Here is a 72,089-nt window from a genome sequence, read left to right on the forward strand (position 1 = left end):
ATTCAAGTTTGAGACTGGATATGGGTTGTGGAAGTAAAGTGGAAGGAAAGGATTGTGATGGATGGACCATTCACATGGATGTTTAAATAATACATGTTAATGGGAGTTTTAATACAGTAGAGGAATGTGATACAGGAGTTTAAGCTGTTAAGGGATGATAAGGGCTTAACAGAAGGTAAATTAATGGTCCTCATATGAAGGCCATGGGAATGCAATAGATACAACACAATACTTAGAGAAACCAGCATTTTTACCAAGTGATAGAAAAATAATATTTTGAAAATGGTGTTTGGAAGCAAGGGTGATACCAATGCCATCTCCATACCCTAAGTTATAGGTAGCATGAAAGAAAAATAATACAGTCAAGTGATAAGAAAAATAACAACCATAGGTGATAGTAGTCTGTTAATAAAAACAAAGATTAATATTCAGAGGAACATCTGTTGACCATAAATTGAAGTTTTAAAGTACATTCTAGAAAAGTTGGTCAGTTGAGTGAAAGGAAACTGTTAAGTACAGTTGCCCATGGATATCGGTTGGGGTATTGGTTCCCGAATACCCTGCTTATGCCAAAATCTGAGGATGCTCAAGTCACTTATATGAAATGGTGTAGTATGTGCATGTAACCTACACACATCCTCCTATATATTTTAAATCACCTCTAGATTACTTATACTAGCTAATACAATGTAAATGCTATGTAAATATTTGCCAGCATTTGGCAAATTCAAGTTTTCTTTTTTTGGAACTTTCTGGAATTTAAAAAAAAAATATATATATATATTTTTTTGGGCTTCCCTGGTGCACAGTGGTTGAAAGTCTGCCTGCCGATGCAGGGGACATGGGTTCATGCCCCGGTCTGGGAAGATCCCACATGCCGCGGAGTGGCTAGGCTCATGAGCCGTGGCCGCTGAGCCTGCGCGTCCGGAGCCTGTGCTTTGCAACGGGAGAGGCCACAACAGCGAGAGGCCCGCGTACCGCAAAAAAAAAAAATAAAATAAAGATAAAATAAAATAAAAAAATATATATTTTTGATCCAAGTTTGGTTAAATAGTCAGATACAGAACTTGCAAGTACATATACTGGTAATAGGGAATTTAAACTAAACACATACAGTACCAGTATGCTATAGGCACCAAACAATCAGAACAGACGCTGACTGGAAATAACCAGTAGAACCATACTCATTTTTAGCAGCTGAACATAGTGTTAGAGTTCTGTTCTGGATATGATAGATAGAAAACCTGTGTTAAAAGCAGTGTCATAAATAAAAAGGGTTGCCAGGCATGAACGTTGTGGTGGAGAAGGGAACACATAGGTTTCGGACTATGTAATTTGTATTAACTGTCATCGTATGGTGTTGATGGCTTCCATGATTGTTGCCATTTCTGTCAACAGTGTGCATATATTAGAGTCAGGTGGTTATTCGCTCTTGAGAAGCGTCTGCCAGTAATTCTAAATAAAACACTCATACAGCTTCTGGGAAAACTATTCCCATGGTCATAGAAAGGAAAATTTCAAAGGCTACTGATTGATGGAGAGGGATAGCTACTTCCCTGATCAAATAGGTGGAAGATGATCTCATATGAAAAATCGGGTATTCTCTCCAACTGCACCTCTTGTGTGTGTGTGTGTGTGTGTGTGTGTGTGTGTGTGTGTGAGAGAGAGAGAGAGAGAGAGAGAGAGAGGGAGGGAGAGAGAGAGAGGGAGGGAGAGAGAGGTTAGGGGCATGAGTTGGATGGTTCTGTCTTTAGCTTTTGTGTTTATCAACATTGATTCTGTAATCTCGTATCTTCCTTTTGCACTCCTGGAATCAACTATGAGGGCCTCCTGGTTATTTGCACTATTCTGTTCAGAAAATGATATTCACTGTAAAGGCCAAGTCCTCAGAAGACACTATTTTCAGAAAACTGCTTCTGGATTCTTCTGTGTTTCTATTCTGTTTCCTGAAAAAACAGCAGGAATTTTCACCCTCAGGATGGTTCCTGTACTCTATATAATTGTACTGTTTTTAGATAGCACATTTGAAGCATGCTTTCTGATAGAGAAGTACCCACTGAGAGCATAGCAACTGCATTTGACCTATTTTCTTGGATTTACTTCTGTTTCCTGGTCCTCACTGCTGGTGTCAGTACCCGCACTTGCTCTGAAGGCAAAGTGAGTCTAAGAAAAATGAAGCCAAGGATTGATTTACCACTCAGGGCAGTCCTTTACTGGATTCATTATTTGCAACTGGTATATGCCAAAATTAGGCATATATCATATGTTTGGTTAACAAAAAAGGGGAAAATATCCCTAAAAAATTTTAAAGTTTAGTCAATCTTACAGTCTGCTTTTTTCAGTTCTATGGCCAATAAGTTAATAAGTATTAGGGACTCCAGTACTGCTGGATGACTTCAGATAAATGGTTTCTTAACTGTGTAGGGCAATTGGCTCTAATCCTCAATCATTTTGCCCCTTCATGTATTTCAATGATGTTTTTACATCTCCATTCTCCTGCTGATATCAGCACTTCCCTGTGTAACCATCTCTTGCTTTCTTCAAGAAAACTAAAGTTATTGGGCAGGACCTGCAACAGTTTCAATATTTTTGCACTAAAAATAAATTCTATAAACACACACTCACAACCATACTTGCACCTGCATAGTTCTGAGAACTCTGTCTTCTTTCAGCTCCTCCACTGGTTTTCCTAGTACAATCCATATCTATTCCATTTAAGACCTTTTTCAATACATTCGATCTGTTGCTGTTTCACTGTTTAAGCCAATCTTGAAAGATGTTCAGGCCTTTTTGACAAGAAAAACAACAAACTGCCCCCTATCTCTGCACCCTGCTATAGCTTCCCATGAAATAGAAGGTGCCATTTTATTATCTACCCTCACCTCTTAACACACTTCATTCTGAGCTCTTCCGTCATCTTCACAATGAAGTTACAATTATTCTCATGATTTGTCATTCCATTAGATACCTTCTCAACTTTTTCTTACAGGAGAATCTAGAAAGTGTTTTATGTTGTTCATCACAGCTTTTTTTTATTGAATTCTTTACTCCTTTTGATTCTTTCCAAATATATCTTACTGGTCCTAGTCCTGCTTTTTACACCTTCCTTCTAGATCATTTACCAGAACCTTATTTAGCACCATTCTTTGGTTGTCATCCCTTTCATTTTTCTCTCTAAAATCCTACCATCTCTCTTTTCTGTACAATTTCCCTAAGAAATGTATTTTCATTGCTTCATCTGATACTTGCATTTAAGTATTAACCAATCCCTATATCCAGCTTAGATTGACATACTTTGCAGGGAACATTTTTGGGTCATCACCATCTTTTCAGTTCTCCATCTGAAATTTCTATATAAAATCTAATTATCTTTCTCTAAAGTTTTATTTTTTATTTTTATTTTATTTTTTTGTTGCATGAAGGGGAACCCCTTCCAGAGCCTGAGAGTGGGCTCTTGTCTAACACTTGGAATTGTCTGAGGAGACACACAAGCTGACAAAGCAAGACACTTTATTGGGAAGGGGTGCCTGGGTGGAAAGCAGTAGGCTAAGGGAACCCAGGAGAACTACTCTGCCAGATGGCTCACTGTCTCAGGTTTCATGGTAATGGGGTTAGTTTCCCGGTTGTATCTGGCCAGTCATCTCGCTTGGCCTATTGTATGACTCAGGGTCCTTCCTGGTGGCCTGCGTGTCTCTCAGCCAAGATGGATTCCAGAGAGAAAGACTCTGGGAGGTTGGTCATCTCCTCTCTCTTTTGGCCCCTCCCGAATTCTTCCAGTTAGTTTTTGGAGGCAACACCATGTTCCTTATCACACCTCCTGTTGTGAGACAACTCAAGCAAGTGGACCTGGCCAAGCTGGATGGTTTCAGTCAACAGTTCCCTAACAATTTTATTATTTACTTTTTATTGTTTTATACATAAATCCACTTTAACCCACTTTTAAAAATCACATTTAGTATTGCTCTCCTTCATTTCATTTCCAATAATACCTGTCAGACAAAGACCAGCAAACACACAAATCCCCAGGACAGTTTTCACAAATGTGCTTCAGACTCATGGCCCATTTTCCTGAAGTATAGCCTCATCTGTATTTGGCAAAGGCATTTTAGATTCTACATATGCCTGTACAAGATCTGTTCCTTCAATTCCAGTATTTATTTTTCACCCTCTGTCTTCGTGATCTTTTAATATCCCAAGTCAGAAATTTATTATTTGCCTTTTTTAAAACCTTGGACATATAGTCAATTGTTTTGCTTATTTTGCCTCTTTGTTGCATAATACATTAATCTTTTTGTCTTTGTCCTGACCGCTTTTGATGGATAATTTTATGTGTCATGGAATGCCAACGAACAAAACACCCCTCCTTAATGATTGCTTAACTTCCTAGCTTGTCTCTTTTCCTCCAGTTCATCTTGTTGCTGGTAAAGTCTCTAACTTAAACACAACCTGACCAATACATTCCCAAGTGGGATCTTTCCAGTAGTTTTTCAACCCCTTTGTGATAAAATACATTCTTTTTAGTATTTTAGACTTGCCTCTAGTACATACCTAGTACCTTGCACATTCGTCTCTGCTACTACATACATAACCATTATGTAACATCATTTACATAATTTGCTTTACAAACACGTTACACTGTGTGTGCCTTTTCTTATTTTGCCACATCTGTCTTGAATGTCCTGTCCTGCTCTTGCCTCACTCTACTACTTTCTTATTCTCTCTAGCTATAGGCATCCTAATTATACAAGCATTCCTTACTTGAGTTCTTACTGTGTATAGAAGCAAAATGAATCATGACAAGCAAGTATCATTAAATGAAAACTTATTAAATTAGTCCACTCTAAGAAGTCTTTTTTTCAAGTCTGGTTTCTGTTCTTTACTTTTAACATCAATCTGTTTGTGAATCGGTTTCTTGATGATTGTGGAATTTGCAATAAGTATACAGCGTATATCAATTGCAAAGTAAAATTGCAAATAAAACCAAAAAGTAGAATTTCAATAAGTATATGATAATGATCCTGGAGAAATGTTAAAAATCACAGTAAAAGAAAGAAAAAAAAAGTTGGAGAAAATGACAGGTAGATGCAAGAAAGGAAAGGATAAAAATGATTCTTTAGACAATTGAGGTATCTCTTGATTACTTATGGAAACAATACTTCCCTTTATGATTCTGATGAAAAAGTCAAACATTAAATGCAAGACTTGATAACATGGTTTTACACTGTAATGTTAAGAAAATGCAAACAGATAATAACCACTTGATTCAGACTCTGATGCAAGAATCAACACATATACAAATATAACATATTTTGTTAAACGCAGGATGAATTCAATTGTTTTTTGCAATAATTTTTAATTTTGCTGTTCACAATAAATGTTATACATTTTTTTCACTATTTGCAATGAACTTTTGTTCCTCATTTTCATTAGGTTAGTTTAGTCTTTTTCCTTAGGTATCAGTGAGGTTTGAAATATCCTTATGTTGGATTTCATGTATGTTCCTCAGTAAAAGTTTTTTTGTTTTTTTTTTGCGGTACTTGGGCCTCTCACTGATGCGGCCTCTTCCGTTGCAGCGCACAGGCTCCGGACGCGCAGGCCCAGCGGCCATGGCTTTCGGGCTCAGCCGCTCCGCGGCATGTGGGATATTCCCGGACCGGGGCACGAACCCGTGCCCCCTGCATCGGCAGGCAGACTCTTAACCACTGCGCCACCAGGGAAGCCCAGTAAAAGGATTTTTTAGATGAAGTAATATTTCTGTGTCTATGTGTTTGCTTTCCCCCCAAACACATACCCCATATGTGCAAGCTTTTGGAGGATAATTTAGTATTATACATGATATCACTTATATGTGGGCTCTAAAAAAAATGGCACAAATGAACTTATTTATAAAACAGAAATAGAGTCATAGATATAGAAAACAAACTTATGGTTACCAAAGGGGAAAGCGGCGGGGAGGGAGGGATAAACTAGGAGATTGGGATTGACATGTACACACTACTATATATAAAATAGATAACTAATAAGAAACTATTGCATAGCACAGGGAACTCTACTCAATACTCTGTAATGACCTATATGGGAAAAGAATCTAAAAAAGAGTGGAGATATATATATATATATATATATATATATATATATATATATATATATATATATAACTGATTCACTTTGCTGTACAGCAGAAACCAATACAACATTTTAAAACAACTATAGTTCAATAAAATTAATTTAAAAAGTAAAAAATAAAAATAACAAAAAAAAGTTTTTAAAAAAACACACGTGTCAAATACAGAACCAGGGACCTAATAGGTATCCACATAATATCCATTGAGCGGAATTCAAGAAAGTCTATTCACAGAATAATCAAGTTCAATATTTGAAATTATTTTTTGGTAGAGAAGGAAGAGTCACAAAGAAAGCATTTTGCTCACTCATCAGTCAGGGCAAATAACTACATCAGAAAGAGAAACATAGTAAATGGTAAATACCAGGGAGAGAGAAGGAAGGAATGGAAACAATGTTTTCAGCAAGAGAAAAAGACATACAAGAAGAGTCTTCAGCTGTTGGTGAGCATCATGTTTTGATAATGGAGGGATGTAATGGATGCTACTTATAGAAATCACATGCGTTGCTGATTAAGACTAAGAATGCACGTTCATAGAAATGTGTATGATTTCAGACTTAATATATTCACAAAATAGCTGTACTTTTGGAAGAAAGTCCCTATGAAATAAAATGACTGTATTAAATATTTTGATTAAAAGGGCTGAAATTATTTCCCAAATGATGCTGTGGGAAATCAGGCAGAAATCAAATACTTTTTATTAACACGTGGAAAAATATGTGGACATGTTTCAAACTTCATAATAAGAAAGGAGAAAAATTCACAAAATTTTAATAAAAATTTAATAAAAATTCAAAATATCAACATAATAGTGAAAAGTTCTTTATATATTAAAGCCTATATTTAAAAATTAGGGAGCTGGAGATTTTTTTTTTAAGGAGGACCATGAATGTCATAAATACCTCAATCATTTTATGGTAACATTTCTGTTATAGTTATTGTATTTTTTATTATAAGCATGGAAATGCCTTGCTGACATATGATTTAAGAATTTAACAGTGGCAGATCAATGAACCATATGTACAATAAAAATAATTATGCCGGTCATGCTTAAAATTTCAGATAGTTACCTTGAGAGATAAGTGTGGTTTCTGCCATATTTCCTTCAAATGTATATAATTAGAACAAAAACCTTAGATTTTACTGTGAGCCCCATACTCATAAAATGGGTAAAGAATCTATATAAACAATTGAAGCCTTTATATGTGAATGCATTAGTAGTATGCATATAACATATTTGTTCTAGAGATGGTTTTCAAGAAAAATACTTCACATTTGGAGGCCCTGCTTTCAATATCCACATCTATTTATGACTCTTTTCAGATAAAAAGATATTCTTGAGAAAACCATAAGATTTATGAAGTATGATGTTTTAAAGATATTAACTTTTAGGGCTTCCCTGGTGGCGCAGTGGTTGAGAGTCCGCCTGCCGATGCAGGGGACACGGGTTCGTGCCCCGGTCTGGGACGATCCCACATGCCGCGGAGCGGCTGGGCCCGTGAGCCATGGCCACTGAGCCTGCGCATCCAGAGCCTGTGCTCCGCAACGGGAGAGGCCACAGCAGTGAGAGGCCCGCGAACCGAAAAAAAAAAAAAAAAAATTAACTTTTAAAAATGTTTTTCCGGATAAGTAAGTTATCTCAGATTATGTTGAGAATAAATTGGCTATAATACACGGGACAAAAAGGAAAGAAGGAAGGAAGGGGACTAGGACGGGACCAGGGATAGATGAATGGAGGGATGGAGGGAGGAAGGGAGGTAAGAAGGGAGAGGGAGAAAGAGAGAGAGAGGAAGCACATGAAAGCAGTGTAAATAAGAGGAAGAGGAGGTGGGAGAGAAAACCTAGGGTGGGAGGGAAGAAGAGAGAAGAAAGAGAAAAGAACAAATCAAAACAATTCTCAGGGCAGAGCCTCCAGTGCGGAGAGTGGATGAATATACTATCCATAAATACTGATGACTAGATTAGGATTCCCTCCTTGGGCACAGAATTTGAGAGCTGAAATAAATATTTCAGATTTCCAGTTACCACTTCCTATGTCAGAAACACACTCAATGTAGAAATGTCATGTGGTGCAGCTCCATGGAAGGCTTTCATGTGAAGTTCAGAAATGAGAAATTTTCCTATTATCTGTTTACAGGTGCAGAAAGTTCAGAGCTGTTCTATTATTCATGGATATTTTTTTCCTGCCAGTACTAAGTAAGGTAAGGGAAAGTAAGACCATAAGAATAAATAGTTCCATTTTCCATACTGTTGCCACTGCCCTTCCCCTCTCCTCTCCCACTCCTGAGCTTCCTCCCTCGTCCCATCCTTCCCCTTTCCCCCTTTCCCCGTCCTCTCTCCTCTCCCCTATCTCACGCCTAACTAGAGTTTTAACCTTTTTCGTGTGTGTTGCAAGCTTACGGATTTCTTTTCAGAATAATGTTTTCTTTATAACCCCTAGATGGGGTTATAAAGGGAACCAATTCTGTTAACATGTGTTATTAAAATTTTCTTATATGGAAATTCATGTGCTTCTGTATTAACCATTTAATAACTTGATATAATATCATGTTAATAAAATGCCATAATTTCAAATAAGTGATGAGCATAAATAATCGTTAGGGAAATATGCAAGTGAATGTGATACGTAAATATTTGTGACATCTGTTTCTAAAAACGTCATAGTTACTCTTATAATGTGGTTCACAATCAAGATTCATAATTGAAAGAAGTGTTAAATTTCAGTGAAAGGGTGATAAAAATAAAGATGCAATTTTTTCCTATTCAAATTCATGAAATCTCCACATTCTATCCAAGAACCCCTTGGATGTGGTTGGACCATGCTGGTAGCCAAAAGAGAAATAAATCTTTTCTCTGTTCTCTCTTTGGTTTTGAAATAGCCTTTGTGTAAAACTTACTGGTCTTGAGTAAAGTTATGTAACTTGGGAATTCAAAATTTAATTACCTTATAGATATTTAAGCATTTTATTTTGTTTTTATTGCTTAATATTTGGCTTTTATAGTCCAGATCTCTTCTCAAACTACAGATAACTAAAACTACCTCATGACACTGTAAGTCTTTTTTCTTCATGCTTTAATAAACACACAGTCTAAATAAAACATTAATGTTCATATAGTCAAGCCAGAAAAAATATGAGATCTTAATGCTCATTCCTCCTTAAATTTGTAGTGAATGAAAGAAGTGATTCTCAATTACATAGAAAAACATCATGAGAAGCTAGATCTACCATGCTTTTTAAATTGCCTTAGTCATTGTTCATAAATCAGAATACAGATATACATTCCAGACATCTGGTAACCTTTCCTTAATGCAATATTTCAGTTTCTATACTTAAAATAGAAGTAAGCAATTCATTTCCATTGTATACTACATAGCTAACAGTTCATAGTTTCTGACAACTTCAGAAGAATGGGAAAGAATAAAAATTACTAGATATATGTCACTGCCAGCATAAACAAATTCAATTAAACCCAGGCATTGAGCCTTCCTTGAGCAGTTGAAATCTCGAAATCTTAGAGAGAGAATTTCTCTCCATGTTGTACTTGATCATTCTTGGTCATTGTTTATCTCCATCACTGAGGGAATTTATTGCAGTACTGAACCTTGCCCTAGATTTATGGTTAAAAGAAGTTTAAAAATCACATTTGTTAATGTCTAGGGTTGTTAGTATTTCAAGTCACTTAACCTCTCTATTCTTCAGTTAAATACTTACTTAATGTAACTCAGAGGATCATATTCTCTTGATAACTAATTCCGATTAGTGGGGTGGCTGGGGAGAGATAATTTTAATCACATACTATACTTCTATCTGGTTTGTTATAGAATAAAATGAAACTTACACAGTTCAGCATAGAGTCATATATTCAAGGTTTTCTTCATTGTTTTTTTTTGTGTGTGTGTGTGTATGTTTCCGTCCCTTAACTTTATTCTAGAGGGTGCACCTACATGATTGTTGTTGAAATGCCACAGCAAAGTGAGGGGAAAATGTCATCTGGTCTCTTGTTTTTGGTTGTTGTCCATCCAAGTTAATATCCACTGAGTTGCCCTTCTTCCTCCTTGGTCCTTCATGCAGTCATCAGCTCAGATGTTTGCATTCCTACGTTGTCTGCTCATTTCTTTTATTCCAGCATGCACTGACACATTCTGCTTGTTCTAAGTCCTCTCCTTCCTGGCTCTCAGTGCCATAATATCTTAGCCTAAGGGAAAGATTATTTTGCTCCTTTTTCCTTGCACAACTGTATGTGTCTGCCTTCATTCCATCTGCTTATACATTATACATAACCACTGCATGCAACTCATACTGTTTGTACACTAGCCTGGACACTGTTTCTTCTCTGTGACGTTTATTCTTTGTGAGGTTTTCTCATATCTTACTTGGAAAATGAGGCCGTCATAACCTCGTTAAGCAGATTTCCTAAACAGCTAGACTTTTATTTGTCCTGCCTCCAGCCTGTCCTTCAGGAGCTCAGTTTGAAGGTAGAGAAACAGCAGACCTCCTTTTGAGGCCTATTCCAGCATCTGTTCTGATAGCCTATCTGACATCTTCGTCTCATTAAGATATTTTTTTTATTTAAAATCTCTTAGTAAGAAGAAGGGGTAAGAACTGTCTCAGTGTGTGTGTGTGTGTGTGTGTGTGTGTGTGTGTGTATTACATTCAATGCAATCTCATCTATCTCTATCTTTATCTCCATCTCTATATCCTCCTCCAGATTCTTAATTTTCCTAATTATTAAGTGTGGAATACTAAAGGTCAAGAACTCACTTCTTTTATTCTCAAGTTACTTTGCTAAACCATGAAAAACAGAGTCTAGAAAGTCTAGTGGTTGGGGGTGGGAGTGGCATTGAGTGAAAAGAATTAATGAGAATGAAAAGCTTAATAATAGAACTAAAGTTAATAGATCAAAATCTTACTCCATCAGTAGGTAAGAGTGATCTGTAAACCCTAAAACTATGGACACACATAAAAAAACACAGGTGTACCACACACATAGTTACACTATTAATGGAACTCTATACTATTTTTTAACCATAAAAATGTCTAATCATTAACACTACATTGGAAATGCTTCTCAGTCTTACAGTTTAAACCAAGTTTGTTAAATTCTAGTTCTTTATTCAGATGAAAACTGATTTATTTAATACTATGACATGAAATTTATCTATTTTATCTCCATAATTAAGTTATATTTTAAACACATATACAAAATTAGATCAATCCAATGACATTAAAAAGCTATTTCAAAGAACAAAGATGAGGTTTCCAAATCATTACTTTCAAATTATTGCTAGAAATATTTGGTAACAGTGTCATTTTATTCAAATGTATGAGCAGTTAAATAAACGATGAAAACTTGATCGATTGGAAAAATGTAAAACTAAACAAAATATGTAAACATATTAAGTCAATAATAATATTATACTCATGTGAAGTAGTAAAAGCAAAAAGAAAAGCAGAGTAATTATATTCAGTGCAATCCCATCTTAATTGCAACCCAAAATTGTCTCCTTTATGACACTGTAACCTCATATCCTTAAATGGGGAGTGTCCCATAGTTAGCATTTTATTACACTTTGGATGCATGTCAAGCAAATTTTCACATTATTGCTGACCACTTAAAAACCTCTATATAAAGTTTTCGTAAAACACCTCATTATTTTAATGGAAATTGGAAAATGTCCTAGACTAGACATCTGCTCTTAACTTGCATTCTGGCAAGCTGATTCATTTCTAAGGGAAAAAAATCAAAATATTTGAATTGTGATTCTACCTTTCTTTGCTATAAAATGGAATGTAATAGATAGTGTACTTCCTGCAAAGATTGTGCTCCACCCTTATTACAATATCCATGATTGTCTTGGCACCAAACCCCTTTCTCCATGGCTAGTTTACAATTATGGTCACATCTCTTTGTCAGAGTAATCACACTGGAACATTTTTATGGAAGAGTACCCTCATGTCCTTGGGAGAATAAGCTTGGAGAGACAAGGAAAATTCATATACAGTAATTTAGATTCCAAAAACTATATATGATCCTGACATCACATTTTATGGGGAAAACATGTCATGGAGAATTACTTAAACTTCTTTTAACAATAACATATCATTATCCCTCATCATTAGCTACACTCCAGAATTGTTTTAAAAATTTAACAGTATATTTATAAAATGTCTAACACAGTACTATTATTTCCCTGATGAGTAGTATATATAACTTTCTTTCTTATCTATTGTCTTCTGTTGATTTAAATAACAAGTTGTCTCCTAGATAAGTTAAAGTGGTTTGGAATGAGGAAGTTTTATTTTTAAAGGTCCAAAGGCAGACAAGAGAAACTAATATTTATGAGCAGTTTCTCTGCCTTTGGCATTATTCCTCATATCAAAGTGATCCAAAAAAATTGTTTTGATTTCCCTCTTGGCCCATCACCAATTCTGAACCTCCTCCAGTCTTTGGAAAGTAGGGGCCACATCTGCCTCGTTGCTCAATTTAGAACTTCAGAGTTGTCTCTGATGCTTCTTTCCTTCTTCAGATGTTTCCCCTACCAACTAATTTATCAACAATAACTCACGAACCAATTCAGTTTATCCTCATCTCCACTGTAACAATGCAAAACAAATCATGAACATCTTTCACCTGGACATATCACATCATATAACTACAGCTTTTTTAAAATTAATTTTAATTTTTATATGTCAATTATACTTCAGTAAAGTGGTTTAAAAATCTTTCAACATCTCTCATTGAAATTCAAACTCAATTGTCATAAATAGCGAGACATACAAGATCTGGGTCCTGTATTCTTTTATGATTTTATTTCCTATCACTCTCCCCATTGTGATTAGGTGTGCGCTCTGTTTTATGATTATGTCCAACTATCCTTATATTCAGACCTTCTTGATTTTATGGTTTCCAGCCAGGGATACCTTCTCCTGAATCTTTTAATGTCTGGTCATTCAGATATTTGTATCTTAGTTTAAATGTATACATACACTTTCATAATGTACACAAATATTAATAGCAGCATTATTTGCAGTTGTACAAATTTAAGTAGAATGTGTATAATCATAAGATGAAAAAACTGTAGAGCAATAAAAATAAGTGAAAACACTGCTAATTGCCATGACACAGATGAAACTCACCAACTTAATGGTTGAAGGAAGGTAGATACAAAATATTACATATTCTATTATTCCATTTATATAAAGCTCAAAACTTGTAAACATGCATTAGAATTTAATACTGGGTCTGTCAGAGAAGAGGCAGGACATAGTGATGGGAAAGGGGCATAAAGAGGCTTTTGTGTTATGCAGGTGATATTCCATTTGTTGATCCTGTGTGTTGTTTACAATGATAGGTTCACTTTGAGATAATTCACTGAGCTCATTTATCATTAGTGTGATTTTTTCTGCATGAAGGTTACACTGCAACTTAAAAGGTTTATTAAAATGACTAGTGTTCAGGTAGTTAGCAAAGAAAATGAGGATGTCAAGCTTGATTAAGAATACACATGATTTTGTAATTAGTTGATAGCTACAAAATCCATGTAAAGGATAATAGGAGAATACGTTTTCAGTGAAAGCCAGGATGGAATTGTGAATACTGAATTTTTAAATAGGGATATAATTTAAGCCTATATTTAGTGAAGAACTATTGAAATTTTTCTAGGTTAAGAATATTATCTTAAGCCATAAATTATTCCCTCCTAGAGAAAATTGTTATGGAATTCAGAAATGAGACTGATAAATTAATGATTATTTAAAAAGTCACTCATCAGTCCTGGTTTCCATTTGCACAGGTGTCTCTGCTTCCTCTCTTCAGGCCAGGCAATCGCCTAATTGCTGTCTGCACTGGAAGCCAGTCTCAAAAGAGCTTTCACCTACTGCTCTAAACTGGGGAAGCCCAGGCCCTGCATTCAATCAACAATCTGGCTTTTCCTATTGTCACTTATGGGAAGTTCCTCAGTCTTTGCATCATAGGGAATGAAATCTGGGATTTATGTTTTGATATAGATTTCTGTCCTCATCATACTCAACCTGTTATCTGAGACAGATAATGACTCTCATGATCATATCTTAGATGAAATACCCCTAGATTCTTGGGGTTTTCCTCCCACCTAGTATCTACTTTACCTAGTATCTTAACATGAAGCTCCATAGGATCCATTCCTGAGTTTTCCTTTCTTTTCTCTTTACACTTTGTGAGTCATCTCATCTATTCTTGTGGTTTTACATACAAATCTACACTGATCATGTCCCTGGCTTCTGGTCGGTATTTCCACACATATAATTATCATCATAAGCCGTAAATATCTTTCATTTAGCCTTGATGAAATTTGATTAACACATATGCCACATGTCAATAGCAGAAAACTTGACAGGACACAAATGCTTTTGAGATTTCAAAGCACTTAACAATTAGTGTTTTTTTGGATTGAAAAGGAAGCATATTAATGAATATTTACATACCAGTTACCATATAATTTAATTTAAATTCAATTTTTTGTCTGTCTTAACATCTAATTATATATATATATATATATTTATAATCTCTTTAAGAAACAGCAAGAAAAACTTTCCTGTGATATCAAAAATGTTGTTTGGTTTTTGTTTTGTGTTTGGTTCTAAGAACTGTTGTTTTATATTCCTGTAACAATAAATGTTAACTTAGACTTCACTTAGAGTTGTATCTATTTTCCCCATAGATGATCCATTGTATTCACCAACATCATGACAATAGCTCATTAACTATAACCTTAAGAATCCATTATTAATATACTCAACAAATTATATTAATAATTAATATCAGTAACATTGCTAAAGTATTTTACATTTTAAAAATCCCAAATAAAAGGCAGTGGACTAACTCATTAAATTTTATACAAAAGATCAAGCATATATGTATGCATGTTTCATGTATGTGTGTATGTCTGTATATATATATTGATACATATACCTATAGATGTGTGTGTGTATATCCATGCTTTGAATAATTTACTTAATATTTTTATCTAGATTTATCTTAGTCCTCTTAAACTTAATTTATTAAAATGGAACTTCATACTTTTTTCCCAAAAGTGTTTCTTAGCAAATCTCTCTCATCGTAGTAAATTGCATTGGCATTTATCCAATTAAATTAGAAACCTAATAGTCACTCATAATTTTTCCATTTTTCACCTCCCCATTTATTCCATTAGTACTATTAGCAGTTCTTCTTGCCCTATCTCATTTTTATTTAATCCTCTCTATATTGCTACAATTAAACTAATCAAAACACCATACTCCTCCAACACTGCTTTTATTCATGTTCCATCCAGCATTACCCATTAGCAGGAAATCATCTTAAAAATGTTTATATTTGATAATGTCACTACCTCTTTTAAGTTGGATGATAGTTTTTACTGTGCTTTTTATAAATTCTAAACTACCTACGGTGGCCTACAAGTTTCTGTGTAATCTGCATTCAACTGCTTTTCCAAAATCAACATTTACACCCTTCCAGTTGGTAAGCTCTTTCTTGTCAAAATGCTATAATTCTATACTCTGAGAACTTTTGAAAATGCTCTTCACAATTTGTGAACTTACTGTTCTATCTTGGAAATGTTCTTTTACAATGTTCTGAGTGTATCTAACTCCTAATTTTTATAGTTACCAGTGCCTGTGTTGTTTTCTGACAGATTCTAGCCCTTTGAAAACTGCAGACCTATTTGATTAGGTCTTTCTTTTCTTTTTCTCCCAACGTCGTGCTTTTCCCTTCATAGATATTATCAACTTAATTTTGTTTTTGTTTTGTTTTCTTTGCTTGTTTCTTTAGTTTTCTTTTAATAACTTCTAAAATTTCAACTCTTACAGGGCAAGTAGCCTCTTCTGTTTTAATAGTCTATTACTAACACCTAGAGAAGATACCAGGATATACTAGTGAAGTCAGCTAGAATATGTTACCCTAAAATATGCCTCTTTGACATTAAAAAATACTTTGAGCTGAATGCAATTAAGAAGCAGCAAATGCAAGAAAAACTCTTTCTACCCTCCCCTTTTTTGCCTAAGGCAGGGTATAAATTTACCTTCTACTGGAGACAGACTCCGATTAGCCCCAGAGATGGCGCCAAGGAATCTGCAAACAAGCCTTATCCATTAGTTTCCTCCCATATTTGTACCTTCTCAGAGATAGCCACCCTTGGAAGCCTGCTTTCCCTTGTCCTGTTGTTTCTCTACAAATTTATTGTTCTTTGTTGAAGATGCTATATAAAACGGACTTATGAGTCCACTTTTCATTTACCTTTTTGTCTATGTTTCTTCTGCATGATGTGTACTGCACATGTTAATAAACTGTTTTTCTCTTGTTAATCTTTTTGCTAGAGTACCAGTTGAAAACCTAAGATGGGTAGAGGTAAAGTTTGCCTCCTTTGCAGTAGTTAGAATCATTTTCTATATCTGCTGTAAAAACAAAACAAAATAAAACAAAAAAACTGTGACAAAGTTAGTGGCTTAAAATAACACAAATGTATTACCTTATAGTTCTGGAGGTCAAAAGTGGGTCTAAAAAGGTAAAACCAAGGTGTCCACAGACAGAGCTGCATTTTCTCTAGAGGCTCTGGGGAGAATCCACCTCTTAGACTTTTCCAGCTTTGAGAGGCTGCCCACATTGCTTGGTTCACGGCCCCATTCCTGCATCTACAAAGCCAGCAACATTGAATGTTCATCACAATACTGTCTCTGTGGTTCTTTCTCTTTTGCCTCCCTCTTCCTCTTATAAGGACCCTTGTTATCATATTAGGCTCAGCTGGATAATCCAGGATCATCTCCCCATTTCAGGGTCAGCTAATTAGCAACCTTAATTCATCTGCAACCTTAACTCTCCATTGTCATGTAACTTTACAAATTCATATGTATTGAGAAGTACGACATGAATATATTGGGGAGCCCATTATTTTGCCTTCCACAGTAGATACTCACAAATTTGTTGTTTTGTTTTGTTTTCAATGGGTAGGTGAGTTAGGTGGCATTGCATTACTCCCAAACATGTATTCATAATTAATAAAATTTGATTTTTACTTACACATTTTTATTGACAATATTCTGCCTCAAAATAAACAAACAAAAAACAAAACCAGAACTATCCTAACTATATAAAGCATCATAGTGCTGTGGAAAGCTTGGATCTTGGGAAAAAAGAGAACTGAAATTTCTGTCTCCAGAGATTATTCAAGTGATTTGTAAAATCATGGACGACTCATATAATATCTCTAATTCTATTTCTTAATATACAAAATTAGGGATATCGTTTTTTAATATTTCAATCTTGTTTATGAGAAGTAGTTCTGGGTGTAGGTGTCAATAAATAGTACTAGTAGTTGTTGATGATAATTTTGTGGTTATTATCATTACAGAATACCTGCCTGCAGAAATATTTTCAGTCATTAGAATTAACAGTAGTTAGGATTGTTAAAATGTGTCCACTCAAAGCAACTGTTTTCAGTCAGTGATTCGGCAAGTTGTGTCTGTGAAAAGTAGACTACAAGAAAGGTCATTGAAACAACTATTCCAGTTCTCTAATACCCATTCTTTCCTCTCAAATGTTGGTTTCTTTTCCTTTAAACATCTGCTCTGGAATAATTTACTATCTCAGTTCTGTTTGACTTCCAGCATTTGTGACTCATTCTGCTTTTCTTAATCACTTCCAAAAGAGTAGTCATAATCTGCCTCAATTGCTTGAGGGAGAGGAAGTGCAACACATTCTATTCCCTTTCATCACAATTTAAAACTGAATGCTATATTATTCCGAAAGTGTATGAAATCATGTTTATAAGAATGATTTTCAAAGGACAAATTAAAAAGTTTATTTTTATATCTTCTCTGATAAGTATGTGTTATATCTATAAGTTTGTAAAGACTTCAGGGAGACGAATATTCGGATAGTTTCTGTTATCGAATCCATTATTCTTTATTAGCCTTTTCATGTGGACTGCGAACCATCAGACGTGCCATCAAAATTGATTTCCTGTATAGGCACAGGTATTTTCACTGTAAATGAACATATACATAGGTTTGTGTTTTCACTACTTTTATATGTGAAGTTCCTTTCACTTTATCTGTTCAACTTATTTGATATTTTGAAGGATTTTTTTCTCAGTTATATTTTTAAAGTTTTTTTATATCTGAGTAATAAATGCATGCAGTTTTTTTCTCTTATTTAAGTATAATTGACTTACAATATTATATTAGTTTCAGGTGTACAACATAGTGATTCAGTATTTTTAGAGATTATATTCCATACAAAGTTATTATAAAATATTTGCTATAATCCCTGTGCTGTACATTACATCCTTGTAACTTATTTATTTTATACCTAGTAGTTTGTACCCTGCACCTATTTTACCCATCCCCCCACCCCTATTCCCACTGGTAACCACTAATTTGTTCTCTGTATCTGTGAGTCTGTTTCTGTTTTGTTATATTCATTCTTTTGTTTTATTTTTTATATTCCACATATAACTGAAAAAATACAGTATATGTTTTTCTCTGTCTGACTTATTTACTGGCACAAAAACAGACACGTAGATCAATGGATTGAAATAGAGAGCCCAGGAGTAAGCCCATGCACACATGGTCAATTAATCTACAACAAAGGAGGCAAGAATATACAATAAGAAAAAGATAGTCTCTTCAATAAGTGGTGTTGGGAAAATTTGACAGCTACAAGTAAAAGAATGGAATTAGATCATTTTCTCACACCATATACAAAAATAAACTCAAAGTGAATTAAAGTCCTAAATGTAAGACCTGAAACCATAGAACTCCTAATAGAAAATAGGCAGTACACTCTTTGGCATAGGTCTTAGCAATATACTTTTAGACAAGGCAAGGACAACAAAAGCAAAAATAAACAAACGGGACCTAATCAAGCTTAAAAGCTTTTGCACAGTGAAGGAAACCATCGACAAAACAGGAAGGCAACTTACTGAATGGGAGAAGATATTTCCAAATGATATGTCTAAGGGGTTAATATCCAAAATATATGAAGAACCCATGCAAATCAATATCAAAAAAAAACCCAATTAAAAAATGGGCAGAGGACCTGAATAGGCATTTTTCTAAAGAAGTTATACAGATGGCCAACAGGCACAAGAAAAGATGCTCAATATCACTAATCATCAGGAAAATGGAAATCAAATGCACAAAGTTTTAAAGTCACATAGTGCTATGAGCTTATAAAAAAATCAATAACAGAATTTCCTTGGCCTCTTTTTCTCTAAACACCATCTCACTTTTCCAGGGGCAGTACTTTTCATTGTTTCAACTGTTCTCATTCACTGTTGTATCTTCACTTACCATGTTATACATTGTCATTTGACTTCCTGTTATAGAAGATGGGGATTATAGCTTTCTTATATTTTTAGCCCTTCCCCTGCCTATAGTTATGTCAACATTTTTGTTTGAAAAGAAAATTATTTCTTTTAATATTATCACTCAGTAAGTAGTACTTTATATTTTCCTTATTGTACTATATAGGCTGTTTAAAATTGCCTAAATTTCTTTCATTGTTTTATATTTTATGATAACATTGCTCAATTATGAACAATTGTTCAAAAAGTGCTCAGTATAATTTTATATATAGTCAATCCTGTCAAGTAATATAGTAAGTTTTATTTTTGTGTTCTTTTGTGGGGAGGGTTGTATTTGCTTTTCTTCTGTTTTATTATGTGTTTTCAAACATTGGAATATTACTCAGCCATAAAAAGTAACAAAATTCTGCCATTTGCAGAGATGTGGATGGACCTAGAGACTGTCATATAGAGTGAAGTAAGTCAGAAAGAGAAAAACAAATATTGTATATTAATGTATATATGTGGAATCTAGAAATGGTACAGATGAACCTATCAGCAAAGCAGAAATAGAGACACAGACATAGAGAACAAATGTGTGGACACCCGGGGGGAAAAGGGGGTGGGATGAATTGGGAGATTGGGATTGACATATACACTACTATGTATAAAGTAGATAACTAACGAGAACCTGCTGTGTAGCACAGGGAACTCTACTCAATCCTCTGTGGTGACCTAAATGGGAAGGAAATCCAAAAAGGAGGGGATATATGTATACATATAGCTGATTCACTTTGCTATACAACAGAAACTAACACAACATTGTAAAGCAACTATACTCCAATAAAAAGTAAATTAGGGCTTCCCTGGTGGTGCAGTGGTTGAGATTCCGCCTGCCGATGCAGGGGACATTGGTTCGTGCCCCGGTCCGGGAAGATCCCACATGCCCGGGAGCGGCTGGGCCTGTGAGCCATGGCTGCTGAGCCTGTGCGTCCAGAGCCTGTGCTCCGCAACGGGAAAGGCCACAACAGTGAGAGGCCCACATACCGCAAAATAATAATAATAATAATTAATTAATTAAAAAATAAAACAAATTCTTCCAAGTCTTTCAGATTTCTCTCTTCAATCAACTTGAGTTTCTATTAGGATTCCTATACAACCCTTTGTCTCAACATTTCCCACTGCTGACTGTTGAAATTTTCCTCATCCTTATAATTATATAGAATCCACAGCAAAGTATATAATAGCTGAAATGAAGAATTAAGTCTATGATTTCTTAGTTTTTTCTTACAAATAACCATATACAGTGTTTACAAATTTATTTAAGGAATTTTATATTTTGTAGTTTTTATTTGAAGTTGATATTATTAACCGTTATAAGTAAACCTAATTAGTAATACTAGTATCTTAATTTTACATCATGATAGATATTTTACAAACAACTTCCATAAGAATGATTTAATCTAGTCACTTTTTAACATCATTATATTTAGAATCATCATGTGACATTTGTTTTCAACTTACATATTGCTATTACTATTCACTTCAATAGTAAAACCCCAAATCTGTATAAAGCCAGTTCTCTATTTATTGATTTCCTGAACCAACCTCAGGTAGACACTTAGGACCAGCAGAGATGCCAGTCTTTATCTCCTAAATTTTTTCACATTCCCTTTTTATGCAACTACAGTTTCACTTCTCTTTTCAAACCTTCAAAATTTCCTATCACCTCCTTGCTCCACAACCACTTTGTTTCCTACTTCACTGAAGTAGGATAATCGAAGCTATAGAAGTGGTATTCCAATATTTTCCTCACCTGTCCCTGGAACATTTTGAAAAACTAAGGTACCTGAAATTTTGTAATATGAATGGTTACATGAATGTAACTGTTGACATATTTAAAATATTAATATAATATATTTTAATGCTAGAAATTTAAAAACTATTTTAATTCTGTTTATTCATGGGGAAATGCAACAGGGTAAGATTGGGGTGGGTAAAAGATATCCTCTTTTATTATAAACTAATAGAGGGTGATTGTAAAAGAGGAATTGGAACAACAGATCCAGCATGATGCCTCCATCATAAGTGCATTTTAGGTACTTCAGTTTTAAGAAAATTAGGAGATTCTGAAAATATATCCCATCATATTATCCCTACTGCACACACCTGTTAAAGTCTTGATGTACTTTTAGAGATATCTATGTCCCAGAATATGAAGAATTCCTAGAGTTTCATGAATGAGTAGTTTCTTGACTCAACCTGTTCGGGAGGAGGCAATACAAAGGGCAGAATGCAAATAAAAGATGCTTTGATTGTTCGTCTTTGGGAACGTTTACCTGAAGTTGATGTAACTCATCTTTGGAGAAATGTCTATTCAGATTCTTTGCCCATTTTTAAACTGAGTTGTTTTTTGCTGTTGAGTTGTAGGAGTTCCTTATATAGTTTGGATTAATCCTTTATTGCACTGAGATATCTTCATAAAATGTCAAAGCACCTTTCTAATAAAAAGTATCCAAGGGGAAGTACAGGTACCATAAAATGAATAGGAATACAATAGCATTGAGATGCTCAATAGCTAATAAAAGGTAGAAAACAGTAATGATGCATCAAAATCCAGACAGAATTCAATGATGATCTTTTTAAAAAAATACCCATCTATCATAATAAAAAGTTAATTGGTAATTTCTAAAATTGATGAATCAAAAGAAAGCAGATTACACATAGTGTTTGAAAGTGTGTGCTGACATCCAGGGAATTTTTTCCTTTTATATTCTATACTGTATCCACTGATCCATAGATCCTAGGTCTGTTTGTTTTCTGGGTTTTACCTTTGTTTCATCCTCAGATTTCTTCCAGAGATAAGGTGCATCAGAAATCTTTCGTTTTTTGTGGCTTTACATGTTTAAATATTTTTCCCTACACCATTTGAAAATTGTGATCATAAGGCAAGTGACTTCTTTTTTTTTAATATTATTTTTAGCTCTATTTGACTAAACTCTGGTTATATAACAGTTTAATAAAATGATTACTATATATGCAATTAAAAATAATTTTAAATGTTTTCCAGTACTGAAAAGTAGATATACTAAGAGAAATATTTGGGGGTTTTGACTGATATTAAGCTGTGAGTCAACATAATTAGCTATCAAAAATTGATATAAGATACACTGTTTTAAATATAATTGCATAACAAAAAATTTCCTCTTATGCTTATTCAAGGAAGACTTAGCAGTCACTAAGGTTCACAACACTGAACTTGTTTAAGGACAGAACAAATAATTACTTTGAAGGAATGTTATAAAGGGGAATTGACCATAATAGTGCAGGTTTTTATTGCAAAAATATCACAAGTAAGATACAATCGTAAGGCTAAAACTTGAAATCAGGACTACTGGCTTTAGTTTTTTTAGTAAATTCTTTGTAACTATCTAACATATAGTTCACATCACACAATATCACAAATCATATGAATCAGTATACTGTTATAAGTATTCTCCATCATAGACAAATTAATTCTAGTTAAATAATATTCCGAACACATCTGAAAATTTTTATGGTAGCATGGTTACCAAGTCTGTGTGTGTGTGTGTGTGTGTGTGTGTGTGTGTGTGTGTGTGTGTGTGTGTTAGCGATTTCACTGTTTAAAATGGTCCTCAATGGTAGTGCTGAAGTACCTAGTGTTCCTAAGTATAAGAAGACTATAATGTACCTTATAGAGAAAATAAATCTGGTTAGTTCTGGTTATACAAGTTTCATTCACGCATAAGTTATAGTGGTATTAAATGTGAGTTTCATGTTAATCAACAGTGTATAGTGAATAAATTGCCTTTTAACAGAAACACATACAAAGCAAGGTTGTATATTGATTGTTTCATGAAAATATTTTGACCAGAGGATCCTAGGAACCTAACCCTGTATTTATCATAAAGCAATGTTTCAGTATTCACTAATTCAGTGTTACAACAACTTTATGGAAAATAACTGCCAAGAATAATGAAAATTGTGTGTGTATATACATGTAATATATCCATATAAACATACCTATGGGTATATATACATACATACATATATATGTACTGTGTGCATGTGTGAATTTTTTAAGTCAGAGAAGCATGATAATATATGTAAATTTTAAAGCAGTGTTCAAAGTTTGTTTCCAAAGATGACTGCAAGAATCTGTCATATTTTGCAAACTGCTTTGCAATATGACTTTGTCACTTCTTCCATCAACAAATGAAGTCTACTCCTCTTCATCTTGAATATGACTTTAGGACGTGTTTTTACCAAAAGAATGTACCAGAAATAGCCTTGACCACTTGGAAGGCAACAATTTAAGAGACCTTATGACTTCCATTTTTGCCCTCTTAAAATCCTAGCCACTATATAAATGTTTAGAAATACTGCTGATGAGACTCTGGAGTTTGAAATATCGTGAAGGAAAAAGAACCCTGTAGGATAAAAAAACATAAAAGAGAGCTCAGAATTTCACCCATGCCTACTGTAGGGACAGCTATGTCACTAAGGCCATATTAGATCTCACAATCCCAGCTGAGCTGCCCAAGGCAATTCTATATAGAGCACAGAAAAGTTTTCTCTGCTGAGCCCTGCCCCAATTCTTTACCCAAGGAATAAGGATCATTAAAAAAAAAAAAAAGTGTTTTTAAGGCATTTCATTTTAGGATGGTTTGTTATGTATAATGGGTAACTGATACAGGAAGAGATTGTCTGCTAAAATAGAATTCTTCAAAATGAATATATTCTTACCTAATGATCTATTACTTTTAGAGAAAACAAAATATACATGTGTATTCCAAAACATAATACTAAAATACCATTCAAAAAAATAATTTAATTGCTTATTTACTATTTTATGTTAAAAAAATCTTTCTTTGGTTCAATTTTGTACATAACATTAATGGAAAAACACAATGAAGCCACTTCAATATGAACATGGTGCTAACAGAAAAGTTTTATTAGTTATTCATTCTTTTAGAAAATTTGTCTCAAGCATTAATGCAAACCAGTAACTGCACTATGTGGAGACTGTACAATGTTAAACAAATCTTTCATCCTCCTTGAGTTTCTGGAGTTACAGAAAACATCCACTGCTAGGCTTTATCATATTGCATACTGGCATAAGGAAAAACTACATAATGTTTCCTAATGAATGCAGTGAACAAACTGGTCAGTCAAAATCAGACATTACAAATAATTGTAAAACCACACGTATTTACTATAGATAATAATTAAATAGCATGGAATCCCAACCCCACCCTTTTTTTAATAAAGAGAGAAAAAATATGGAAAATCCAAAAAAACATAAAGTCATATATGCATGTATATATGAGATGTATAATTTGAGTTACAGAAAAAGCTAGCACAGACACAATAGTTAAAGAAATAGTTGCTAATAATTTCCCAAAACAGAAAACATCACACCTCAGATTCAAGAGGCACTATAAACCTAGGAAAAGTAAATAAAAAGATGAACATACCAAGACACATCAGGGTAAAACTGTCAAAAGCCAAAAAACAAAGTAAACAGAGAAAAAGAGTTTCTTCAAATGAATAAAACTAAGGTTGTTGCTTAATTTTCAAGAAAAATAATGGAAGCCAGAAGACAATGAAATTATATTATTAAAGAGCTGAAAGAAAATGAGCCCCAAGATAAAACTGTATATTCCTTTATACATCTTTCAAAGAAGTGAAGTAAGTCAGACATAGAAAGACAAATATCATATGATGTCACTCATATGTGGAATCTAATTAAAAATGATATAAATGAACTTACTTACAAAACAGAAGCAGACTCACAGATTTAGAAAACAAATTTATGGTTACCAAAGGGGAAACTTGGAAGGGGAAGGATAAATTAGGAGTTTGGGATTAACATACACACTATTGTAATGGAGCAGGACCCCATGGGGCATTGGAGGGGAGGCCTTCCCCATATCCTCTGCTTTAGCTCCTCTCTGAAGTATCTAGATAATAGTATTTGATGCAAACTTCCTAAATTGTTTTGCAGATGTAAAAAACCTCCCCCTCTCCAACAAATGGGAGATGTTAACTACCTGATGACCATGAACACATAGCCCCAGGCCTCCTGGAGCCTAAGGACTGATAATGTTAACCCTGTGACACCACCCTGCTACCTCACCATCAACCAATCAGAGAATTGGGCACAAGCTGTTCCCAGACCCTGTGACCCCCCTCCCTCATCTGGCTTTTAAAAGTGCTTTGCCAAAACCCTTTGGGGAGCTCAAGGCTTTATGGGGCATGAGCTACCTTGTCTCTTTGCACGGTCTTGCAATAAACCTTTCTCTGCTCCAAACGCCAACGTTTCAGTTTATTTGACCTCACTGTGCGTTGGGCACACAAACTTGCCTTAACACCACTACATATAAATTAGATAACCAACAAGACCTACTTATAGCACAGGGAACTCTGCTCAATATTTTGTAATAACCTACAGGGGAAAAGAATCTGAAAAAGAATGAATATATATATATATATATATATATATGTATAACTGAATCACTTTGCTGTACACCTAAAACTAACACAACATTGTAAATCAACTATACTCCAATAAAATAAAATAAAATAAAACACAGGCATTTCCAGGTAAACATCACAAATATATTGTTGGAACACATAGATTAAAAGTAATATTAGAAAGAGTTCTTCAGATAGAATAACTGTGCCAGATGAAAACACAGAAACATAAGGTGAAGGTAATATTACAGGAGAAAGTACATATTCAAGTACCTTTAAAAGAATATTTACTGTAATATTCTGGGGTTTTAAATACATGAGAAAATAACACAAAAACCATGAAAGGAGAATGGAAGTTAATTTGAATATTCCTGTGTTTTCCTGAAAAGCATAAATGTGTTACTTTTAATAAGACTTTAATAAGTCTAGGATACATTTTTTAAAAATTTTTATTGGTGTATAGTTGCTTTACAGTGTTGTATTAGTTTCTGCTGTACAGCAAAGTGAATCAGCTATACATATACATATATCATCTCTTTTTTGGATTTCCTACCCATTTGGGTCACCATATAGCACAGGGAACTCTGCTCAGTGCTCTGTGGTGACCCAAATGGGAAGGAAATCCAAAAAAGAGATGATATATGTATATGTATAGCTGATCATCCATTTTATATACAGTATCAATAGTGTATATATTTCAATCGCAATCTCCCAATTCATCCCATCCCCCCTTTCCCCGTTGGTATCCATACGTTTGTTCTCTACGTCTGTGGCTCTATTTCTGCTTTGCAAATTAGATCATCTATACCATTTTTCTAGATTCCACATATATGCATTAATATATGATATTTGTTTTTCTCTTTCTTACTTACTTCACGCTGTATAACAGTGTCTAGGTCCATCCATGTCTCTACAAATGACCCAATTTCATTCCTTTTTATGGCTGAGTAATATTCCATTATATATATGTATCACATCATCTTTATCCATTCCTCTGTTGATGGACATTTAGGTTGCTTCCATGTCTTGGCTATTGTAAATAATACTGCAATGAACATTGGGGTGAACTTTATAATCCCTAGCATTTTTACTTAATGAATTGTAAAAAGAATGTATAATTAACCAAAAAGGGAAATGGAGTAATAAAAATACTTTATTAATTTAAACAAAAGTCTTAATTGAGAGAACAAAAAATAAAATACAGAGAAAAAGATCAAAACAAATAAAAAGGAAAAAAAAAAAAGAACCCTAGAAAGTAAATGGTAGATATGAAGCTCAAACATTTTTAATCACACTTGAAAAAGAATGGATCATATACTGTAATTTAAAAAATACTGTCAGATTAGATGAAAACAAAATCCAACTGTATGCTACATGAAATAGATACTTTCAATACTGAAATAAGAAAAAAAGGAAAAATTTATGTCACAGAAACACGGAGCCAAAGAGGGATACTTCAAAATGATAAAATGGTCATTCAATGAAAATATATAACAATTTTAGAATTATATGAACCTGATAATATGATATCAACATATATGAAACAAAAACTGAGAGAAATACAGGTTTTCCCCAATATCCAAAAGTAGAGCAGTCCTCTAAAAACTTTCATAAGCCAAAATGGTGTAAAGCAAAGAAGCAATTACCTTTTTTTCATAAAAGCAAAAAATCCCCTTCAGATTTCTTTTGGTTAATGAAAACAGGTACTAATGAAGGTCTTTTGTAAAAGCAAAGAAATGTAAACTGAACTTTTTAAATGAAGGGGATACCTGTAAAACGAGAACTAGACAAATCCACATTCAGATAGGGAGCTTTTATCAGTACATCTCTCAATAAATCCAGTAACAATTTGGCAAAGAAATTAGACAGTAAAAAACATCAATAATCCAATTGGTAAAATTTTGAAAGCCTAAAACAAAAACCTGATCAACCCCTTACAAATTTGAAAAAAAAAGAAAAATGTGAAGTGAGTGCAGATTACCAATATCAAGATAGCAAAGGGAACATCATTGTAAATACGTCACTAAAAGTTAAAAAGAAAATTGAGGGCTTCCCTGGTGGCACAGTGGTTAAGAATCCGCCTGCCAATACAGGGGACACGGGTTCGATCTCTGATCTGGGAAGATCCCACATGCCACAGAGCAGCTAAGCCCGTGCGCCACACATACTGAGCCTGCGCTCCAGAGTTCGCAAACGACAACTACTGAGCCCACGTGCTGCAACTACTGAAGCCCGTGCTCCTAGAGCCCGTGCTCTGCAACAAGAGAAGCCACCACAATGAGAAGCATGCGCACCACGACGAAGAGTAGCCCCCACTCGCCGCAACTAGAGAAAAGCCTGTGCACAGCAACAAAGACCCAACACAGCCAAAAATAAAAATAAATAGGGTAAAGTTTTTTTAAAAAGAAAGAAAATTGACTGTAGTCCTACTTAAAAAAGGAAACAACACAAAGACAAGTCTTTACTTTTGAATGAATACAAAAATTTAAAACATATAAGTTATTCCATGGAGTATATAAAATAAATAAAAATTACCACTGTGTTTTAAGAGGCCATCATTTGCTTTCTGCCAAAACCTTTTAAGAACACAGATGAATATCACTGGCTAATATTTTGTGAGCATCGGTGCAGCAGTACTAAACAAATATTAATATTTTGAATCTAGGCAATGTATTAAAATGATAATGCATTGTGCTCAATATATGGTTGATTTTAGGAATGCAAGTTGGTTTAGCATCCAGAAATTAAAAACATTATTTTAATTCTCTGTATGAACAGGGTGGAAGATAGATAAATGGTGTTTGATGCTGAAAGCATTTGATAAAACACACTATTATTTCACATTAAACTTCCCCCACCCCCCAAAAAAAGGAATACAAAAACCCACCTTTAATTTGGTAAAATATGTCTACAAAAAATTACAACAAATACCATACTTTTCAGTGAAATAAAAAGAACTTCCCTTTTAGTTCGGAAACTGGGTGTAATGCTCACTTCTGCCTAACACTTTATTACAGATCCAAGGCAGTGTGAGAAAATGAGCAAAAGTAATGAAATACATAAAAATTGGAATGGAGATAATAAAGCTATAAGTCTTTATACATCTTGATTTTATATACAGACTATCTGAAAAGATTACAGATAAACTATAGGACCAATATATCAATTTAGCACATTGGTTAGATTATAGATCAATATACAAACACAAGTTTTATTTTTATGTAATGATCATGATGACAGCATTAAAAACTATATCAAAAGTATCAAATACTCATAAATAAAGCTAATAACATGTCATATTCATATTACTTCAAGTCAGTTCTCCCTGAAGCAATATATAGGTTCCATCTTTTCTTAATAAAAATCCCAAAATTTTTTGTGAAAATGAAAGGCTGATTTTAACGTATGTACAGAAATGCAAGGAACCAGTAATAGCCAAGCAAATTTGAAAAAGAAGAATTAAGTTGAAATATTTGTACTCCTATATGTCATGCTATATATCAAAAGAAACAAGAGGGTGGTATAAACAGGCAAACAGGTAAATCACCATTGGAACAAAATAACCTCATTCATGTGGAATATTTATTACATGTGTGATAATGAAGTGCATAGGGAAGAGTATGATAGTTTCAGTAAATGATGAAGAGGCAATAAAATAAACTTATGGGAAGAATTTTTATTCCTTAGCTCATACTATACTCAGAAATAAATCCGAGGTGGGAAATATAACTAAATTCAAATGCTAAACCAGTAAAGGTTTTAGAAGAAAACATAATTAAAAAACTTCATGACCTTGATATAGGCAAATATTTCTTTAAAAAGATACAAAAAGTGATCAACATGAAGAAAAAAGGATAAACTATATTATATTAAAATTAAGATTTTTGTTTATCAAGGCATATTATTAAGTGAATGGAAACATAAGCAAATGAGTAGGAGAAGACGCTAGTTATATTTATTAACCAACAAAATATTGTATCAATGATACATGCATGCATATATGTATATACACATATACAAACATACATGTGTGTATATACAAGCACACATATAATCTAGAAGTGTAATTTAAAATAAGATGAATAAATTATTAAAATAGGCACAAGTCACTTCACAAAATTACATATCCAAGTGACCAATTAATTCTTGGGAAAAGTTCATCAACTTAATTAATGATCAGAAAAACACTAAAAATTAAAAATTATAATGATATATCACTGCATATCCACCAGAATAGGTAAGAGATATAAACACACACAATATCAAGTGTTGGCAAAGATATAAATGAACTAGAACACTCATATATTGTTGATTGGAATCTAAGTTGCTGCAAATGTTTTGAACTAATGCTGACAGTTTTTACTAAAGTTTTACATATGCATACCCTATCCCACTCTTAAGTATTCCACTTGAAGGTGCATATTCAAAAGAAATTGGTACATAGGCAGACATATCTCTGCAGCCATGCAAAGAAGATTTATTGCAGGATAAATTAATCATCAAGAAGTGAAAACAATCTACATATGCATCAAATTAAAAATAATAAATGCTCATATAATTATATAGTAGAATATTATTCATCACGAAATCCATATAGTGGTTATCTCTGGGGAGAAGAAAAGTAAGTGCAAAGAATTAGAAGGTAGATTTCTGGTTATTGTTTCCCTTTTATTCCTTTATTTAGCCAGTGTTTACACAAATGCATTTTATTTGCAAAAATTCTACAAATGATGCTATGTACTTTTAATATGCATGTTACATGTATGGAAGTATTTACTTAAAATTAATTTACTTGTAAAAATGTTTTCTGTGATGCAGACATTCAAAACAATAAAATTTAATTGCAAATTTTGTTTCATAACTATGTATCCTTTTTTCATAACAATATTTATGTAATTCTCCTATATTGCCCACATTCTACGTGCCTCTCTTACAAACACATTTTATTATAGTCATTAATGATAATTTATGGCATGACTTATACAATTCTAAAAACTCTTTACAAAGGTGGTTTACACTGTACAGAAATGGCTCCTCAACAATGCATTACTAATAAATTAATAAATGTCATTTAGATGTCTTTATTTGGAAAAGTAATTAACCAAGAATCAGAATAACTATCTCACTATCCCAGATGAGGCAGGAAATATATACTTTTAATTTTTCCTGTGCCTTCACGTGTATGATCTTGAATTTGGTGAAGCTGAAGCAGAGAAAATTAATGTCCCCACTATTTATAACAAAATGACATTCATTTTACTATTGCTATGGTAATTATTTCAAAGTTTAAGCATTACTTTATTTCAGGAATCCTTAAATATACCTCAGAAATAAATCTTATTTAATAAAATACTAATTGATAATTATAACAAGTATTTAAAGTGCAAGTATAGATATAAGACTTTTAAGAAAATGATGACATGATGGCAATTTTATACTATAAACCTTAGAGCAAATAAATATCCAAATATTCAGGAAGAGAACATGATATAAATCAAAAGCAGGTAATACATTTTAATAGAAAAGTAAACATCAAGTCTCATTCAGATTTATTTTGTGGTATTTTACAAGGCAAGTGGATTCTTAAATTTTTAAACATGAAAAACTGTTGCTTTTAAATTTTGCATATTAAATACTCTACATAAATTAAAGCTGGCATAATTAAAGATATATTCTCTGATTTTTTTATGTCTCTAGAAATCACTTTTAGAAAAATTGTAAGCCAAAATATATTCTTATTTCATGTTACAGAATCATCAGTTGCATAGTTTAGAAGGGAAAATTTTATATCAAAAAAATATGAACTCCCAATAATAATAGAGAACAAAAAATATCTTGTTTTGCACCTGGCCGTTTAACAAAAAATTCCAATTATGGTGAGATCATATTCAAAGTCTGAAAATACCTATACTATGACATTTTTAATATGATCCTGATTGGAATATAAATATATATCAATTAAAGAGCCAAGAAAGATGTTATTGATTTATAAATCAGTATGCTCCTAAGTGATCGATCTCTATCAATTAACATCACTTCATTTTCCAAAATACCACATCTCTGGGAAGTATTAAAATTGAGAGATTATTATTTATCTCTGAATATGTGTTTCTCTGTGTATATAATTTTATGCATATGAGTTTCAAATAAATTAGCATAAAAGAAATATAAAAATCACTACCTCTTGATTAGAGACGTGGTTTCCAAACTTTTTGACTATATATATATATACATATATATAGTCATATATATATGTGTATATATATACACTTTTATATATATACACACACATATATACCCACATATATTTGTATACATTTCTGTGTATATATATATATATATATATATATATATATATACACACATGATAAAACACATGTAAAACATGCATAAACAGAAATGCACACACATACGTATTTTTTTCATTGACATTTAAACAGAAAAAGATTATTTTATAAGGTGTTTCCCTTAATGAGAAAAACTAAACCATTAATATCTATTTCAGTTAAAAAACCAGTTCAGAAGGAGTGGCTGCTGATTATGGATGCATTAGGGAGAGGATAAAAGCAATAGCACGAACGGAAGTATTAACCTTGAATCGGAGAAGCAGATATTTGCTATTGTACCTGAAGAGAAATGATAAAGGTAGATTTAGTTATCGATAAAGGACAGGAATTTAAAATATTGAAATAACTAATAATAGCAGTTATCTGCTATCGGTGCATCAGTTGGAGTGAGGTTAGTGATGTGAGTACAGAAGTGAAATTTTGGGACTGTGAGGTAACAATTGATATAAATTTCTACACTTGGTTTCTAATTGACTCTTCCCTTAAGTTTTTTTTTTGCTTATGATAGCCAAAAATGACATTATTATATTGTTAACCACACATTAAAACACATCTTCAACTACCTCTTCTTATTTTATTGCATGAAATATTTTGCAATAAAAACTAAAAATATTCTCATGTGTATTTTGTGCAGTTGTAATTTAAAGATTAGAACTGCATACTCATAACTGTATAACTCATAATTATAGTCAGTGTTACAAGGTAAAAATAAATTGTGAAAGCTCTTTTTAGAGTATTCAAATTGAATTATCTTACACTAGTAACAAGTAAAAGAACTTCAAAAAAGCCTGGCTAAGGATAAAAAGTTATAGCATTTCACGAATGAAATATCTCCATTATTTTACAGTTTTCCTGAATGACAACTGAACTTTGTGATCATTAAATAAAAATGATCCATATTAGATCATTCATGTAGTATCTGCGTAGATGGTGACCCACATTTATATAAATTTATAAATCAAATACAAATGCTTCCTATATCTTTCAATGAAAAAAAGCTGTACTAATAACTCTCAAACTAAGCAATGTAAAGAATAAAATATCTCAAATCCATGGAGTATTATTATCAAAAAATCTTTTAGTAAAAGAAATCAAAAACAGAACTAAAAACTAGTGGGTGTATTTCTATAAAGAAACATTTTCCTTATATCTTTACCTTTCCATAAAGCTTTGATCACTTATTTTGGGTTCATAATTCTAATCAAATCAGATAGGTAGATAGATGGTAGGTAGATAGATAGATAGAAAGAAAGAGAGAAAGAAAGAATAACCAACTGGCTCATGAGCTAAACCATGTTTGCTGCTGCTTTTTTTAAACAGTTTTATTGAGGCATAATTGATATTTTTAAAATTACACATATTTTATGTATGCAGTTTGACGAGTTTGGATATATGCATATACCTGTGAAACCATCACTACAATCAAGGTTATACACATATCCATCACCTCTACAAGTTTCCTGTGCCTTTCGGGTGTTTTGGTTTTTGTTTTGCTGTTTTGTAAGAACACATCAAATGTGATCTAGCCTTCTAACAAAATTTTAGGTACACAATACAGTATTGTTAACATAGAACTATGTTGTACAACAGATTTCTAGAACTTAATTCACCTTGCATAACTAAAATTTTATACCCTTTGAACAACTCACCATTTTCACCTACCCCCCAGCCCCTGGCAATCACCATTCTCTGCCTTTATGATTTGGATGAATTTGACTATTTGTTCTTCTTGTGACTGGCATATTTCACTTAGCATGTCTTCAGGGTTCATCATGTTGTCATAAATGTCAAGATTTCCTTCTTTGTTAAGGTTTAATAATAGTCCATTGTATAAATATACCACATTTTCTTTATTCATTCATCTCTTGATGGACATTTGAGTTGTTTCTATATCTTGGCTATTTGTGAATAATGCTGCAATGAACATGTAAGTGCAGATATTTCTTCAAGATACCAATTTCAGTTCCTTTGAATATATGCCGAGTAGTGAGATTGCTGGGTTATATGGTAGTTCAATCTTTTTATTTTGGGGGGGGATTTCCATAACAGTTGTACCACTTCACATTCCCATCAACAGTGTACAAGGGTTCCAACTCCTTTATATCTTCACCAATACTTAGTGTCTTTATGTGAGGTGATATCTCAATGTGATTTTGACTTGCATTTCTGTGATAATTAATGATGTTGAGCATCTTTTCATATACTTGTTGGCCATTTATATGTCTTCTTTGGAGAAATATGTGTTCATGTCCTTTGTGCATTATATAATCATAGTTTTGGGGTTTTGTGTTGTTGTTGAGCTGTAGGAGGTTTTTATATGTTTTGGGTATTAGCTCCTTATCAGATATATGTTCTGCAAATATTTCCTCTTATTCCTTGGATTGCCTTTTCACTTTTAAGATGTGGTAGAAATTAAACATCTTTAAGATGTAACAATTAGATGTAGTTAGCTATATTACACAAAAGGCCTCTATCAAAATAAAATTTGCATGAAGGACTAATAACTTGTTATTGGTTTAAATACGTAAGACCCAATTATTTCCAGGTCCAAAGCACATCCCTTCCTTAGGTAAAGTTGAAAAGACACAGATTGAGAGGGTTTGGATAACCTCCAACTGTTGTTCAAATAAGCAACAGAAATAAGGATTGAACAATAAATCATATATCTCCCTGACTCTTGTGAAATTTTCTCAACACGTTAACTAATATAATGAATAATTTTGAATTATGGCTTAAGGTCTGTGACAATATGGCCTCAAGTTGAATAGTATTTCTGCTTCAAGAACATTCATGATAATGAAAAAGTCATAGAAAATATCTGTGCTTAGGGTATGGGGACTTTAGGAATCCAAATCACAATCGCAGAAACAAGTTTTTAAAAATGAATTTCTTTAAGTCGATCCAACAAGGAGAGGTGTAACTTCAAGCCTCATGTCATAGGCTCATTTTATATGGGCAAATTCTGAATTGTTTAAGATAAATAGTAATTAACAGATAAGGGATTTTTAGCAGAAATCACATTTGTAAGGTAAAATGATTCATAAAACAAACTGATATATACTGGCTTGCTTAGATTTCAAATTCCTTTTGAATGTTCTAAACAACTACAGAGGACTGAACGTTCTTATTCAATCCTGTTTGGGGCATAAATCTTTCATTTCATTATATACAAAATCTGTGAGATGACCCTTCATATGGATATTAATTCTCACTTTGTCTTCATTTCTATTCCCCCAAAGAATTCCAGGCATTGAGTTAAGGAGAAATTCTAATATTAATAAACTAGATAAGAATTAAAGAATTATACTCCATTTTAGTGGATAAAGATTAAAAAACTATGTTTTGAAATATATGTGGCTTAAATTAAGATTAAATAAAAAATATTAAATTTTATTTTATTTTTTTGCGGTATGCGGGCCTCTCACTGCTGTGGCCTCTCCCGCTCCGGACACACAGGCTCAGTGGCCATGGCTCACGGGCCCAGCCTCTCCGTGGCATGTGGGATCTTCCCGGACCGGGGCACGAACCCATGTCCCCTGCATCGGCAGGTGGACTCTCAACCACTGCGCCACCAGGGAAGCCCTCTAAATTTTATTTTTCAAGAAGAACAAGTGAAAGGAAGAAATAAAAACCTTAGAAGGGTGCCTAATTACAAGAATTTTCATGTTTTCACTTAAAGACAAGAACAGATCAGAGTTAATGACCCCAAACCAAGATCAAACAACTCTGGGATAAGACTGAACCTGATTATAAAATGAATTGTTGAAAGAAGGTAATTAAGTAAGCAGAGAAAATTCTCAGACTTAGTCTGGAATAAATTGAGCTTAAAATTTATTTTTTTGAGCTAATTACTTTCAAATGATTCGCTCAGCTAAAGCAGAGCACTTTTGTATGAATATAAACTGATCATTCTGAAAGGATGATAGTAAGGATATTCTTTGTTATGTGTGTATTGGTATAGTTAGTATATAAATATTTATTAAATTAAATTTATAATTAACCATAACTTAACTATTTCCTAAAATTGGTTATTAATTAAAGAATTTAATAAAACATTGTAGCATGGTAAATTGCAAAGAATAAAATTGAGAAATAACACTATACTTTTTAAATAAATAACTTTTGAATCATATTTCATTTTCTGACTGCAGAGCAGAAAGATACTTTTCTTTATTTCTTTTTGATTTATTTAATTTTTGTTTTGTTTTTGGTGACTAGATAGGGTTTCTAATGTCCTAGGGAAAATAAGAAGAATTAGTCATTTAAGACAATAAAAATAGCATGGCTTCTACTCAGAGAGGGTCCCCAAGTAATCATTCCTGCACAATACCATTTCTTCAAGGTAGCAAGAGTACTGTAATTGACAATTTGGGTATGGAATTATTATGTACTTGTAACAGTGCATGGCCTATTATCATGTGATATCTCCTGCTGCTTTGTAATTAGTCCTGTGCGTTGTTTGGACAAGTGGCTGTGTACTTCATGGACTGTTCACCAGGTAGAACATAACGGCTCCTTGGGAGCCAATTAGCTGGGCCTGTCAAGGCCAATTTCAGCAATTTTAGTTTGTGGATTATAAGCCAAAAAGCCGTAATTGTGACAAACATATAGAGTAGTTTATGTTCTAGTAAGTAATATCCACTTTGACAATACAAATTCTTCCCTATTTATGTTTATTTCTTATTATAACAAAGAATCATTGCTTAGAATTGTCTATGATTCTTAAATTGCTGGAGTGTTCAGCCAACAATGAGTAATAACTAACAATTCTTATTTTCAGGATAGATTCTTAATTTTTAATGAAAATAAAAGAGCAAAAGGAAGTGAGGCCTGTAGGTCCTTTCACAAAGGTAATAATAATACTTGGTAGGATATATTAAAAGAGTTTCTATAAGGATTAAATTGATCATAAAGCAACAGACACAAAAATGTCATGTTTCATAATGTATTTTTGCTGTTTTGCTGTTTTTATTTCAGAACTAACATTTTGCACAAGTTCAGGGACTTTCTATGTGAATGGCAAGCCTACATTTTGCACAAGGTTTCATTAGTTGATTCTACTGCAATTTTATATATAAAACAAGTATTTTTATCAACCCCTTTCTTTAACAGTAAGGAACTGATCTATGAATGTTCCCTGTCTCCTTATATTGCAAATGGAGAGAGGATATGGACTCCACTCTATTCTTAATAGAGAATATTCTTAATCAGAATATTTTAATGTGGATTAAGAGATGCTATAGGGGGGTAGGCAGCACCAAAAACTCCTTTAACAAAAAAATCACTGCATTTAAAATTTCCAGTATTAGAACATTTTATGTAATAAAGCATTGTCTTATAATGTTGCTGATGAAGGCAAATATGCCAGGAAATTTGCAAATATTTGCAAATATGCAAAGGAAATTTCTTAAAGATATTTGTTACATATTTTAAAAGAAAATGGGTTAGTCTAAACTGTTGACTAATTAATATGTGAAGTCCAGCTTTATCACTGAAGTTAGAAATGAGAACTCTCTTTCCTTGTCAAAAATAAACCAGGCACTGACGTGCCCTGATGTTATACACATTTACACATAGAATAGTAAAAATGTAGGTTTTGTTACATCACCCATTTGGTAAATTACTGAAAAAATTGTGCAAATTACTATACTCTAATATTTATCATCTTATCTAGCTAAGAAGATTCTTGGAATAATTTGCTTACTGTAAATTTCTGCATATAAGACATTGTATTTGTTCAACCATCTATATACTACATAGCCAGACAGAATGGATGATTTTGACAAAGTCATATATTTTTCCATTTTTCTTTAAAATAAATATGTAAATAGTACCATGAATTTCATAAAATTCATTAGTGACCGCCTAACATTCTTTTGGATGGGAATGAAGGAAAAATTCCAAAAATTTTTCTCAATTACTTCACTCTTGCATTTCCTAAATAATAAATTTTTTAAAAAGTTAGAATGTAGTAGTATTATATCTAGAATACAGTTTTTAATCTACTAAGGTTACTATAAACAAAATAGAGAGAACAGTACAAGTATGGGTCAGTCCTGTAAATTTTATTATGTTTGTAAAATTCTGTTTGGAATTAGATGAATACAAGTTATGAAAGCTTGCTCATTACTCTTTAAACAAGGTACATACACACACACACACACACACACACACACACACACACACCCATACACACGCACAGATGGGAAATTTAAATAGCTCTTCGTTAAAGATAACAGATTTGCTATTAATGACTATAGGTAACATCTGTCAAACATTGGAGAAGGAGAAAACATTCTCACACAAACATTCATACATACCTTTGACGCAGCCATCAAAACCCAGAGTTCACAATGTCATCACTGGAAAAGAAAATGACATCCCAATATTTCTCATGAACAGACATGCAAAAATTATTAACAAAACCTTATCAAATTTAAATTTTTAAAAATCCAGACACTGCAAAATTTCCTTTGTGCCTCCCTGCTTCACATCAATCTTCATACTAGATAAGAGTCACGTTCTAATTTCTAGCACTACCAATTAGTTTTGACTATTCTTGAAATTCATATTAATAGAATTGTACAATAGGTACTATTTTGCATCCTTTACTCAGCACTGCTTTCTTTGTAAGGTCATCTGTGTTGTTGAATGTACCTGGATTTGTGAGCCCTCTAAAGCAGAGAACTCATTTAAGCTGTGCCCAGAATTCCGACCTTTAGAACTGTGAGATAATAAATTGAGGCTATTTAAACTTCTGTTTGTGATAATTTGTTATGCAGCATAGAATACTAATATAATAGTAACCTTCAATTACTAATTTAAAATATATTTAAAAGATGATTGACGCTATAAAAATGATCATTTATTGTTTTTTTTTTCCTTTCTAAAACATTTATTAGGTAGGGTGTTTTGAGCTCCAAGAAATAGAAATGTGATTCATATTAGATCAGGCAATAAGGAATCCCACTGGCTCACAGCACTGAAAGTACAGTGGTAGTTTGAAATTCATGCACAACTTCATCACGGTAGCTCTCTTGGCTCTATTTTCTTAGTCTGGATTCTTCCCCTTGTGGTTTTAGATGGCTGCGGTACCAGCCAGGGTTCCAAGATTCCTGATTCATCTAAAGTGTTCTATCTTAATAGTAAGTATGCTTTCCATCCTGAAGCCACTGATAAACCTCTTCTTCCGTTCACAGAATCAAATTTGCTTGGGCTTTTCCATCTATGTATCAAAAGACTAAAAGACATGGGATGACCATGATTGCTGAAGGCTGATTGGTACCCACTTCTGGAGCTGGTGGTTTTTTTTCCCCAGACATATTTATTGCTACACAGTGGGGGAGGGTGAAATGAATTTGGGAGATTATATACAATGTCTCCTGCAAATATTCCCTAACAGTGCCCCATATACTACAAAATAAAGTCCAAACACTTAGCATGCCATTCTTAACCATTCACAATATGACCCCTACTTGGTCCTTTAACTTCATCTTCCTCATCTCAACTCCTTTCTCTTATTTCTTCCACACAGTTCTTTTCCATTGCTATCCTACTAATTTACTATGCAGAGCACCTGTGTTGTCCTATGTTGAACAATACAGGTCCCCTCTGCCTTCTCTAGACACCATTTCCATGTCTGCTACCAAATTAACTCTTAAAAAAAATATGAATGGTTTTATTGAAATGCTTATAGAGAATGATTAGATAATCATTTACAAGAAGTCATTTTAAAAATGCTTTTCCACGTTTGTTAAAAAAAAAGTTGTCTGTATTTTCTTTTGCACTTACCTTCAAATCTAGATTTTAATTTTTATTTTTTAACTTAAATATTTATTTTAGAGTATATTTAGACTCAGAAATTTTGAGAAGATAGTACAAAGAGATTCTATATATTCTGGGTTTCTGCTATTATTATTTTTTATTGTGGTAAAAAATATAAAATGTACCATCTTAATAATTTTAAAGTATACAGTTTAGTAGTGTTAACAATATTCACATTGTTGTACAGCAGATCTCTAGAACCTTTTCATCTTGCAAAATTGAAATTCCATAATCATTGAACAACTTTCCACTCCCTCTTTCACCAGGCCCTGGCAACCATCCTACTTTCTGTGTCTGTGAGTTTGAGAACTTTAGATAGTATAAGTGGAAAAATACAGTATTCATCTTTCAGGAACTGGCTCCTTTGACTTAGCCTAATACTCTCAAGGTTCATCCACACTGTTGCATAGGGCAGGATTTCCTTTTTTTAAAGGCTCAATAATATTCCATTGTATGCATACGCCACATTTTCGTTATCCATTTATATGTGGATGGATGTTAAGTTGTTTTCATATCTTGGCTTTTGTGAATGATGCTGCAATGAGCATGGGAGTGCAAATATATCTCTGAGATCCTAATTTCAATTCTTTTGGATATATATGCAGAAGTGGGATTGCTGGATCATATGATAGTTCTATTTTTAATTTTTTGAGGAACCTCCATACTCTTTTCCATTGCAGATCCACCATTCCACATTCCTACCAGCAAAGTACTTAGATTCCAATTTCTCCACATCCTTACAAATACTTGCTATCCTTTTTGTTTTCTAAATAATCATTATCATAACAGAGATGAGATGATATCTCATTGTGCTTTGGACTTGTATTTCACTGATTGTTAGTGATGCTGAACATCTTTTTACATACCTATTTTCCATTTGTTTGGCATGGAGACATGCCAAAGTCCTTTGCCCATTTTAAATTGGATTGTTATTACTATTACGCTTATTATCATTGTTGAGTTGTAGGAGTTTTTTCTCTATTTTGAATAAAAGCCCCTTATCAGATATATAATTTGAAAATATTTTCTTCCATTTCATAGGTTACTTTTTCAATCTGTTGATTGTTTCTTTGATGCTTAGAGTTTAAAGTTTGTAGTTCATTTGTCTATTTTTGCTTTTGTTGCCTGTGATTTTGGTGAATTTATGGGAGAAAAAAAAGCATTCACATATTTTTCCAATTTATGCAAATGGTATAATGTTACTTGAAGGTATTTTATAATAAATTAAAGACACATGTTGTAAAGTCTAGCATCACCACAGGAAAAATAAGATCAAACAATGAAGAACAGCTACGAAGTCAATTATGTACATATAGTGGAATACCAAATTATTTTTTAAAAAGTTAATCCAAAAGGAGGCAGGAAAAGAGGAAAATATTTTAAAGAGAACATACTAAGATGATGAGTCTGAACTTAAATGCACCAAAAATTGAAGTTAATATAAATGATACAAATAACCCAAGTAAAAAACAGACTGTCAGACTGGATTGAAAAGGAAACCTAAGCTACTATATGGTGTCTACAGAAACAAAATTTAAATATACAGATTCAGATAGGTTAAAATAGGAGAAAATATATCCTATGCAACATTAATACAAAGAAAGCCTTAATAATTATGTTAATATCAAAGTAGAACTCAAAGAATAATAGCAGGTATAAAGAGGGACATTGCACTGTAATAAAAGATCAATTTATCAAGAAGACACTACAGTCCTAAATGTATATGCATCCAATTGCAATCTCAAAATACACAAAACAAAATCTGGTATAACTGAAAAAAAGCAATAGATAAATGCTCAATTATAGTTGAAGATCTCTCCATTCTTCTCTCAGCTTTTATTAAAACAATTAGACAAGAAAATCAGTAAGCATATAGAATACTAGCACAAATTATCAATCAACTTAACCTAATTGACATTTTTAGAACATTCTGTTCAACAGCAAGAGAATACACAGCCCATTCAAATGCACATAAGACACAACAAGATAAAACATATTCTAACCAATGAAACAAGTTTCCATGAATTTAAAATAATTTAGAACATAGAGTATATCTCTTCTGACCACAGTAAAATTAGAGACTAGATAAAAGCAAGATACCTGGAAAATTTCCAAGTGTGTGGAAATTTATAACACAGTTTGTATATAACAACACATAGATCAAAAGAAAAATGACAGTTGGCAGATGGAATAATCATTATTCAGGACCTGTGGTAGTATTTCAACAGTTTTAATGTAGAGTAAATTTAAGTTCTAATATCATCTTTGATAACAAAATTCTGAAAGAAGAAGTTAGGGATAATTTTTTAAATTATATGCAATGATAGAATAAGGAATGCTAGAATAAAGAGTCATGAAAGTTTGAGACAGGAACAGTTAACTCTTGGCTTAGAAATTCTAAGTCACACAGTATTTTCTAAGTCTTTGAGGTATAGTGCATTTGATTTTGAGTGACAGCTAAAGTGTTTTAATATTGTAACTTTGTCTTTTTAATATTGTAACTCTGTCTTTAATATTGTAACTCTTCTTTATTTGAGGTTAGGTTTTTATTTGTACTTTTATAAGTTGAAGTAGCTCTATATTTTAATTTTTTGTTAGGAAATTTGTGTAAAACTAAATTTATGACATTTAACATACAATGTCATGGAAAATATGTTTTGTATTTTTTAATTTCAGAAAATAAGTGAACATTCTTGTATTTTTTTATTCTGTGAAGTTATATGATGTTAGTTATCACAAATTTAAAGTAATACAATTTTTATTTTGTGGACCTTTACTTCTCTTATGACTAAGCAGATAGTTTTTAGGGAAAATATATATCTATTGTAAAAATATTTTTTTAAAGGTATGTTCCATATTAGTTGATGACAGGAAGAATGTAATTTTTGTAAGTCATTAAAAAAAATACACACAACTGGTACTCAAGTATACTGACAACAATTGAACAATCACCTGGCATGTGCACCTTGACCCAGGTCATTTCTAACACCCTATCATCTGGCCCTTAAGATTTCTAGGTATCACTTCTGATGTTGAAATTTGGTAGTTTTTAATATTTTAAAACATATTGGTAACAGATGATACTATTCTAAATATGCATATGTGAATTAGAATTAATTCTAAAAGCTGATACAAAGTACCATTAAGTGGTATATGTTTATTACTTATGATCTTTAAAGCTTGGATCATATTGAGCTGTTGTTATACAGCCATACAATTTGCTAGTTATCTATTTAGAAGAATCACAACGTATCGATTGAACTCTATATGAGTAAATAAATTAGATCTTGAATTCGTGATATACTCATTAGTCTTTGATATCTTTTTGGTTTTATTAAACATACCCTACTCATTTTACTGACCAGGTTTCATTAATTTCACTAACTTTTTCCTTTTTGTTTTTGAATGCTTATGAACAAATTTGGTGTTACAGTCTGTTAATTAACCAGAAAAACATATCAGGAACACCACTGGTAGATTTATGTCAGTGGTACTTGGTCTTTTCTATTGATTTAGGTTTACTTTTTTTTTTTTTTTTTTTTTTTTTTTTTGCGGTACGCGGGCTTCTCACTGTTGTGGCCTCTCCCTTTGCGGAGCACAGGCTCTGGACGCGCAGTCTCAGCGGCCATGGCTCGCAGGCCCAGCTGCACCACGGCATGTGGTATCCTCCCGGACTGGGGCACGAACCCATGTCCCCTGCATCGGCAGGAGGACTCTCAACCACTGCGCCACCAGGGAAGCCCTAGGTTTACTTATTAAGAGCTATATTCCATTAGAGGGTGTAGTCACTAAGAACAGTGACAAAGAAAAAAAGTAATTAAAATAATAAGAAATGAGATAATTAAACATTATTTGATATACAGCTCATTGTGAAAAAGTTTAGACTTTGGGATTCTTCTAAGTTTCCTTTAACACTTTTATAATATCACTTTAAAAATATCAGCCACTTGGTTGTCAGATATGTTAGCTCTGTGACTAATGAAAAATCTCAGAATATTGGGAAAGAGTGTGCAAATAAAATGTTCCATCCAGTGGAAACAGAAGTTCTTGATTATTCTCAATGCAGAGATTTAATTAACTTTAAATTTGAAATAATTCTTATTTGAGTTTTTTTATACCCTCCTCCAGTTTGGTTCACACACACTCAAACCCCTTAGAGATGTTACCTGTAAAGAGGATGAGCTGAGACTATTCAAAGATATAGACATATTAATTCAAAAGAAAAATGATAAAATAAAAATTATTTCCTCCAGAGTTTTGAAGTGTATCCTAGGGATATCAGAGAAGAGATGCTCAGCTCCTTTGTAGGCTGCAGTGGATTATCATGACAGAACGGAGGCAATATTAATTACCCTGGAAGAGGAAATAACCAGCCTGAGCTAGTAATTAGTTTGTTGGGGAAAGTCTTGTCCTTGGCAAAGATGAAGCAGACTCACACTGTTTTGTCATACATTATACAATTTTCTTCAATTTTATAAACATCTGTAACTTATAATTCTGTCTCCAACTTGAAAAAAAAAAATTAAAGATTCTCTAACCCTAAATTCTTGTCCTGAAGCAACTTCCCCAAATTTAATTTATTTCCAAGTAATGTTATAAATAAATCATGAGAAACAATATACACACACACACATATATTTTAATCAATTCATAAAATGTCCAGTATACTGAACTCCTTTTGCAAAAAAAAATTCTTTTCTGCCTTTTTACAAAAGCAGACCTTAATGAGTACCATAATTTCAAAGTTTTAAAAATAATCTTCAAATATTTATTTTAAAATTGCAACATATTTTCTCCTTAGTAAGGGTGTCTGTGTGTATCTACTTATGTATGATATGCTCTTCCGAAGATATGAGGTAAGTGAAAGTAAGACTGGTCAAGACTATATAAGATGAATTTTCTAAAGGTAAATTTTAAAATGACTTCTTCATTAAATGTCATAAAATGAGTCTCACTAAATGTGCTTAAGTTTACAAAGTGAACATGCTTCAGCATAAAATAGGTAGTTTTATTATATTAGTCAGAAATGCCATTGAGACCTGCACCAAATAAAATAAATTTTGATTCTCTGTATGGGATAAAAATTTATCCCTAAGAAAAATCAAGCAGCTTAGCTAATAATTACTAAGTATTTAGTCTTCTGAACATGTCCTAGAAATAATAAGACACTAAAATAACAATAATCCAGTCCCTAATCTGATGAAAGAGTAGTAGAATGTTTGGTTTTCTTAGGAGTAGAGACAGTGAATACAAGTCTCAGAAAAATATAAAAGAATAAGAAACTTGCAAAGAGTTAAGATATTTGGAATTAAGGTGAAAATTATAAATTTCTATAGTATATTCAGTGCTGTCAATAGTCTCACTAGTTCTAAAATTAATCAAAATATATGTGAATACATATTTATATTTAGCATAAGAAAATAGATTCAATATAAACATGAATACATGTGTATAGTGCAAATTTATAATGCACAAATAAATGAAATATTTAAATATTACAATATTAATGTTTTAAAAGTCTTTTTAAAAGGAGTTAAATTTTACAAAAATAATTTTAGTAACAGTGACATGCTTGACTACAAATAAATTTGGAATTTCTTTTTTCCTAAACATAGCATTAAGTGAAATATTACATACAGATTTATGGAGAATATTAGTAGGACACATGATAAAAGATATATGGCTATATGAATACAAAGTTTCTGTATTACAATTATAAAAATCATAATTAGCACAATAAAAATAAGCAAAGGATTGAAAAGAATAAAATAGAAGCACAGAAGGCAATAAACATATATAAAAAGTGTTAATCTTGCAAATATTTAAATATGTTGTCTAATCTTTCACCCATCAATTAGAAAGAAATTACTTAAGATATATTAAAGCATGGTATTGACCAAGGAATAATAAAACTCATCCAATCATATGCATTTGATGGATATCTAATTTGAAAAAATCTGTCTTTTGAAAAGTAAAGCACTGACCCTAATCTTAAATAAATTATTTCAGAGGAGGACAGAACAGAAACACGAGGGATGGATCATGTTAGAAATAATAATATAAGGTCAGTGTCATACTGTTATCAGCGGATGACAAGTGCATAAGAATAAAGATGAATTCAGAACATTATCTACAAAAGACATAAATACAAAAAATTTCAACAAAACAAACAATAATATATATCAAAAAGAATAATGCATCATGAAAAAGTAGGGTTCCTCTTAGGAATGAAAATTTGTGAAAACTTTAAAGAAACAAAATAGAAATCACATGTATAAGATAAAGGAAAAAAATCATATGAACATTTAATCAAAAGAGAGAATGTATTTGGCACAATTCCACATCCCTCTGTGATAAAAACTCTCTGCTAACTAGGAGACCAAGGGCAATAAGGAGATCGTGGAGCACATCAAAAAGATTCTGGGGAAGAATTAGGAAACCCTCGAGAAAGAGGAGCAGGAGAAAAAAACAGCTTTCTCACACAGCCCATTTTGGCCCCCAAAATTATTGGCTGTGGGAGTGTATCTGTGACATGGAGGGGCAGGTGCCCTGCCCGGGCCTGGTGCCATTGCCCAAGGAAATGACAGGGAAGTACAAAGCCACTCTGAAAGCCAGTGCCCAAGACTGAGGCCCCAGAAAACCCCGGTCCTATTCCCCGAGAGACTGAAAATCTCTTTACAGTAAAAGGTTCTCCTTTACACACATGTGTAAAAGCACATGGGGGGAGGGGAGGAGTTGGGCTGCAGCCAAGCTGCCCAGTGAACACCCTGTGCCATCAGGACAATAAATACTTCAGAATCAAAAGAAAAAAAAAAAGTTTTTTCTCTAACCTGATAAAATGCATCTACAAAAATGCAATAGCTAATGGCACACATAACGGTGAGAGCCTAAATGTTTTTTTCCTAATTTCTGGAAAAAAAGAAACTCTGCTTTTACCACTTATACTCAATATCACAGCCCATGAAACAAGATAAAAACATAAAAACAATAAATAAATAAATTCCATAAAGATAGGAAATAATAAACTCCTAGCAAAATAATAAAATTTAGTCGAGTAATAGAGGCAAGGTCAATGTACAAAAAATATATTTTTGTACATCAGCAATAAACAATTGAAAAAATAAATTAAAAAAATACAATAACATAAAAGTGCTCAAGAATATACTTAGCAAAATCAGTGTAATATCATTACAATAAAATTATATTGCTGAGGGAAATTAAAGAATATATAAATAAAGGGAGAGCTACAAAATGTTTATACATCAGAAAAGTCAATGGTTTAGAAGTTTATTATCCTTAAATTAACATATAAATTCAACACAATCTCATTCAAAATCTTAAGCATAATTTTTTTTGGGGGGGTGGGCTGAAATCAACAAGCTGATTTTTAAATTTACATGAAAAATCAAAACACTTAAAATAACAAAGTTAGAGACCTCAGCTTAAATGATGTTAAAACTAACTCTAGGGCTTCCCTGGTGGCGCAGTGGTTGAGAGTCCGCCTGCCGATGCAGGGGACACGGGTTCTTGCCCCGGTCCGGGAAGATCCCACATGCCGCGGAGCGGCTAGGCCCGTGAACCATGGCCACTGAGCCTGCGCGTCCGGAGTCTGTGCTCCGCAACGGGAGAGGCCACAACAGTGAGAGGCCCGCGTACCGCAAAAAGAAAAAAAAAAATGGATTAAGGACCTAAATGTAAGGCCAGACACTATCAAACTCTTAGAGGGAAACATAGGCAGAGCACTCTATGACATAAATCACAGCAAGATCCTTTTTGACCCACCTCCTAGAGAAATAGAAATAAAAACAAAATAAACAAATGGGACCTAATGAAACTTAAAAGCTTTTGCACAGCAAAGGAAACTATAAACAAGACAAAAAGACAACCCTCAGAATGGGAGAAAATATTTACAAACAAAGCAACTGACAAAGGATTAATCTCCAAAATTTACAAGCAGGTCATGCAGCTTAATATCAAGAAAACAAACAACCCAGTCCAAAAATGGGCAGAAGACCTAAATAGACATTTCTCCAAAGAAGATATACAGACTGCCAACAAACACATGAAAGGATGCTCAACATTGCTAATCATTAGAGAAATACATATCAAAACCACAATGAGGTATCCCCTCACACCAGTCAGAATGGCCATCATCAAAAAATCTACAAACAGGGCTTCCCTGGTGGCGCAGTGGTTGAGGGTCCGCCTGCCGATGCAGGGGACACGGGTTCGTGCCCCGGTCTGGGAAGATCCCACATGCCGCGAAGCGGCTGGGCCCATGAGCCGTGGCTGCTGAGCCTGCGCGTCTGGAGCCTGTGCTCCGCAACGGGAGAGGCCACAGCAGTGAGAAGCCCACGCACCGCAAAAAAAAAAAAAAAAATCTACAAACAGTAAATGCTGGCGAGGGTGTGGAGAAAAGGGAACCCTCTTGCTCTGTTGTTGGGAATGTAAATTGATACAGCCACTATGGAGAACAGTATGGAGGTTCCTTAGAAAACTAAAATTAGAACTACCATATAACCCAGCAATCCCACTACTGGGTATATACGCTGAGAAAACCATAATTCAAATAGAGTCATGTACCACAATGTTCTTTGCAGCACTATTTACAATAGCCAGGACATGGAAGCATCCTAAGTGTCCATCAACAGATGAATGGATAAAGAAGATGTGGCACATATATACAATGGAATATTAATCAGCCATAAAGAGAAACAAAATTGAGTTATTTGTAGTGAGGTGGATGGACCTAGAGTCTGTCATACAGAGTGAAGTAAGTCAGAAAAACAAATACCGTATGCTAACACATATATATGGAATCTAGGGGAAAAAAAAAAGGTTCTGAAGAACATAGGGGCAGGACAGGAACAAATATGCAGATGTAGAGAATGGACTTGAGGACACGGGCAGGGAAAGGGTAAGCTGGGACGAAGTGAGAGAGTGGCAAGGACTTATATATATTACCAAGTGTAAAATAGATAGCTAGTGGGAAGCAGCTGCATCACACAGGGAAATTAGCTCCTGAGATCAGCTATGTGACCACGTAGAGGGGTGGGATAGGGAAGGTGGGAGGGAGATGCAAGAGGGAGGGGATATGGGGATATATGTATATGTATAGCTGATTCACTTTGTTATACAGCAGAAACTAACATAACATTGTAAAGCAATTATACTCCAATAAAGATGTTAAAAAAAAGCACAATGAGATATATCATATATGTTCTAAAATACTTAAAGTTTGAAGATCTGAAATACCAAGAGTTGACTATGATGTGTACAACTATACTTTTGGTGCCCTATGTAAGGGAGAGTAAACAGTGCAACCAGTTTAGAAAACAACTTGGAAGTTATTTATAAAACTAAAAAGTTCTTAACCTATAACATAGCAATTCCATGTCCTAGATATTTACCAAGCTCATGTATGAGTATTGATAGCAAATGTACTCATGGTAACTGTGTACTGAAAATGACCAATATATCCACCTATGAATGCGTGGGTACACAGGTTAGGACAATTCTTTCAAAAGGATACTGTTGGGCAATAAAAAGTTACCAATTACTAATATTCTAGCATTATGGGGGGGATCTCAAGATCACCATAGTAAAAGTAGTGAGACACAAAAGAGTGCATACTATATGATTCTATGCATTTGACTTTCTAGAACAGAAAAAATAATCTGTAATGATAAAAGTCAAATCAGCTGTAGACTGGAGTAACCAGTGAGGGGGATTTGCTGCATAAGGGCCTGAGGGAGCTTTCTGTGGTGATGGAATGTTCTATGTCTTTATTGAGTGATGGTTACATGAGTGCATACATTTGTGAAAATACCTCAAAATCTATATTAAAAATATGCACATTCATAACCATTTCATGATGTAGGTAAATGAAGTCATTATGCTGTACACCTTAAACTTACACAGTGCTGTATGTCAATTATATCTTAATAGATCTGGAAAATAAAACAAACGACAACAACAAGACTGAGTTTACCCGTATATACAAAAATACCACATACAATTTTAACATCTTATGTTCCTAAATCCCTTTTCAAACAACTCTTTTAAAAGATACCTGGAGATTACAACATTCTGTTACCTTGTTACAAAATAATAAATATAGACTATCATTAGGATAGTTTTCTCAATGAGGTTTGTATATTTTTAAACCAGAGTTCACTTAAGTAAAATTTCAAAATATCTGTTTTGTTTCACAATTACTGCCATAACTTTACAGTGAAACTACAAATTCCTTGAGGGTAAAGTTCAGTACCGTTTGCATCTTTGCATCCTCATCTTGCCAAGGGTTCATTAGATGAATTAAAATACAAAAAAAAAAAAAAAGACTCACTTCTAAAAAGTGTTACATTAAAAAGTGTGAAAAATGTCACCTCTGGAAAGCTTAAATTACTTACATCTCCCAGAACATATCATGCACTATTCTCCTTCTTGCAGTGTCCTTTAATCTGCCCTTCTCTCTGCAGCTCCTGAACATGTCTCCTCCAAGGCCTAGTCAAATATGACCTTTCCTTTCAGGTGCTTTCTGTCTTGTCTAGGAAGAATGAATCCTTTCTTCCTCTTCAAGTACTTTGTACATACTCCTCCTAGAGTATTGCCACTATAGAAAAGTGATGCTTACTTATGATTGTGATTGTGTGTGTGTGAGTGAGAGAGAGAGAGAGGGAGGGAAGGAGAGAGAGAAACGTACACACAAATAAATAAATTAAATTAAACATGCATACTTTAATGTAGATTATATAGCATAACACTGATAAAACACAAAAGTATTAAAGCTGACTTTGTATATTGACTACTCCAAAGTCCTTCATAGTCTTTCTCTCTTAACTTTATCTACCATAGATATTGAACAAATAGACTTACTTCTTAGAATACCTTGTAGCTAGGGCTTGTCTTTTGGCCTAGTTCTGACTAATAAGTTATAAACTGAAGTTGCTCTTAACTTCCAGGAAAGTTTACTAAAGGGAGAAACTTACTGTAAGGAGTCCTTCCACGCTTCAACCTTTATTGCTGTACCTTGCACTTCTACTTTTCAAATGTGGATATAATAACTGAATTGACAGAAGTCATGTCATAGCCATCAGAACAGAAACACATGCCAGAGCAGTTAAGAAGGAAAACAGGAAGATGAGGTGTTAATAAAATCTTTGAGCAGTCAAAAGCCCTAAAAAGGCGTATATCTGGACTTACAGCATGACTAACAAAAGCCTCTGTGGGTTAGAGGAATTTGAATGAGGTGTACTTTTGCTTGCAGCTGAATGTACAACTTCCTGCTTAAGAATGTAGTCTGTGACTCAGCAACCTCAACACTGACAAAGAAAGAAATAAGAACAGAGTTTTGTGTGTTTTTTATATTCTCCTAATTTTTTGTGATATATGATGAATATATAAAGAGAGAAACAACAACAAATAAAAACACGTTTAAAATGGTGATTAAAAATAGATTTTAAATAGTTTAGAATTTGAGGATGTCCACTAAAGATCTTAAAGAGGAGTCATTTGTCAAAAAAGAAAGAGTAATAATATGGGAAATGTATCTAGATTAAGCTATCCATAAATCACTTATCTGAATATTATGCATTTGTAACAAAATCTATCAAAAAAATTTGCACCAGACAAGTTAAACAGGAGGAAAAACTTTACTCAAGACTATTGCAATAAGGGAGAGGGATTGAACTCAACTCCAATGAAACAGAAGGAACTAAAATTTTTAAGTGCTGGAGTCAGCTAGTGCAAATGTACGAGAGGATATTAGGGGTGAGGTTGGTCAATGCGATTAGACCATGTGTGTTTGCTAATTGGCATAGAGACCTAGAGACTGGACCGCTATTTTTCCTAATGATTATAATGTAAAGAGATGGCTCCCAGTCCCTTGAGAAAGATATTCCTGGGTTGTAAAACTGGCAAGAGTTTGAGAGGAGATTTACATCTCAAAGGGACAGAGAAAGAATTTATAATTGCAAATTTCCAAAAGTATATAAGAAAAGGTGGTCAGGGGCCTAGAGTCAGTAAAAAAACTAGTGTAAAGTTTAGTCAAGCTCAGAGGAATGTTGAGCTGTCTAGGCCAAACTCAACTCAATTTCCAAGTTGAAGACAGCTCACAGTTTTGCCATCTGCTAATACATACCAGATGAAATGGGGAAGAGAGAAGAGTAAGGACTCTCACATTTAATCACGGCCAATGTATGCTTCTTACCAGAGATACAGTGTGCAGGTTACAGAAACGAATTTAGGTCTGCTCACCTACAGTGCAGCAAAATCAATCTACTGACACCAGGTTGTGATGAAGGAAAGTACAGCTTTTATTTGCAGGGTGCAAAGCAAAGAGAATGAGCAGCTTGTGCTCAAAAGACTCAAACGTATTGATGGCTTTTAGGGAAGGGTTTTTAAAGGTAGCATTAGGGGTTAGGGTTGCAGGGTGCATGACTTTCTTCTGATTGGTTGGTGGTGAGTTAACAGGGTGGTGTTTTAGTAATCTTAATCATCAACCTTCTGGTTTCAACCAATCTGGGGTCTATGTGCTTGTGGTCAGCATGTAGTCACCATCCTCCACCTGGGGGGGGGGGGTGTCTTAATTTCTACAGAACAGCTCAAAGATAGGAGTCAGATTGTTATGTATATCCCTTGAGGAGGAACTAGGACTCTGTTTTATTGCAGAACTATTTATTGTTCAAGCTATCTTGCTTAATTGCTTTTCCTTTGTTTCTGTATTTCATCACGTCTCTAATTAGTAACTGCTGGAGTCTGCTCTTTGGAACTCAGGGAACACCTAAGAGACTAAAGTCTTTTTCCTACAAACAAAAAACAGGGGGCAAAGAGGGATCTTGTCACCAGGAAGGCCTCACAGGGCTCAGTTTCACATGGATTTCAGCCTTGTCATTTGTTATTTTGAGCAGATCTGGGGAATCAACTTGTGTTTTAACAGAAAGACATCTGAGTATCTTTCCTCTCACAATAGTTGGTAGCTAAATTTTCATTCAGGCCTTTGTTTTATATCATATGCTTGATATAAATATTCATACAGTTTAGGAAAAATATAGACCATGTAAGTATTGTGCCTCTGAAGAAGGGAAGGAAGTACAAGTGTGTACAAGCTGGAGGACCAGAGAAGGGAATCAAACACTAAATGATGTTGATGATGTTGATGATGATTACACTAAAATCAAACTTTTTGTGCTTCCCTCTCCTAATGTAAATTGTTTCACCCTTGCATGACAAAGCGTTGAAATAGTTCCATTCTGAATCTTATGATGTTGGGCTGAATCATCAGACTTGACAGTTAGGTCTCTGTACCAGATCTACGCTCACCTAAGTTCTCCAGATGTCCTGTCTTCTTGGTGCTACATTAGTCCTGAAGATGGTAAAAATTTTACACTAAACTGATCTCAGTGTACTAATGCTTTTATCCCTGGTAGCCATGGTTTATTATTTTGTTTCATTTGGTTGAAGTCAGAGAGGTAGTAGAAATCTTTTAGTTGCCAGGAATACAACCTAGCTATTCATAACAAAATATTTAGAATTTTTTTAATGTTGATGATTATACGGTTTATGAGCACGGACTGTTAAATCAGGCTCATAGGACTTTAATATGTGCCCAGCCACTTCATAGTTGAGTAACTGTGGATAATTACTCTAAACTCTCTGTGCATCAGTTTCATCTTCTGCAAATAGAAAAAATAGTAACACATGCCTTATCAAGACATGAAGATGTCATATTAAATGAGCTTGAAACATAATATGCACTATTATTGTCAATATGACTTTTACAAATTCAGTATCCAGTGACTAAGAACCCATCCTATTGTATAGGCAAGAGTATAACTCCCAAGGACAATCTGTCCTCTTTTTTTTCTTTCCCCAAGCAAAAGACATATAACCCAGTGAAGCCTGCTTCACAAGTTTCTTATCCTAAAGGGCAGAATCGTGCTGAACCAGCAGCTACTGGAGTATGGCCTGAATTGTAGGCTCAGCAAAAATATACAAGATATTCCTCTCTCCAGGAATCTCATTATTTTGAACACTCCGTGGGTAGAGAAATGCTTTTTTTATACAGGGCATATAGGAATAATGCAATAAAAATTAGAATAAATAGAAAGTACAGCCTTTACCTTTATCTGTATTCTGAGTTTTACATGACCCCCCCAAAGTGTGTTTGCAGGGTCAGAAGATATGATATGCTGTTTGAATACCTTACATAATCCCTAATATAGTTAATTTTAAAGGTCACTTCTTTTCTAAAAATTATCATTCAGAGTGATTGGCTCATGGCTTCTCTTCTCTGTATTTCCTCAGTGGCCAGCTCCTTAACCTCCTCTCATAAACAGTTATCTGGCTATTACTCCCACCAGTTTGTGTATACAATTTTACAGGCAGTAGCATTGAGATCTTGCAAACAATGACAGCCTGTATCTTAAGAATCCACTTGAGAACCTTTCCCCGAGAAGATTTCAGATAAATAGTAAGGTAAATGCAGTGAAGGGGGAAAAACTTCTCATGCATTGAATGCTATATTGGCAGCCTCTGTGTTCTAGATTTGCTTTCTGTTAGTATTTGTTCATCATTAAACCATTAAATGGGAAACAAAGTTTCCTTAAATGGTATAGCTTTTACAAATGAACTATAATTGAAATAACGGAGAATGTCTCATTACCTTCTAAACTTAGTGACCACGGCATAATTGTAAATATATTGATGTGCTATTGATTAAGTGATCTCTTTCCTGTTATTGTGGTGCTCTCATGTGCCCAATGCAAACGAGTAAACTTTCAAGAGATACATAACAAAACACACAAATCAAACATGCTTCTCTTTGTGTTTAATTTTATCCATGTTAGTTTTGATTGGTTAAAAAGTAGTATTTTAAAAACTGTATGCATTGACCTATTTGTTTTAGAATGGTAAACCTGGAATTCTTGTAAGTTCTATGTGTCTTCATTCAAATCCATAGTTATTTTTGTTTTGTTTTTTAACATGTAATAAACCTTTATTTTAAAATTGTTTTAGATTTACAGGCAAGTTGGAAGAATATTGTAGAGAGTTCTTATATACATGTGGTCAGATTTCCTTATTACTGTGGGGCATTTGCCACAACTAATGAACCAGTATTGATGTGTTAATTGTTATCTAAAATTCAACCTTTATTTGTGTTTCCTTAGTTTCTACCTAATGTCATTTTGCTGTTCCAGAATATCATCCAGGGTACACATTATATTTAGTTGTCATGTTTCCTTAGGATTCTTTAAGGGGTAAAGTTTTTCAGACTTCCCTTACTTTTTTTTTTTTTTTTTTTTGCGGGATCTTAGTTCCCTGACAAGGGATGGAATCCATGCCCGCAGCAATGGAAGCGCAGAGTCTTAACCACTGAACTGCCAGGGAAATCCCAGACCTCCCTTGCATTTGATAACCTTGACCATTTTCAGGAGTACTTGTCAGGTATTTTTTAGAATGCCATTCACTTTGGGTTGATCTGATATTTTTCTATTGTTATGCAGTGGCTGTGGTTTGGGGATGAAGACCACAGAGGTTAAGTTCCATTCTCATTAATTCACATCAAGGGTATATGCTATGCTATCAACATAACATCACTGCTGGTGCTGACCTTTATTACATGGCTGGGATAGTGTTTGTCAGGTTACTCAATTGTAAAGCTCTTTTAGAAGAAAGTAACTTTGCTTATCTGACACTTAAGGGATGGGGAATTATGCTCCATCTCCTGGAAGGTTAGTAACTTCAGAAAATTTTCAGAATTCTTTTCTGCTGGAAATTTGTCATTTGTTCCTTATTTATTTATTTATTCAATTAGTCATTTATATCAGTATGGACTAAAGAATATTTATCTTATACTTTAGGTTATAATTTAATACTATATAATTTTCTTTGTTGCTCAAATTGTTCCAGATTTAGAGCTCTCAGTTAGTTCTTGTGATTGTTATACCCCATTATTGTAATATATTTTGTTTTTATTTGTTTTGTTACCATTTCTTTACTTCTTTATTGCAAGATGCTCCAGGCCCATTTTTTACATTCCTTACCTTAACCATAGAATCTGCTATTTCACCTAGGAGTCTATATTCCTTTTATTGAAAAATGTCGTTAGAAGCCAAGATCTGGGAACTGATGTGCTGTTGTTACCAGGGTGTCAGTACTTTTAGGCCCTTTAGCGGACAGAGCTAGGAAATTTATTTGTATATGCTAATCTATTTCTCCATATATTTGTATGTATACTGAGCTAAATATGAGCTCATGCTAAGGTTTCTGAAATTTATACAGTAGGACATGCTTCATTCCAGCTGTTGCCCCTTGCTTATCTATAACCTCCCCTTCAAATAGTGAGAAATTTGGATTCTACCATCTGTCGTCCATTCACTTATTTCTTCAATTCCAATATACATGTTTAGTGGTTTTAGAATTGTTAACCCATATCCACATAGGAAAGAACTTACCACCTAGGGTTCAGTGTTTATATATATTTCATTTTGTGTTTAGTCTTAGCGTCTACAGTTAGTGCAGTATCATTTTTGCCCATCAATTTCAATGTTTATGTCAGAATTTTGTAATGCAGTTAAATTATTTTGCTATAGTCTGTATTCCATGTTGGGGTCCCCTTCACTTGTTCATTATTTTTCTTAATTTGTACACATTAAGGTTCACTCTTTTCAAATATGCAGATAGGTAGATAGATAATTGTTTTTTTTATTGTTGTTTCACTCTGCTTTTGCTCTCTCAACTTAATTGCAGGTACGTGGAGATGATCAGATTTTGGTGAGACAGCCATCTCTGAAGTTTCTTTTTTCCTGAGCAATTTCACTCAGTTGAAAGTATTAACTTTGCAGATACCTACTTAGGGACACCTTATTCAATTCAGATGTAGTCCCAGTATAAATCATGGTCACATTTATGGTTCATTCCAGCACTGGGTCATACTCATACAGCATTGCTCAAATGGCTTTTCACATTTATCTTTTACTTTTCGGGAGGAGATGGTTGCCTCTTCCAATCCTGTAAGTCCCCAAGTTACTGGGCTGTTTTTTTTTTTTTTTTCAAATTGCCTCCTTTTCTGTTTGTAAATCAGCAACTGCTTTCTATCCTTGCCCCTTTATTGTAGACACAGATAGCTCATAATAACCCATATTTTTACCAATATTTTGTCTTTAACCTTCTTCATAGAGCTAAGATTTCATTAGGTACATGAACTGCTTTCCAAGAAATCACAAAAGAGTTTATTCAATGTTTCTCTACCACCTAACTATTTAACCATTCTTCTAACCTTCTGTATCTGTTTCTTCAGCATCCATCGGTCAAAAATAATAATATAATAATATTATATGGAATATAATATTCCATAATATAGTTTTTCAAAGTCCTAAGAAAGATTCCTTTGAAATAGTATATTTCAGTAACTTCATATTTCAGTAGTTATTTCTGTGATCCCTCCCCCAACTTGCTATCATCATAAGAGGTGAATGCTATACAGAAGTGGGGAATGGAAAATTCAACTAACCTTCTTCCATGTAGGGCACATGATTCACAGTAGAAAATTAGGACGCTTACCTTGAGAATGCATCAGAAGGAACAAAATTCTTAGGAAGAACTAGTTTCTCCTCAGAGCAAAAATTGGAAGGAAACACTAAGAGAAGATGTCTATGATAAGAGTGGGTGTTCCTATATAAACCTCAGTTCCAAACGGAAAGTGAGAGTCTGTGAAAGTATGAAGGGTTGAGAGATGGATTCTGATAAGAATTTGTACAGAGAAGCAAGAAAATGAGTAACCCCATAGTGCATAGTAATGGATAATCTGGCAGGTTTCATTCCTAACAGTAACTCAGGTAAATGACATTATGATACATTTTGATCTAAATATCAAAGCAACACATCTATTTGCAATTTCTTGCTGCTGGTGTCACCACTGAGGGAAATAAATGACTCCTCTGGACCCTCAGAAACTAAATACCCTGGAACACTTTTTTGCCGTAAATAGAAATGTTGTGCCTTGCAGTGTTTGACACATGATTTTCTCAAAAAATATTTGTGACATGAATAAATCTAGGACACAATTCACATAAGAACATCAGTGACAATACATGGAAACATTACATGGAAACAAAGAAACATTGACCTTGCTGTTGGGAAGGATGGTTTCTGATCTCAGAGCTGTGGCTTCCATATCTTCTGATCTACAATGTGGTACTATATCCTACTGGAACTTTTCACACTCTGAAAATGAGCATAAAGGATTATATTGTTTCCAAGCTTCTTATTAGGAAAATTATGTAATTTTAATAATCCCCCCATCAGTCGTATACAAGTGAATGACTTTTCTTCCATTTTGATATATGTTATGTTTCGGAAATAAAGTAACGCTGTAATGCAAAATTTGGCATCTTTTCCAACATTCAGTTTGCTGCTATGCATTCTACAGTCTATCATAGTACTTTATACCACCAGCAGCAATCACCTTGTACTAGCAACCCCCCACTGTTAGTCTGGCACGGAGCTACTCACCTATAGTGCTTCTAATTATTGATGCATTTTTCCTTTTTCAAAATGCTAGACAATGTTTATGTGTAATCATCTGGCTTACCACCTGCGGCTACTCTATCCACTAGTATAGATACGGACAGTCACAAATCTCCCTCGTTGTTTTATTTGAGCCTCTGAGTCCCATAAATTCTTGGGACTCAAGAACAAAAATGCTGGGTCTCTAAAATATTTAAATTGTGTTTCCTAATTATCTCAGCGAATCATGCATCTGGTTGTGATTACTAAGCCTAGAAGGAAGCTGCCTGATTGGTGATTATATAGTGATTTTATATTTTTCCATTGATAATGTTAATTCCCTTTATATTTGATTATTGTACTGAATGAAAAATTACTGGCACTTGCTTCTCATATCATGAAGGATACTTGGCAAATACTATTGACCCTGGACAGCTTATTTTGATTGTAAGTTTTATATAAAACAAATAGTTTTAAATGATACTTTTTTCTGAACAAAATTGTTTTGTTCTTTGGCATTTTTCTTCTATGTAATTTGGTGTATGTATAATTTTAGGTAATAATGCTGAGAGAAGAGGAAAATAATTTATGTAGGGTTAATATGTAGTTTAGAACTATGTCCCTTTTTTGCTAGTATACAAATGTTATACTCCTTTTTCCCTCTTTCTTAGTTCCAAAATAATACCTCTCCTTGTTTTTCTGGCATCTTCTCACTGACTTTTTTTTTTTTTGCGGTACTTGGGCCTCTCACTGTTGTGGCCTCTCCCGTTACAGAGCACAGGCTCCGGACGCACAGGCTCAGCGGCCATGGCTCACGGGCCCAGCCGCTCCGCGGCATGTGGGATCTTCCCGGACCGGGGCACGAACCCATGTCCCCTGCATCGGCAGGTGGACTCTCAACCACTGCTCCACCAGGGAAGCCTCTCACTGACTTTTTAAGTAAATAATTATAACATTATCTTAAAAATTAAATACTACATCTACTCATAGTAAACAAGCATTTGTCATGTTCATTCATCTATTTTGTTTCCTTTTTAAATACAAAATGTTCATGAAGCTTTTTAAGCATAATTCACTCCCTTTTTTATTGTTTGTATAGCATAAAAGCCCATACTTTCTTGTCCAGGTAGAAATTCAGGTATCAACATTTAATACCTATGTGATCTTGACCAAGGTACTGAAACTTCTCTGCCTCTCTTTCCTCTGTTCAATAAAGGTGATAATAATAGTAAACATCTAATAGGACTCACACAAGAATTAAAGAATATGAGGTTAGCAGTTTTTAAAAGTCTCTGGCATATAATTATCACATGAATGATTTACCAAGAGTTAACTTTCTCAAACTCAGTTCTACACAATAAATGATAGGTAGGTAGGTAGATAGATAGAATTTTTTATTTTGTCTGTCCTTCCAGTTAATAGGAAGTTCAGCTGAAGTTTTCAGTTTTGTAAATGGACACATAAAACAAATTCCATTTAAAAAGTGACTATAAATATGTAAATGTATCAGTAGCAGGGTTGATGAGTATATCAGCTACAAGTTTTCTCTAAAAATTAACATATTATTTTTTTTCAAGAGTATTATCAGATAGAAGTACACTGAAATGTGATAATCTCTTTAAAATATTCAGTGACAAAAATATAAGAGCTTAAATCTATGAGACCAAATATTGTCACGTGTGTGGTTATGTCTTTCAGCAATACCAGGAACTGAGAATGATTTGTAGACAGTGTTTCTTTCCTTTTTGATTTCCTCTTGTTTCTGTCACTGTCTCTTTCCCTTTTTAAGCTCCATTCTTCTGCCCAACTTTGAGACTAAGTAATTTATGGTTTAGGCATACCCCAGCTTCTACATGATGGTTTCAAAGGAAGTTTCCGGGACAACCTGCATGGAAAACCTTTTAATGTTAATCTAAAACAAATTTCTGGGTCTACTTCAGACCTACTGAATTAGAATTTCTGTAGATGATGCCCTGAAATCTATATCTTTATGAAGTACCACAGATGCTTCTTAGGCATAGTGAATACTGAGAACAACTGTTCTACGGTTAAAAAATTTATGAAGAGAAACTAAAGTGCCTAAGCCCATGTTTTTGGATTTTGCATCACCACCCTTTTTGCTCATCTTACCCTGATCTTGTGATCAATGTCTGATATATGCTCTTTAACTCTGTTTCAGATCTAGTTTCTAAATTATATCCCAGATTTGATAAGTAGAATTCTTTGTATAAGTTAATGATTGAATCTGACCCTCTTTTTGATTGTCTGCCTTGTTTTGTCTTGTTTTGTTTCTGCTTCTCTAATTGGGAAAGCAACTTGCTTTGTCAGTCTCCATCACTAGTAATGTTTTTGCTTCTATGCTTTTCTTTTTATGCAAGATTTCTCTGACATTATTTGGGTACTATATGTGGATTCCCTATCATTTACTATATTCCTTTTTTGGGGCATATAATGACCTAATTTAAAAAATATTCTATATCAAATTGTTTTTCTAACAACTTTCTATTTATCATTATATTACCCACCCCCTAACATAGCCTATTTGAATAGTGTATCTGGATTCTCAGCATTAACATCTGGTTCTCTCTGTTGGGCAGACACTAGATTGTCACATCCCAAAGTGCCAAGTATGTATGATACCTTTACAAAAGTATATTCAAGTGACAAATAAAAAAATATTTCAGTATAGAATGTTTGTACCTCCAGTTTGAAAACAATATTTTGTCTCACATTTAATATGGATATTGAGCAGTAAGAGACGAACAACATCTATAAGAATCATTTGTATCTGAACATTGATCTTCTCTTTTGGTCAGGGAATAGGACAAAGAGGGAGAATGTCTTGTAACCCTTAGCTTTTTATCTATAAAAATGGACTGCTATTATGAAAAGACCTAGCTACAATTTTGAATGTAAGTCAAACTATTACATTAATAAGATGTCAGATATTAAGATTATATGATATTCTTTGTTGATGAGGGAGTAGGAGAGCTATAGCAACACCTTGCAGCCGATAATCAATTCTCCCACCGTTTCATCCTGCACACATGCATATATACTCTGGCTCTGCAACAGCTGTGCTCACATTATTTGCAATTTGTCAGAATCAGTGTGACCCTGAGATTTGTTTATTAATCATGAATACTTTCCATCTCTAGCCACTAATTGTAATTTTTTGTTTGTTTGGCTCTGCCTAAATTGATTGTATAAATTTGCTAAAGCAAGGATAAATCAACTGTTGGAGAAAATATAAATGATTAAAGAAAATTTTATCTCACATATGTAAATAAAAATGATTATATTAAATACCATTTATTAAGATTCTCTTCATTGCCAGATAAAGCAGTTGGTGATTTTCTTATGTTATTTCAAATGGTCTTCACAACAACCTCATAAAAGAGATGTTCTTAGCTTTATGTTATACATGAGAAAACTGAGCTTCATAAAGCTTAATTAAATTGTCCCCAAATCATGTGACAAATTAAAATTCAATTTTCTATTACTCCAAGATAACTACATTTTCTACTCTTCTCTGTTATTGTTTTCTACTCTCTGGTGTTATTCTACTCTCTTTTGTTATTGTTAGAGTCTAAGGGGTAGTTTATGAGAGTATTACAAACTAATTAAAATATCATAGTGTAGTAAGAAAACTGATTTCCTATGAAGACATATCCAAAAAGTTATCATTATAATAATCATAGTCATTTCTGGAGCCTATAAAATTAAAATTAAATGCTTCTTCCTTTACTAAAAAATTTTTAGAACTCTTCTTTCAGCAGTATATTCAGAAGCTCTTTACTAGTTACCAAATAAAATTTGTCTCATAGCAGTTTGTTTTGACCCAATTCATTGTTTTGCTCATTTGATAACTGACTTTCTTTTCTATAATCTTACATAGCTGTAATAGACTTTGGACGAGTCTGACTTGCCTTTCTGCAATGTCTACAAATGAAATCCTCACAATAATAGCTTTCTTGTGAAGGATGGCTGAAACTCCTACTCTGCAGTTATTCTTTTGGAAAAATAACTAAAGAAATAATTTAGGTGATATCAGCTTCCTAAAGAAATAGTAGCAGATTGAATGTGGTCTTGTGGGACATAAGAAGTGACAAATCTCAAAAGTGTTTGGGGCCAAGAATTGGAGAATGAAGCAATGAAAGTTAATTGTAGGGAACCCCTTTGTGATTTTTTTTTTTTTTCAAATTTGTAAGATATAATTTAAATACAGTACAATTTTTGCTTTTAAAATGACTAGTTCGGGGCTTCCCTGGTGGCACAGTGGTTGAGAGTCCGCCTGCCGATGCAGGGGACGCGGGTTCGTGCCCCGGTCCAGGAAGATCCCACATGCCGTGGAGCAGCTTGGCCCGTGAGCCATGGCTGCTAAGCCTGCGCGTCCGGAGCCTGTGCTCTGCAACGGGAGAGGCCACAACAGTGAGAGGCCCACGTACCGCAAAAAAAAAAAAAAAAAAAAAAAAAAGACTAGTTCGATGAGTTCTGGCAAAAGTGTACAATCAGGTAACCACCAACAAAATCATGGTATAAAACATTTTCATCACCTCTAAAAAACTTATGTGCCCAATTGTAGTCAATAGCTGTTCTCACTCCGTGCCCTGGAAACCACTGATTTTGATAGTTAAAATATACAGAGTGCTTTCTCTGAAGTGTCTTTCTTTTATATTTGTCTCAGGTATCTTGTTGTCTCTCTTGATCGTTCACTTTAAAAGTGAGAAAAAAACTTTCATGACCTATAGTGTATGCCTATGCTTTCTTTGATGTTTTTGTTAACAAAGATCACTTTGTTAATCACTTATTAATATCTTGCCAGAAACTATTTATTAAATGATTCTATCCTTAGAATTTCCTACCTAACACATTAAACCCAGTTAATTTTTCTTATTTGATACTCTTTGGGCTTCTTGGATCTGGTTGTCTTTTTCTTTCTCCTGGTTAAAAAAGCTTTCATCCACTATTTTTTTAATAAGCTTTCTTTTTTCTTTTTTTTTAATTGAATGTACAACATAATGATTTGGTATTTGTATGTATTACAAAATGACCACCAAATAAGTCTAATCAACATCTGTCATCAAACATAGTTACAAAATTTTATTTTCTTCTTGAAATAAGAACTTTTAAGATTAGCAACTTTCAAATATGCAGTAAGCTTTTTGTTCCTTTTTGTCTCTCATCTCTTTTTTTTTTTTTAACATCTTTATTGTAGTATAATTGCTTTACAAGAGTGTGTTAGTTTCTGCTTTATAACAAAGTGAATCAGCTATATGTATACATATATCCCCATATCTCCTCCCTCTTGCATCTCCCTCCCACACTCCCTATCCCACCCCTCTAGGTGGTCACAAAGCACCGAGCTGATCTCCCTGTGCTATATGCAGCTGCTTCCCACGAGCTGTCTGTTTTACATTTGGTAGTGTATATATGTCCATGCCACTCTCTCACTTCGTCCCAGCTTACCCTTCACCCTCCCCGTGTCCTCAATCCCATTCTCTATGTCTGCATCTTTATTCCTGTCCTGCCCCTAGGTTCTTCAGAACCTTTTTTTTTCTAGATTCCATATATATGGGTTAGCATACGGTATTTGTTTTTCTCTTTCTGACTTACTTCACTCTGTATGACAGACTCTAGGTCATCCACCTCACTACAAATAACTCAATTTTGTTTCTTTTTATGGCTGAGTAATATTCCATTGTATATACGTGCCACATCTTCTTTATCCATTCATCTGTCGATGAACACTTAGATTGCTTCCATGTGTGGCTATTGTAAATAGTGTTGCAATGAACATTGTGGTACATGACTCTTTTTGAATTATGGTTTTCTCAGGGTATATGCCCAGTAGTGGGATTGCTGGGTTATATGGTAGTTCTAATTTTAGTTTTTTAAGGAACCTCCATACTGTTCTCCATAGTGGCTGTATCATTTTACATTCCCACCAACAGTGCAAGAGGGTTCCCTTTTCTCCACACCCTCTCCAGCATTTATTGTTTGTAGATTTTTTGATGATCTCATCTCTTTCAGGAACCCTTATAGTTCATACATTAGGCTGCTTAATAGTGGCACTTAAGTCCCTTAAACTAACTTTACTCTTTTTCATTTAAAAAATTCTTGCTCCTCTGATGGAATAAATTCCACTGCCCTGTCTTCGAGTTTGCTGATCCTTTCTTCTGCTTGTGTAATTTTCCATTGAACCCCTTTATTGAGGTTTTCAGTTCAGTTATTGTGTCTTCAGCTCTATGATTTCTATTTGGCACTTTTTCATATTTCTGTTGAAATTCTCACTTTTCATGCATTGCTCTCCTGACCTGAATGAGCATCTCTCTGACCATTATTTTGAACTCTCCATTGATAGGTCAATCACTTATCTCTATTTCATTAATATCAGTTTCTGGAGATATATCTTGTTCTTTTGTTTGGACATATTCCCCTATTTCTTCCTTTTTTTTTTTTTTTTTTTTTTTTTTTTGACTCTCTGTGTTTGTGTCTGTGCATTAGATAAGACAGCACCACTTCTCCCAGTCTTAACAGAGTGATCTCATGTAGGAGATGAACTTCATCTATCAGCCTGGCTCCAGCTCCTCATTGCCTCTCAAACCTTTGTGAGGGTCCAAGCTGAAGATTTTGTTCTTATTTACTTCCAGTAATTGAGGGAGTTTGAAGACAGATCAGGGTCTCAAAGGGGAGGATTGCAGACAGCACCTAGATGCAGGGTTTTAGAAGCTGGACCCTCAGGCTCCAGGTGGGAAAATATTTAATCAAATTCCTTACAGGGAGAATCCAAGAGATGGACATTTTTGGCTGTGCCCTTTACAGTGAGCTCTGGATGCATAACTATAGTGAGTGCTTACACACCCATGAGAAGCTGCTGCTTTATTTCCTGTAGTCCTGTGGAACTAGTGAGTGCAAGCCTGTTGGCTGTTAGAGCTAGGTGATTTAGGGGTCTGTCCATTAGATGGTAACTGTAACATTTGGGGCACTAGATTTGTGGACAAGCTCTTTCCAGGCAAGTGCTGATGACTTGGTTTTGTTGTTGGAGTCAGCTGGAGGGAAAAGGTGGGGGAAGTGCTGATTAGCTCTTTGGGACTCCCCGGAGATCACAGTCATCACCTGGTTGTGCGCTAATTAGAACTCAGACCTTCAAGCAGCAGCTTGTAAAGTATGTAATCAAACCCCTTCTAAGGAAATACTAAGAGATGGATGTTTTTGCCTGATCCTTCTGCACTGGGCCCCGGGGGCACAGCTATATAGAGTACTCATGCATCTATTAAGAAATATTTCTTTGTCTGCTGTAGCCCTGTGGGTCTTCTGAATGCAAATCATGTTGGCTTTCAGAGCTAGGCAGTTTGGACACCCATCCATTAGCTTGCAGCCGTAAAAATTGGGCACTAGGCTCCTCAGAGAGAAACTGAGAGCTGGTGGTTGCCTCCCAATTGTATGGCACTGTGCCAAGGGTGGGGTTTATGGAGAATGTATGTGTCTTAGCCTTTTCTACCTGATATAGGTGGCCATTTTCTCAGTTGCCCAAGTTATAGGATTCTCTCAGATTATAACTGGATTTATCTCAGAAGGAATTGCTCCATGTATAGTTCTGTATTTGGTGTGTCTGTGGAAGGAGCAAAGGACAGAGGCTTCTATGTCACCATCTTGGTTTTCATTGTCTCATCTACAGTTACTAATAATAAAAAATCATTATATAGAAATTTTAATAAAATTACCATGAAATCCCAAAACATACCTATTAAGTTAATTTATATTTCCAGTCCCAATAGCTTGGCAATCTTCCCACCCTTAAGTATTTTAAATAAATTGTGGAAATAATAAAGAACATTATTTTACATAGCTTTAGTGTTTTCATTTTTGTTGATAGACTAAGTTCCATAAGGAACATAATTTCCATGTATCCCCACTTAAACCACATAGAAGGCTAACAAATATTTGTTGAATGAATATGGGCTATTTCAATTTATGGAGATTATTAAAATGTAATAATAGCTGAATATATTACTTAAATGTAATAAATTTTTGGTTTATTGCATAAAGCTTAAAGGTGATTGAATGTTTAAAATTATATGCAGCACCTTTTTCTAATGATACTTGTAAATTAAGTAGAACGCCTTCCTGTAATTATTTCAGGGCAAAATAATTCAAGGAAATTATGAGGATAGAAAAAAATTAACCAAAATAAACTGATTATATATGTGTGTCAAGTATTCTAAATGAAAGCTATTAAAGTTTTAAGTCTCTTCTTTCCATTTGCTTTAAGTTAGTGTAACTATCTACTTAGAAAACCTTCCTATCACTTCCCAGCATACTTAGGAAAAAAGTTCAAACATTTTACTCTGAGAATTGAGGTTCTACAATATCTTCTCTACTTCATTGGCTTTATTTCCAACATGCTCCCTACCCTCCTACATCAACCTTGTGTAAACACACTTCAGTTTTCTATGCCTTAGATTTCCAAAATTATGTTTGCCTCAGGACCTTTGAATTTTTGTTCCATGTACCTAGAATCCTCTTTTCAAGAAAATTCTATGGAATGGGCCCCTTTTTTCCTCATTGAAGTGTCTTTTTATATGACAGTGTTCTTCTGGAATACTTCCTTGACCCTTTCCAGGTAAAATTGGCACCGTGTCTCTCAAATTCATTCTCATTTACCTTGGTGTATTTTTTAAAATAAAACATCAGCACCTGAGGTTACATTATATATTTATTGCTTATTTGTTTAAGATTCCTTTTCCCATTAGAATGTAAGCATTTTGGGGTCAGGAATTTAGACATTTCAGAGCTTTAACAGCAGCACTTACAAATATGCATATTACATGGGAAACAGTTATGTGAAAAGTGGTTAATGGAAATTTTTAATAATATTGAATTGCAATTATAATTAAAATGTTTTTGTATTCACCCTTTATGGATTTATTTGCATAGTAAATAAGATATTAAAAGAAGGAAAAAATAGCAGTGCAAGCATAAGTATATACACATATTTTATACTTGTTATTTTATATTTTATACTCATTATTTAAAAGTATAGTCTTAAGAAAGTTTACTAAGAGATATGTCCACATTTTTAGTAATGAAACTTTTTTCCTTTTCCGTTATAGTTTATTACAAGATATTGAATATAGTTCCATGTAGCACCTTGTGATTGAAACTTTAATTTAAAATAAAGCTATTTTAATATTTATACAATCTCTGATGATTTTTTTTAAAATTTTATTTATTTATTTATTTTTGGCTGTGTTGGGTCTTCGTTTCTGCACGAGGGCTTTCTCTAGTTGCGGCGAGCGGGGGCGACTCTTCATTGTGGTGTGCAGCCCTCTCACTATCGTGGCCTCTTGTTGTGGAGCACAGGCTCCAGACGCGCAGGCTCAGTAGTTGTGGCTCACGGGCGCAGTTGCCCCGTGGCATGTGGGATCTTCCCAGACCAGGGCTCGAACCCCTGTCCCCTGCATTGGCAGGCAGATTCTCAACCACTGTGCCACCAGGGAAGCCCTCTGATGATTTTTTTACTTATATGTATTAATCATATTTCAGTTTATTAAAATCTTTAACAAGATAATTTGTATCACAGGACTCATTTGACAAATGTGCATAGCCTGTAGAAAGCCCTTTGACCATTGCCAAGAGAGAGTGAATTTGAAAGATGCTGTGTTATGGAATAAAGAAGAATAATTCTTGGTATCTCAGTGTATGGAATAAGATAGGAAACATTTATTTGATGCCATATGGTCATTTGGCCGTTAAAATTTTTAAACAGGTAACGGAGCATCAACCGATGTGAGGCAAAAACTAATAGAATTGCAAAGAGAAATAGCTGGATCCTTTATCACAGCTGAAGACTTCGAGGCTCCTCTATCAAAAATCAACAGACCCAACAGGCAGAAAGTCAGTAAGGACACAACGTCAGCTCTCCATATTCACAGATTCTGCAGCCAAGGATTCAATCAACCATGGATTTAAAATTCCAGAGAGTTCCAAAAAGCAAAATTTGAATTTGCAACTATTTACATAAGATTTACATTGTATTAGGTATTATAAGTAATCTAGCGATTATTTAAAGTATACAGCAGGAGGTATGTAGATTATATGCAAATATTAAGGGACTTGAATTTTTTTTAAGGGACTTGAATATCCATGGATTTTGGTATTTGCAGGAGGTCCTGGAAACAATATCAGGTGCAACTGTAGTTGAACTCAACAGCACCAGCAATCAACTAGATATAACTGACATCTGTAGAATACTTTATCTAACAACAGCAGAACACATATTCTTCTCAAGCTAGCATGGACATTCACCAAGGCAGAGCATATTCTAGGCCATAAAACACACCTTACCAAATTTAAAACAATAGAACTAATACAATATCTGCCCTTATATCATAATGGATTTAAACTAGAAGTCAGACAACTGGAAAATTCCAAAACATATGGAGATTAAACCGTACAGTTCTAAGTAACACATGGGTAAAGAGGAAACCTCAATAGATATTTTTAAATATTTTGAACTAAATGAGAATGAAAATATAACTTATCAAAATTTGTGGGATGCAGTGAATGCAGTACTTGGAAATTTATAGCATTGAATACATTTATGAGAAAAGAAGAAAGATCTAAAATCAAGAATCTAATATTCTACCTTAGGAAATTAGAAAATGAAGAGCAAACTTAGTCCTAAGTAAATAGAAGAAAAGAAATAATAAGGGTAGAACAGAAATCTGTGAAATTGAAAATAGGGAAATCAGGGAATTCCCTGGCAGTCTAGTGATTAGGACTCTGTGCTTTCACTGCCGAGGGTGCAGGTTCAATCCCTGGTTAGGGAGCTAAGATCCTGCAAACTGCATGGCCCGGCCCCCCCCCAAAAAAATATCAGCAAAACTAAGAGCTGTTTTTTTGAAAAGATCAATAAAATTAGTGAGTCACTAGCTAACTAAGAGAAACAGAGAGAGGAAACAAATTACTAATTATCAGAAATAGAGGAGGGGACATCACTATAGATTCCATGGACATTAAGAAAATAATAAAGGAATACTATGAACAGCTTTATGCCCACAAATTGGATAGCCTAGATAAAAAGAGCCTTGAAAGATACTATCTGCCAGAACTCACACAAGAAGGAACCATCTGAATTGGCCTATATCTATCAAAGAATAGGATCAACAATTAGTAACCTTCCAAAACGGAAAGCACCAGGCCCAGCTGTGCTTATAAGTAAATTCTACCAAATATTAAAGGAAGAAATTATACCAATTTTCTACAATTTATTTCAAAGAATAGAAGCAGAAGAAATACTTTCTAACTCATTCTCTGAGGCCAGCATTTAATACCAAAACCAGACAAAAACTTTACAAGAAAAGAAAATTACAGACGAGCATGTCTCATGAACAGAGCTGTACAAAATCCTCTACAAAATATTAGCAAATTGGGGCTTCCCTGATGGCGCAGTGGTTGAGAGTCCGCCTGCCGATGCAGGGGATGCCGGTTCGTGCCCTGGTCCGGGAAGATCCCACATGCCGCGTAGCAGCTGGGCCCGAGAGCCATGGCTGCTGAGCCCGCGTGTCCGGAGCCTGTGCTCTGCAATGGGAGAGGCCACAACAGTGAGAGGCCCTCATACCGAAAAAAAAAAAAAAAAATTAGCAAATTGAATCCAGAAATGTATAAAAACAATTATACACCATGACCAAGTGAGATTTAGCCCAGGTATGCAGGGCTGCTTCAACATTTGGAAATCAGTTAATGTAATCCATTACATCAACAGGCTAAAAAATAAATTAGAAAATCACATGATTATCTCAGTACATACAGAAAAAGTTTTGACAAAATCTAATACTCATTTATGATAAAAACTCTCAGTAAACTAGGAACAGAAGGGGACTTCCTCAAGATAAAGCATATTTACAAAAAACCTACACCTAACATCATACTTAATAGTGAGAGACTGAAAGCTTTTCCTCTAATATCAGGTACAAGGCAAGGATGTCCCGTCTCACCACTTCATTTCAACATCATACTGGAATTTCTACCTAATGCAGTAAGACAAGAGAAGGGAATAAAAGTTATACAGATTAAAAAGGAAGAAATAATCTGTCTTTGTACTTGGATGACATGATTGTCTATGAAGAAAATCTGAAAGATTTGACCAAAAAAAAAAAAAAAAAAAACCAGAACACCTTCTGGAACTAGTAGGTGATTAAAGCAAGCAAGTTCATGGGTTACAAAGTCAATATAAAAGGTCAATCACCTTTGCTATATAGCAGCAATGAATAAGTGGAATTAGAAATTAAAAACACAATACCACTTGCATTAGCACCCCTAAAATGAAATACTTAAGTATGTATCTAACAAAACATATACAAGTTTTATATGAGATAAGCCACAAAATCCAATACTGAAATTAAAGAAGACCTAAATATTGCCATTCTAGAAAATGTCCCTACTACTTGAGAAGTACTCCAGCAATTTGTTGATAAAAATGGACACATTGTAAACTTGTGTACAATATAATATCAAGTGCTATCATTCAACAACAAGATTCAACTAATATTAATTTACTATCTGCTATCTGCCAGGAATTGTGCTAGGTAATGGGAATAGAGCAGCAAAGCAAATACAACATTCCTGCTCCCCTCCAATAAATATTCCAGTGTTCAGGGAAAGACCAACTTGAAACAAATGATTGTATAAAGTCAAAATGTCTGCTAGTGTAAAGTTTTACAAAGAACAATACAAATGATCAATTATAAAAAAATGTGAAAAGGGCAGCACTATTTTATATGGGGTGGTGAAGCGCCAGAGACACTGGAAACTTTGGATAGAGATCCATCCAAGAAGAGTGAGGAGAGTGCCTTGCGAATATCTGGGGAAAAGAGTATTGTAGAGGGAGTGAATAGTCCCTGAGGTAGGCATGTGCTAGGCTTGTCTAATAATGGGGAGGCCAGTAAAATTGAACAGAATAAAGAGGGTGGAGAGTGAGAAATGATGTAAACATACCCAGGGACTATATCATAAGTGACAGTATACACCATAGTGATTTCTTTGGGTTCTACTGTGTGAGATGAGGGGTAAAGTCAAAGTCTCCCTGCTGGGACTTGCAGTTTTAAAAATATGTCTCTGTTGTATGAAGAAAGGACTATAGGGGAGCAAGTATAAATGCAGAGAGAACACTTATGAGATAATTTGAATTATCTGTTGAAGAGATTATGGGGTCAGAATATAGGTACAGAAAGTGAAAAGAATTTGCTTTCATCATATATTCAAAAGAAGAGTTGACAGATTTGTTAGTGGATTGGAATTGGTGTCTGACAGATAGGAGTCAGAATGTAACTACCGAAGTCTTTGACCTGAGTAACTGAAAGAATGATTGTTTTGTAATTAGATGGAGTATAGGGGAACAAGCAAAATCTGTGAAAGTGGTGGGCAAGAAACAAGAATTAGTACTTGGAAATATTAATTT

The sequence above is a fragment of the Stenella coeruleoalba genome (assembly GCF_951394435.1).
Source record: "Stenella coeruleoalba genome assembly, chromosome: 18".
NCBI classification, from domain to species: domain Eukaryota; kingdom Metazoa; phylum Chordata; class Mammalia; order Artiodactyla; family Delphinidae; genus Stenella; species Stenella coeruleoalba.